The sequence below is a fragment of the Oncorhynchus kisutch genome, linkage group LG21 (genome assembly GCF_002021735.2).
Source record: "Oncorhynchus kisutch isolate 150728-3 linkage group LG21, Okis_V2, whole genome shotgun sequence".
NCBI classification, from domain to species: Eukaryota; Metazoa; Chordata; class Actinopteri; order Salmoniformes; family Salmonidae; genus Oncorhynchus; species Oncorhynchus kisutch.
This window is the reverse complement of record NC_034194.2, coordinates 20109938-20181706: the sequence shown is the minus strand read 5'-3', so window position 1 is coordinate 20181706 and position 71769 is coordinate 20109938. Positions and strand designations below refer to the sequence as shown.

Below are 71769 nucleotides of genomic sequence, written 5' to 3'. Positions count from 1 at the left end.
TAGTATGTGAATTTGAGTGGGTCTAGGGTTTACAGGATGATGGTGTTGATGTGAGCCATTACCAGCCTTTCAAAGCACTTCATGGCTATGGACGTGAGTGCTACGGGTCTATTGTCATTTAGGCAGGTTGCCATTATGTTCTTGGGCACAGGGACTATGGTGGGCTGCTTGAAACATGTTGGTATTACATACTAAATCAGGGACATGTTGAAAATGTCAGTGAAGACACCTGCCAGTTGGTTAGCACATGCCCGGAGCACACGTCCTGGTAATCCGTCTGACCCTGCAGCCTTGTGTATGTTGACCTGTTGAAAGGTCTTACTCACGTCGGCTACGGAGAGCGTGATCCCACAGTCGTCCGGAACAGCTGATGCTCTCATGCATGCCTCAGTGTTGCTTGCCTCGAAGTGAGCATAGAAGTGATTTAGTTTGTGCTGTGCTTCCCTTTGTAGTCTGTAATAATTTGCAAGCCCTGCCACATAAGACGGGCGTCGGAGCCGGTGTAGAATGGCTCAATCTTAGCCCTGTATTGACGCTTTGACTGTTTGATGGTTCGTCGCAGGCATAGACAACCATGAAAAGGTAGGCTCTCTCCCTCAGTTGCCTATGCACAAGATCAACAACTAATGCTAGCCAAAGTGAAATGAGCTAAAATCTAACAAGGGAACAACAGTAGATGAACCCTCAAACATTTTCAGCATGATTGTCTGTTTGTTTCATATCTGCAAAGTAGTTAAAACACTGTCAGTTCCACTTTAAACGAGCATGCTAACCTTTAGCGGTGTGTTTCCTGCGGGCCATTAGTGTGTCAGGGTGAGGCAGGCTGTAGATAGTGATGTGACCATCTGATGTGGAAGCAGCCAGGAGACCCAGTCTGGGCATATGAGGGGCCTGCCAGAGAGAGAGAGGAGAGAAGAGAGAGAGACAGAGAGAGAGAGACAAAGAGAGAGGGACAGAGGGAGTCGTACATTTTTATATTTTTTTGCGTGTGTTTTATACAGTTCTCTTTTACAGTCATGTGGAGCCATTATGCATTACTGACATTACTGATGTTGATTAAACACATCAGTTCTTTGTGTATTTCTGTGTGCTGCTGTTCCTACCTTCCTGTTAGTGGTGGGCAGCTCCCAGGCTCCTCCTGGACACCACTTCAGGTTCCACACAAAGCCTTTATCCTGGGCAATACCATAGGCCAGCCGTGGAGAGGACTGGGGACTGGGGAGAGATGAGGAGGGTGAGAGTGAAGGGATGGAGCAGAGAGATGTTGGGGGGAAATAGCCCAGAGAAAGGTAGAAAGATCAAGACGATTGTAGCGGTAGATAGAGAAAGACTGATATTACACTGATCCCCATTAGCTGGCCATTGCCATGGTTCCTACCTGGTGTTGTACTGGAGTTGTCCCAGGTCCCAAATCTGGATGAGTCCAGGTTTGGTGTACAACTCGTTCATCCTGTGTTGGTCGTCCAGGTTCCTGTGGCAGTAGATGGCAGCGTACTGGCTGGCAGGGGCGCCATCGGGGGAGGGGCACCAGTCCATGGCCCACACTGGGCCGCCCGTATAGAATAGCATGTCCCAGCGCTCAGGGTGGGGTTTCAGGCACTCAAACCTGGACAATAAACAACAGTAAGATACTTATATATATATATATCTCAAGGCCTTGATCAAGACCTTGGTGTTGCAAGCACAATTGCTAATTGCGCTACAAAGGATCTACCTCTTCATTCTGTGCAGAGGAGTCTCCTCCCTGATGCCCTCTCTTGAGAAGGTGAAGGCTGTTGACATCATCTCCTGCGGTAGATACTTCTCAGCCTCACTGGGAGGGGAAATGCATTCCAAACATTTGATGTATTCCTGGGTTACTCGGTATGTGAGATGCATGTAATATTTTCCCTGGGAGATCAAGTATAATGTAATAATCAAATTTGTAATGATATTTCTACCTGTCCGACAAGCAATGCCAATCCTTCTCTGAAGGCATCCACTCAGCAAAGACCCATTCGTTACAGTGTTCATCACGGCTGTCAAACACACAGAAAGAGCCAGGACCAAAGACCCAGGAGTGAATAATGTAATGCATTGAGCACCCCCTACTGGCAGTAAGCAATAAAACCAACTTTTTTTTTATTGCTACATAGAAGACAGGTGAGCAACTTACAAGGTCTTGGTGGTTTTGGTGCACATCCAGATGGGTCCCATCATGTTGTTGGACAGTCCATTGGGGGAATTACCATGGTATCGAACTTGACTTGACTGAGTGACAAAAAATAGAACATGACAACGGTAACACAAAAGTCTTAATTTAGGTTGTCATTGGTTTCAGCCTGTGGTCGCCTAGTGGGCAAAATCCCTCACAATATCTCTCTGTCTGCTAGTCCATTTATCACAATCTACTGTAAAAATAAAAAATAAAAAAATGCCACTCACAAGACCTCTGGAAATGCGTCTGGATCTAAGGTCTTTCAGTGGTGTGTGCCTCTTCTCCAAGTCTAAGTCTTCTTGAGTATCTTCAGCCTCACTTTCCTCCTCAGTGTCTTGATTTTCTGGAACAAAGTCCACATCCTCTGCGGCGTTGTCACTGTCAAAATCAGGGGCCTTCCTCTTCTTGCCCTTGCCTCTGGTTCGTTTCTGGGGCTGGGTTGAGCTGGGGCTGGGGACTGGGCTAGACTCCCAGTCATTCTTAGTACCCTTGTCAGGTTGGTTGTATACCTCCTTGGCCAGGGTATGGAGGTACTGCAATGCACTGAGTTGGAACAGAAACATAAAACAATGGGTCAATTGAGCATGACCTTTTCCAAACTGAAATTGCCTTTGATGTGAAGAGATAAAGTTTGATTTGATGGCCATTTCTGATTGTTTTATAATCATGACAATCAAACGTGAATGAGATATTGAAAAAGTATAGGGAGTCAAAGGTAGCTGTATAAAACACAGGCCAAACAAGAATAATACTACTGCTCATTCACTGAAATCCCCACTAATAGGCATACTGTATAGGATCATCTCGTTACCATCAAAGACTGCTTACTTGCTGTAACAGAATCAAAATGATGGGGGACTAGATGATGTCACATACGCTTTTGCTGCCCTCCGCTTGGGTCTGCCACTAGGGGTGGTTTCAGGCTCCTCTGGGGTCTCCCTCAGTTCCGGGACTGCAGGGGCGGGCGTGGAGTTGACCTGTGGTGTTTCCTTTTGTATCTTCTTGGCAGAGGTCTTCTTGGCAGGGGTCTGTTTGATAAGCCCCTTGTCACTGTCTATGCTCGAGACCACTGGCTTTTTCTGTGGTGCCTTTTTCTGTGGTGTCTTTTTGGCAGGTGTCTTTTTGGGGGGTTTTGGGGTCTTTTTGTCAGTGTCCTGCTGGTCTGTTTCTGTGTTAGAGACTACGGATATTTTCAGGCCCATCTTTTTCCTTGGCTTTTTTGTTGAGTCAGGACATTGTACTATGCAGAAAAAAATGAACAAAATATAAAATCAGAGCAACAAAAGAGGCAAGTTGGTTTGTGCTATCATCTAGGCATATATTAGGCTACTGCTAGTACACAATATTAATAACCAGTTTATTTAAGTTCAGACACTTACGGTTGGTCGTGTCTGGTTCTCTCTGATATTTCGGATTAGGGACTCTTTTTCTCTGTAGACGATTTCCCGGGGTGGAAGATGGTACAGGAAGCTCTTCTGGAGGCACATCCTGGCCTGGGGAAACATAGGAACATGGTGGGGTCTGTACTCCACTACATGTAGTATGGAACGCAAAATTCCCTAAAAAGACACCACTTCGATACAAATATGAGAGGAAGTGACTGTTTTTGTAGTAGGTTAGGAGAACTTGCACAGCAGGTTAGGTGGATTATCGTTGAAGGTTAAGAGAATTAGGTCAAGGTTAGTTAAAGGGTTAGTGAAACGTCACTTCTGCTCATAGCTGTATTGAAGTGGCATGTTTTTAGGGAGTCCTGGGACACTTCACTTTATTAAACAGTGTCACTCTCTCTCTGCTGCTTACCTTGTTCAGATGAAACACCGACAGCCTCCCCATTGGTGTCCTGTGGTTTTTCATGTGGATTGGTCTGCGCCTCTGCCTGAGGTTTTTCGTGTGGATCAGTCTGCTGCTCTGTCTCCTCTCCATGGGGTAAGCCCATGGATTCGCTACCCTGTTTGCCCAACTTCTGGGCAATGGTTGCCATCAACAGCCTAGACAACCTTACTGAGCAACGCTTTTGCGTCACAGGCAGAGTAGATAACTTTACTGAGCACCACTTTGTCACAGGTAGCCTACACAACCTTACGGAGCACCAATTATCTGTCACAAGAAGCCTTGACAGCCTTACTGAGCACCTCTTCTTTATCACAGAAAGCCTAGACAAGTTTACTGAGCAACTCTTCTTGGTGAGAGGCAGCTTCAACAGCCTAACTGTGCAACTCTCTGTCACAGGCATACGTCCTACAGTATACCTGAGAGAGAGAGAGAGAGGGAGGGAGAGAGGCTTCACCAGTTGAAACATGTGACAGTAGATACCGTAGTTTATTTGCAAATTTCACAGAATGACTGCAGTGTACATTGCATGATACAATTTCTTGCTAGTTAGCTAAACTGGCTATTGGCTAGTTAATCACACCACTCATATTTGGCAGATGACTCGAGGGCACATGTAGTAGCCAACTAGCCTACCCAAATGTGGGAGAATGGGCCACTGACTGATTTGCATTGACTGATTGATTGATTCAAACCGATAATCGACTAAAAGTAGTAAAAAAACGGACAAATTGTTAGTGATGACAAAGCTAACGTTAGCGAACTGGACTTTTATGGCATAACTAGCTACAGTTGCTACTTACACACTTGCTACAGCAAGTTTATGTAGGAAGTGTCCGGCGTTAGCTAGTTAGCTAGCTAATGTCAATATGCTACACGATAGCTAGCTATGTAGCTACCTACTGTACATAGATTTTCTTGAGACGTCTGTCATAATACCGACTAAGACAGCGTCTGTGGTAAAAATGAGCTAACCGCGCAGACTCGTACAACACAAAAGACATCGGACATTTCTTCCAAGGGTCTATACTATCCCGTGGCTCATGGTTTGCAGACCTCGTTTCCCAGTTGGCCTGACTCGCGCCTCTACTCTAACCCACGGTTCGAATCCCCATGTCCGTGCCAATATGGTTAGGTTACGATGGAATACAGATATACGGTGACATAAATTAGAAACTATAGTTACCGATTAAACCTTCTTCAAAGTCCTTATCGCCGCCAACAGCAATAACGTATTTCATCTGTAATATTCTCAATCGGTATTCTGTAGAGCGTGGATCTAGCTGGAGACCGCCTTATTTGTTGTGACGATATTGGCCGGTAGACTGCTGCCCCCTTCTGTTCGAAACTAAATATTGCCTTGGTGCATGGCTGCGGTACACCTTTCCTGCCACAGGTGGGGCCCGAAGTGGATACAACCAGAGCTCATTCAACACATGCAGGCATTAGTAGAACACTGTTTACTGTGTAAGGCAAGAAGGGCGAAAATGAGTAGCATTATGTTAATATTTTATTTCACCTGTTGATATAGCGAACACTCCTGGTAGTTAAAAATAGCAGCGAATTATGCCTACAGTACTTCAAAAAAAAAAAGTATAATGCATTTTGTTTTCTAAAACATGAAACAATAGATTTTCCATGAATACAAATGTACACAAATGTGGAATTGAAGTGTAATACTTTTCATTTTTTGACAAACAGTTGGTTCAAAACAGTGAAGACTGAACACGATATTGGCCGGTAGACTCAAGAAGCAGTCTAATGCCAGACAACAAATTAGGGCACACTTGTCACCCTTCACAAGGTTGGGTTATGTGAATGCCTATCGTTAGACTGAGCACTTAATTTCATTCAATATAAAAGTGCATGCGTAATGCCTCTTGTTTTGGTCACAGGAATCATGGACCTGAGCAGAGCCTTTGAACTGAAAGACATTGGTTGTTTAACTTATCTTAGTCGATTTTAAAAGGCATCAAATAGAGAAAACCTATCGTTAACATCATGTGTTAGGGATCACTTAAAATGTCCAAGGGCCAGTTCATTATTCAATACTATATAAAATAGATATGAATCTACTCAAAACCTAGCTTGAACAGAAGTGCGTGCACTGACAGAAATATCACCAGAAGAATAAACTAAATACATTCATACATCTGCAGAAACAGTACAGGGCCACACAGGAAGTAAATGAAATGACAACTGCACCTCATTTCCATCTGGACTGTGTACATCAACAAACAATGCAGCGTAAAAAACATCACGGACAACTATAACCGACAACCACTGTATCTCAAATGTATCCTGTGTTATCATATCACTATCCAATATATAAAATACACACTACATTAACACCACATGCTATTGGTTAAATATGCATTGTAAAGAAGAGATCTGATAACAAGTAAGGTATAATAAAAGGAGTTGTATGAAATAATAGATCCATACACTAGGCACAGTCTGAATCGAGGAGCACAAGCCAACACATAAGCACTTGTCAAAATAGGGGTTAAAAGATTAGTCTAAGTAAGCATGTCAGAAAACAAAGAGTTATCAAACGTATTAAAATAATAAAACACATTAAACGTTGGCTAAGATGACCTCATAGTTACAGTTGAAACACAGACTACACATCCCAGGACCAATGCACTTCTATCTGAATGTTCTGTAACGTTGCACCCTCCTGAACAGACCCCTGATCTGAAGTCAGGTGATTGGACGAACTAGGGGTTGCTTCTGGGTTGCTTGGCGACATCGGGGTGGGTCTCGATGATACTGGGTCTCTGCAGTGCCCATTGGTCAACGTCGTGTCTCTGGCCATCAAGCTCCTCTGTCTCTGAATCGCTGCTGGAGCTGCCGCTGCTGCTACTGCTGGAGTGGTCACTGCCAGTGAAGTCATAGCAGTCCTTCTCCTTCCCTCTCCCCTTCCCCCTCCTCTTCGCCTCTGCTGCCTCAGGGTTGGCCTGCAGGGCTGGCTCGGGCACCGCTGGTGGGGGTCCCATCTGCATGTCCTGCCAGGGCTCCAGGACAGGGGTGAAGACATGGAGGGTCTGGTGCTGGACAATGGGGTCATCCACGGTGCTGTTCTCCTTGGTCTTGGCCTTCAGAACCTTAAAGTTCTTGGATTTTGAGGTCACCGCAAACCAGTCCTAAGAAAACACAGGACAAAGGAAATGAGCATTGTGTGCCACCAAAAATCACTACAATGTATTTTTGCAATACTGTATTTATATGGCAAACAATTATAAATTCATATGATAGTAGGTCATCAAGGTGGTGAAAAGTCCTAAATACATTTCTGACCTGGGAGTGGACAGAGTTGATGTGGTACTTCACCCCACTCTCAGAGTTGAACTCTTTCTTACAGATCAGGCATTTATATTTCCCTGCTTCAAAGTCCCCCTGCATTGAGAGAGACAACATTTGGTTGAATTAGATCCTTAATAATGGGTTACATTTCTGCTAAAATTAGGTTTGAATGCTAAAATAAAACGCAAGAATTGACTCGGTTTCAGCTGAATAATTTTCACAATATTCTGGATACGTTGCAGTACTTGGAAGTGAAAGAGAGGGGAGCAGTGTGGGGAAATCTATTCCGTTACCCTTCCGCAGAGCCCAAGGTGAGCCTTCAGTCCAGACACGCTGGTGTACACCGAGCCACAGCCCTGAGGGAAACCAGAAAACTTCCCAGTCACAATATAAGCAAAGTATAGTACAGAGAGTAAAATCTCTACTATAGGCAATATGGGATGAAAGATCATTTAGAGACGTATAGTTCGTACCAGGTTTGGGCACTGCACTTTCTTTTGCAGCTTCACTTCATTTTTCCACTTTCGAAGGACCTCCTGACTGAAGGCAGGCAGCCCTGGGCGTGCATATCTCAGCTGTGGAACCCAACAGAAATAATGGTTAATCTGGAGGTCAATGTTCACACAGGAATAGATACATGAGCACAGCTCTAAGACCATCTTAGTGTTGAAGATCCCTCGCCTTCTTATCGTCGGGGACCAGGTCCCCGATGACCTTCCTCTTGGGCCACTCCTTGGCCAGCTCGTCATTAGCAATCTCTTGTAGGTGGAAAACAGCCACCTGGGCTGACATGCGTTTAACCCGGCCGCTGGGTGTCCTCTCAGGGTTGGGCTCTCTCTGGGCCTTCACCTCATCCTCCTCCACATTCTGGGGCACCTGCGGGGGAGAAGGAGACAACTGTCTATCATTTCCCACTCAAGCAAAGTTCAAATAAATGAGACTAAAAAGAGACTCAAAGGAATGGGGTCTTCTGGGAGAATGAGAGGGTGGATATACTGAGAAAAATTTGTGACATTGAAGTTGCAAGGATGTAACTGCTACAGATTGTATGCACAATGGCATATTGTGTGATGGAACGTCTCCCAGTGAATTGTAACCTTGAAAGACCAACTGTCTTACTAGTGGAGAAGTGTATACTGTAAACGCAGTGCAATGGAAACTCACTGGTGCATGCTCTGACTTGAGGTGGTACTCCAGGCCTGCCTTAGACTTGTAGACCTTGCCACAGTGTTGGCAGTTGAGAAGCAGCTTCTCCAGCTCAGACTCCTCCTTCCCACACTTCTTCATGTGGTACAGGTAACCCATGATGCTGGTGAAACTACCAGTACAGCCCTGTAATGTAACATACAGTCTTTAGAATGGAACAAAATCTTTAGTTCCCCTGCACCAACAATGTAGTCTCAGAAATCCCTGACCCGTTAGAAGATTGTGGGAGGCAACCCATCTGCCTAGGAAGACTACCAACAATGGGTTAAGGTGAAATCTGTACTACAATTTCAGATACAGACGCCAGCAAGGAATCATACCTCTTTCGAGCATTTTAATTTGCCCATCCGTTTCAGCACCTTCCTCAGTTTTTCCTTCATGGACTGGTCATCCAGGCCATTTATGTCATCTGGCGAGGGCTGGAAAAACAAGACAGTGAACACCAATGTCAACATGAAACACACCAAAACCAGCTTCAGATGGGAGAATGGCCTTACCAGGTTATTGTGGTCTGCCATGATGTGGTACTTCATTCCAGTGGAAGATTTCAGTTGTTTCCCGCATTGCTGACACGTGAAGGGATTCTACAAAAAACATATTCATTTAGTTTTTGAAATTCAGTTGAACCAATGTTAGTGCAACATGAGAGGCTGTTATTGTGAGGATGGTGCGGACTCACCACTCGGCAGTTCTCCATATGTTTCTTCAGTCCCTCCACAGTCTTCCTGCTCACACTTTTACACTTGGGGCACGTGACTCGCCCTTTCCCCAGGATCATCAGCTGCCACCTCTCCTCTTGACTTCCTGTTCCACACAGGAAGTAGTAAAAAAAAAAAAAAAAAGGATAAGGAACAATCCCTACTCGATTACTATGCAATTCTCAAAGAAAAACGTAACATCATGCTAAAACAACATTTTTACTAGAGTAATTACAGTGTTATTACACAAGCATATGATCAACAACTAAAGTGTTGCAAGAGATTATATCTATGGTGACATTGCATTTGCTAATCCTTTGTCCTCTCACCTGGGGGGTAGACAGGAGGTTCTTTCTTGGTTGTGAAGGTGAAGACTTTAGATTTCTCTTCCTCGGACGGCTCTGCTGGGTGACTGTGACTGCTCTGGATAGCTACACCTCCAATAGAGTGACTGCTATGGACATGTCCACCTACAACAGAGTAACTGCTCTGGACAAGTCCACCTCCAATAGGGTAACTGCTCTGGAGATGTCCACATCCAATTGAGTGATTGCACTGGACATGTCCACCTCCAATCGAGTGACCGCTTTGGACATGTCCACCTCCAACCGAGTGATCGCTTTGGACATAGCTATGGACATGTCCACCTCCATGCAAGTGACCACTGTGGATGTGGCTATGGACATGTCCACCTCCAACCGAGTGACCACTTTGGATATGGCTATGGACATGTCCACCTCCATGCAAGTGACCACTTTGGACATGGCTATGGACATGTCCACCTCCAACAGAGTGACCACTTTGGACATGGCTATGGACATGTCCACCTCCAACCGAGTGACCACTTTGGACATGGCTATGGACATGTCCACCTCCAACCGAATGACCACTTTGGACATGGCTATGGACATGTCCACCTCCAACCGAGTGACCACTTTGGACATGGCTATGGACATGTCCACCTCCGACTGAGTGACCACTTTGGATATGGCTATGGACATGTCCACCTCCGACTGAGTGACCGCTATGGACATGGCTATGGACATGTCCACCTCCAACAGGAACTGGAACTGCATCAAAGGAAACATTCAGCATGAACTAAAACTTGAATACCTGTATGTAAGAGAAAGAGTCATAAAAGAAGAGATTGATGGTTGCAAGATACAATAACTACCTGTGTGTCTCACTTCCGGAGGGAAATTTGTAACAGAAGGTGCTCCGTTGTCCACCTCCACTCTCCGCATTTTCTTCATGGCAAAATCGGAGGGTGGAGGTGGTTCCTGACCCCGGCCCTGGGCCCTGCCTGTGTCTGGAGCCTGGTTGGGCCAACAGTCTTTAGCCACCAGCCTGTGAGGCAGTCTGGCAGAGGGAGGTGGAGGGGGAGGCAGCTCCCCGTTGGCTACAGCCAGGCTGGAAGACACCACGGAGCAGCAGGACGTCTCGCTGGTTGAATCCTCCACACCAGAGCCCAGGGAGACATTCTGCAGATCCTCATACCTAGAGGATTGAAAAGGTAGGAGTTGATTTCATTACACTGATGGGTGGGACAATTGATAGAAATGGACAATAAAAAATAAAAAAGGAAACTCATTTACCTTTTTCTGCCATATGTTCTTTTCATTTTTTGAGTCACCTGGGCATGGGGGTCATCATTCTAGAATATTCAATTAGAGAACTGTAAAGCAGATACCCAGTGTCCTACAGTACCTTACATGGTTGTATTGTGAAAACTGCAATAAGGACCATCGTACTGGAAGTTAATGTAGAAGTGCTTAATGCTCAATCATTTGTCGATCATCATATGATTGTCGTTATTTCAGTTTCATATCGAGGACTGGAATAGTGCAGCCATTCTTTGGCCAGAACACCCATAATGGCCAAGTAGAACTGAAACAAAATACTGTATTATCCTAGTCAAAAAAATCCTACAGGGTTCCAATAAATAAATCCTATTAGAATCCAATAGAAAATACAATCAGATTTTGGAACGAATCCTATAGGATTTCAATAGGACTGGTTCCAAAATCTGATAGGATTTATTTATTGGAACCCTGTATGATTGTTTGACTAGGGTACATTTTTTATTTGATATTATTATTATTTTTATAGGACAGATGCATGTACATATATGGAGACAGATATAGAGAGGGGTAGAGGGTGGTTAAAGGACACAGTCGACGGAGGACATAATCCTATAGGAGTTCAATCGAACTGGTTCCAACATCTGATATGATTTTTCTATTAGATTCTAATTGGATCCTTGCATTAGAATCCTATAGGATATAAATGTTTTTGTCTCCTATAGGATTTCTATACATTTTGTAGAAGGAATTGTATAGATATGTACATTACATTCTAAAGGATTATCCTCCAAACTTGGCTATATATTTGATTTACACTATAGCTAACTTGGCTATATATTTGATTTACACTATAGCTAACTTGGCTATATATTTGATTTACACTATAGCTAACTTGGCTATATATTTGATTTACACTATAGCTAACTTGGCTATACATTTGATTTACACTATAGCTAACTTGGCTATACATTTGATTTACACTATAGCTAACTTGGCTATACATTTGATTTACACTATAGCTAACTTGGCTATACATTTGATTTACACTATAGCTAACTTGGCTATATATTTGATTTACACTATAGCTAACTTGGCTATATATTTGATTTACACTATAGCTAACTTGGCTGCTTAACATATGGAGCACCGACCCTCCAGCTCATTCATAGCTTGTTCTCCATCTTCTTTTGAAATAGGGAGCCAATTTGTTTTCAGCACTTTTATTTCCATGACTGATCTAAACTCATTTTCTCATGGCTCTGTCTCTCTGCAGCAGTCATATGGTGAGCAATATATTGGGACTATGGAGTCGCAATAAAAGGTACAACCCTGGGAGCGAAGGAGTTGGGGGGGGGGGTCCCCTTTAATGTTTGTTTTTCATTTCCCAACATAAAGATGTCAAGGGAACATTCTCTGTTTTGTATGCATAGCTGACTATTATATATCAAAGTAAAGAAATGCTCATATATTTGTGCCCCGTGTAAAGCGTGGCACTTGCAAAGCCAGTGTTGTGGGTTTGATTCCCACAAGGTACCAGTATAACTACTGTAAGTCACTCTGGATAAGAGCGTCTGCTAAATGACTAAAAAGGGAAAAAGTAGTCCAATTACATTCTGATAGAGGGGACACAAAATCCTATAGAATTGTGAGAATCCTATAGCATTCTGTTGGAAAAATGACTAATCCAAAAGGATTTTTTGACTAGGGTATTTATTCTTACCTTAGGTGGAGCACCAATCATACTCATCACACTCATATCTGACATCCTCTGGATAGCTGTTGGATGGGCACATTTTCATTAGTTCATCTCTTTTCAGACAAAACACTATTAAAAAGAGAGTTTCCGAGACAATTTGCATGGAATACATAAATGGAGACTACACAGGCAATAATAATCTAGATTAAAGACATTTGAAATTGCAACTGGCCAGAGACAGACTTGGACAGAATGTCATTTAGCATGTCATTTAGCATGTCATTTAGCTCTAAAGTTTGCTCAGTAAACTGACAATTTGTCAAACATCTAGTGATAATTTGGTGACATTTACCTGGTAGTGGAACACCGCTTTTTTGTTTTGGCTGTGAAGCCTTCCTCTTCCTTGGAACATATGATGGTGACATGCTTCCCTGTGTGTGATGATGAAGTTGATGATGATGATGGTGATGATGATGATCATCCATAATTGCAGCAGACCTCGCTGATCAGTACTGCAACACATAACACAACACCAGGCCTGAATTATTCAAAGACATATAGTGCATGCAAAATACATCATCCCTATCACATCATTGTCAAAAGGGCTTCAATATTATTTAGTCTGGAGAACATCTATTCTGGTAGTAGGCCACTGTATTTTGACGTGCACATAGAATAAAAAAATGACGTGGCATACCAACCCTTATGAACACAGGATTAGCCCGTGTGTTAATCCAAAGGTAATATGAGCTCCTTGATTCTGTTTGATTCAGCTCAGCAGTGCAACATTGTAGCCTACTCGAGCAGTGTTGCAGTAACAACAGTGTGTGATCGGAGTCCCAGCCACCATCATTGTCCACCACGGATAGCCACACAAAAAAAGGGAAACGCTTGCTTTGCAGCAAATCTACACTCTGGATGCTGATACAATGTAAGCATTATAACCGTGCACTACATGCGCCCAAACAACTTGGCTACAATGGCTAGCTACTGATTTTGTTTGATACACTCACATTGTGAAATGTCTACCCGTACAGTATTATCCCATTAGCAAGGTTAGCTGCCATTCCTCCCTGTTTTAGTCCCCCCCTGTCATTTTCCCCGACAACGACCCGCCTAACAAGTCTTTGCATCGACTCGGTTATTCGAATAGATGGCTATGCTGAAAATTTCAATAGGCTGTCTACTTGTGAAAAATATTGACTAGACAAACAGTACAGTATCAATTATCTATATTCCATACCCTACACGAGATTACTTCATTCCCGAAACGCCCTCTTTGCGGAGACAACAAATGAGATTCCCATTTTATTCACCACGACTGGAGCAAAGATTGTTTTATAACTAACCCAAGATAGACCACAGCCTGTCGTTTCCACCGGGAGCAAATTGATCATAGTGGGCAGAACAAGCAATGAGGTGGGCAGTGACAAGCACGAGCTAGCGAGATCCTATTGGCGCGTTTTAGCACGTGTTGGCATATTTCCGTTAGGGAACATTTGCTATTTGAAGTGCGCATGTGCAATACGTTAACTCGCCCTTGCACTCCTAAACAAAGCATTTAAAAAAAACTTTGGCAAAGGGTCGAGTCTACAAAACTTTGTCCATTCTGTTCGTAAGGGATTCTAGTTTTGAAAACAGAAAACTGTATTGAAGAATACTGTATTGAGATAAAATGTTTCATCAATGAGAAAATTAGCTAAATCCATCTCGCTCCATCTTCTCCCACTGCCGGCTACTGAGCTTCCTCTTATCACCATATTTGGTGATGAGTGGAAACGCCAACCGGATGCTTCAGCATTATATATACAATTAAACATCTGGCTCATTGTTATGTCTGTGACTATAGCCTCTGCGGAGTCGGGCCGAGTCCACAACAACCGTATGTTCCGGTTTTCAGGGGAAATGGAAAGAAAGCCTGTGACGCGACTTCCGGGTTTGGACGTCAAATTTGACCGTCTTCGAGAGGCTCAAAACCCCAATGTATCATGTGTAAATTGTGACTGACTGACTGATCTACAAATAATAAAGAGTCTTTATTTATGATGCAAGGTGATTTGTATATCAGTCAGTCAGCAGTTGCCTGCAGTTGATTTTATTCTCTCGAACACGACCAAGGCAACATCCATCTTAAATCCTCCTCCACATATACTGGATTGGTTGAACAGCCAGAAGAGAACCTCCCCCAGCATTTTCCCCCTTCTCATCAAGTCCAGTATCTCTAAGATATGGTTCCCGAACTGGCGACCTGCAGGACGAATTTGGCCCAGGGGCAGTGGCGACCTGTCATTCAGGGCAGGTGCAGCAGAGCCCCACATTTTTTGCTTGCCTGTTTTGCATGTTATTTTGGCATTAAACGTGTCACACATCACTTTGCAAACAATGTAAAAAAAATATATAACTGAGTTAATAAAGTCGAATACAAACATGGTCTCTTTTTTGTTTTCTTGAGTAAGGGAGCTCCAAAATGCAGGTGTTACAGCCTAGCTCACATTTCTGTGGTGGTGGGGCACGCCAGCAGAGAATACGGAGCGTTGCGCCGTGATCGGCTCAGTGTTCTGTTACTCATGGGGACACTACATCAATGCCAAGTCTAATGGTAGAGCTCGAAGATTCAAGCCCCCTGGGTGCTGCCATAGGGTTACATTAGAAGTGCCCATCCAAGAAGGCTCAAGGTCAATGGCCACATAAAATTACATCAAATCACCTTATATCTACAGTAGCTTTGATTGGACTGATCATGTCAACATCATACTTTCAAAATCATAGGTAGCAGTCATCATCATGAATAAAGTTGACAATCTATTGGCAAATCCTTTTTAATCCTTTTTATATGAAGAGAAATAATGAAGAGAAATTCTAGATAAAACGTATCAGTGCTCATCTGCCATTGGACATAAACATTACAAGTTGGAAATCGCAAATTCAACAATTTGGGCTCCTGAGTGGCGTAGCGGTCTAAGGCACTGCATCTCGGTGCAAGAGGCGACACTATAGTACCTCATTTGAAACCAGGCTGTATCACATCTGGCCATGATTGGGAGTCCCATAGGGCAGTGCACAATTTGCCCAGCGTTGTCTGGGTTTGACCGGAGTAGGCCGTCAATGTAAATAAGAATTGGTTCTGAACTGACTTGCGTAGTTAAATAAAAAATAAAAATATAATTAAAACAATGAGTGGTTTGGAAGGAATCATTGTCTAACTGCAAGCATTGAAGGAAATCATTCAGTGGAGTGGCTGTGCAGTCCCAAGTCTAAGATTAAGGGTCTCTTTTCCTAGTTTAAAATGATAAACTTTCAACATTGGCCATGCAGTCAGTGAAGCATGATTTGTGCCGCGCTCAAAACAACTGTTAACTTGGAACGGCAAAATCTGACTTTAGTGAGTTTAAGACAACTGGGAACTCGGGGAAAAATGAGTTACAACTCGGAAAATACGTTTTGACAGAGAATAAAAGGAAAAGTAGTTGGTGAACCAGGCGAGGCAGTCATTTGAGAAACCAAGGCTGTTGAGTCTGCCGACAAGAATACGGTGATTGACAGAGTCGAAAGCCTTGGCCAGGTCGATGAATACAGCTGCACAGTACTGTCTTTTATCGATGGCGGTTATGATATTGTTTAGTACCTTGACCGTGGCTGAGGTGCACCCGTGACGAGCTCGGAAACCGGATTGCACAGCGGAGAAGGTACGGTGGGATTCAAAATGGTCACTGATCTGTTTGTTAACTTGGCTTTCGAAGACTTTAGAAAGGCAGGGCAGATGGATATAGGTCTGTTACAGTTTGGGTCTAGAGTGTCACCCCCTTTGAAGAGGGGGATGACCGCGGTAGCTTTCCAATCTTTAGGAATCTCGGACGATACGAAAGAGAGGTTGAACAGACTGGTAATAGGGGTTGCAACAATGGCGGCAGATCATTTTAGAAATAGAGGGTCCAGATTGTCTAGCCCAGCTGATTTGTACGTGTCCAGGGTTTGCAGCTCTTTCACAACATCTGCTATCTGGATTTGGGTGAAGGGGGACTAATCGCGGGGACTAATCGATGCTAGTGCAGTCCGCCACAGGATGTTTTTGTGGTGGTCGAGGGCAGTCAGGTCTGAAGTGAATCAAGGGCTCTATCTGTTCTTAGTTCTACATTTTTTGAAAGGGGCATGCTTATTTAAGATGGTGAGGAAATTACTTTTAAAGAACAACCAGGCATCCTCTACTGACGGGATGAGGTCAATATCCTTCCAGGATACCCGGGCCAGGTCGATTAGGAAGGCCTGCTCACAGAAGTGTTTTAGGGAACGTTTGACAGTGATGAGGGGTGGTCATTTGACCGCGGACCCATAGCGGCTGCAGGCAATGAGGCAGTGATCACTGAGATCCTGATTGAAAACAGCAGAGGTGAATTTGGAGGGCAGGTTGGTCAGGATAATATCTATGAGGGTGCCAATGTTTATGGATTTAGGGTTGTACCTGGAGTGTTCCTTGATAATTTGTGTGAGATTGAGGGAATCTATCTTAGATTGTAGGACTGCCGGGGTGTTATATCCCAGTTTAGGTCACCTAACAGAACAAACTGAAGATAGATGGGGGGCGATCAATTCACATATGGTGTCCAGGGCATAGCTGGGAGCTGAGTGGGGTCTGTAACAGTCGGCAACAGTGAGAGACTTATTTCTGGAGAGATTCATTTTTAAAATTAGAAGCTCTAACTGTTTGGGCATAGACCTGGAAAATATGACAGAACTTTGCAGGCTCTCTGCAGTAGATTGCAACTCCTCCCCCTTTGGCAGTTCTATCTTGACGGAAAATGTTGTAGTCGGGGATGGAAGTCTCAACATTTTTGGTGGCCTTCCAAAGCCAGGATTCAGACACGGCTAGGACATTAGGGTTGGCGGAGTGTGCTAAAGCAGTGAGTAAAACAAACTTCGGGAGGAGGTTTCTGATGTTAACATGAATGATACCAAGGCTTTTACGGTTACAGAAGTCACAAATGAGAGCGCCTTGGGACACACAGGGCCTGGCTTAACCTCTACATCACCTGAGGAACAGAGGAGGAGTAGGATGAGGGTATGGCTAAAGGCTATTAAATCTGGTCGTCTAGTGCGTTGGGGACAGAGAATAAAAGGAGCAGATTTCTGGGCATGGTAGATTCATGGCATAATGTACAGACAGGGGTATGGTAGGGTGCGGGTACAGTGGAGATAAACCCATGCATTGAGTGACAATAAGAGAGGTTGCATCTCTGGATGCACTCCACTAGTTATGCTGGGTGAGGTCACCACATGTGTGGGAGGTGGGACAAAAGAGGAATCTGAGGCATGTTGAGTGGGACTACGGGCTCCACAGTAAACTAAAACAATGATAACTATCCTAAACAACAGTATGTAAGGCGTATTGACATTAGAGACATAACGCAAGGCATAAAGCAATCCAAGTGTTGATTGGGAGAGCTAGCTAAGACAACATCGGGTAAGACAACAACAGCTAATCAGCTAAGACAACAACAACAGGTAAAATGGCGATGAATGGGCAGAGAGGGTCAGTTAACTTCACACAGGGCCTGAGTTCGAGGCTAGGGCCGACAGATAAACAAAATAAACAAAATGGAGTACAGTGATTCATTTACAGTCCAGCAGGCATCAGCTATGTAGCTAAGTGATCATAGGGTCGAGCGAACAGCAATAGATGAAACAGGGAAGCCGCTAGGTAGTCATTACTATCCTAGTAAGCGGGAGAAACGGCGTTCAAGAAAGTTAGCAGGCCGGGGCTAGTAGAAGTGTCTTCACTGAGGTCCGACAAAGGCCGGTTGAGGGCACAACAGATGGAGTTACGTCGGCAGATCATTTGTGATGGAATCGGCGGGGCTCCGTGTCGACAAAGGGACCAGGCCAGTTGGCAAAAGAGGTATTGTAGCTGGAGTCATTTTGTTTGCTAGCCGGGAGATGTGCCTGGCTCGAGGCAACTGGTGCTAGCTTTGGGACAAGGGCGTTAGCCACTATAGCCACTCGGTAGTCGCTAGCTAGCTGCAATGATCCGATGTAAAGGTCCAGAGCTTGCGGCAAGAATCCGGTTATGTAGTGGATTCTAGCTGTGTTAGTGAAGAGTCCTGTAGGCATCAGCTGTGTAGCCGAGTGATCATTGGGTCCACTGAGCAGGCCGGGAGATGGGCCTGGCTCAAGGCTAGCTTCGGGGCTGGGCAACTCGGTAGCAGCTAGCTAGCTGCGATGATCCAGAGTAATGGTCCAGGGCTTACGGCAGGTATCCTGTGTTGTAGTGGAGAAAAACCAGGCAGAAATTGGCAGTAGTCTGCTAGCAGTGGCTAACAATGACTAAATAGCTGGTATCTAGTTAGCTTCTGATGGCTAGCTTCTGATGTTCTGGCTATAAGGTCTAAAAATATCAGATCCATATCACGTTGGGTGACGGTGGGTGTACATGGGAGAACGACAAACAACGTCTGCACTGCTACGCCATTTTGGATTTTATTTTATTTTGAGAAATGTAATCATCAAATATTGTAAGAGCTTTCATTGTCTGCTTATATTCCCCCTTTATTTATTCTACGGTTTCAAAAGTGCTGAACAAATAGTCATATTGACTACGTCTGTCCTAGCTCGCTCATTAATGTCTTAATCGAAATTACGGATTGCCTCTTATCGTCCCCTTATGCCATAGTTTGTACTTCTTAATTGTCAGTAGAAACCACATTTGTTTAAGCAAGTCAGAAATATCAGCTATGTTTTTTAAAAGGCAGTAAATGAGGCTGAATGAATTGTTTTGCTGCCAGACAAGGCTCCGCTGGTAGCCAGGTGTAGCAATGGTAAGATATTGGGACTGCTGTTGGGACAGTTTTATGTAGGCACCAACAGTTTAACGGCACCGTTTGTCAACATTATAGTGCAATTAATGTATTGTTTAGTGTTGTGTTGTGTAGTGGCTTTGCTTACATTTTTTTTTGCTCCACCAAGATTTACGTGTTAAAATTGCCGCTGCCCAGGGGTATATACATTTTGTTTGTTGGACATAAAAGACTGTAAAAACACCAGCAAATCAGCTCCCAGTGATTTTATTTTTGGAAAACTGTTCCAAAGTAATCCCAAGCATAATAGAGAGATTTATCCGTAACCAAATGTAGGCAAGGTTTGAAATGATTATGTTTTAGTCAAATATTATATATGTTTGGGCTTCTTATGGTCAATTTGCAGCCTACAAATCATTTGTAATTATGCTACGGCCCCCTGACCATTCGGTCGGTCGGTATTTTGACCATGATTACTACATGTTTAGATAGCTGGCCATTAGACTAACTTACCAATCAAACATTTTTTACCTGACATGGGCTAATTGAGTGACTATCAGTGACTGACATAACAAGAGAAAAACTGCTGATGGACAACCACATTTCAAAATTGCACTTTGTGTATTCTACTATTCTATTCAGAAAAGAGTTCCTGGGAAATTCAACCGAGGGCCTTTAAAAGGGGGGCCAGATGCCAATCCCATATATACAGCATATGTTCAATATCTACGGTACGTGTGGCAGGAAATCTAGCAGTTAGAAAGGCGAGTTCGAATCCTGGGTCTGATTGGGAAAAAATCAATCAAACCTGCCTGCCATTGTGCCCTTGAACAAGGCCCTTAACCCCCCCCACAGCAATGTTACCCAGTGTGGCAGCCCCAAGAACCTCTCCAAGAATCTGTGTTCAGTACCAGTCAACATTTTGGACACACCTTTCAAGGGCTTTTCTTTCTTTTTACTATTTGCTACACTGTAGCTATGAACTGTGAAATACCAAATATGGAATCATATAGTAACCAAAAAAAGTGTTCAACAAATCAATATACATTTTATATTTATATTCTTCAAAGTAGCCACCCTGTGCCTTGATGACAGCTTTGCACATTCTTGGCATTCTCTCAATCAGATTCATGAGGCAGTCACTTGGAATGCATTTCAATTAACAGGTGTACCTTGTTAATAGTTTGTTTGTGGAATTTCTTTCCTTCTGAATGCGTTTTAGCCAGTCACTTATGATGTGTGCAATTGACCAATGAAGTGATTTTAATCTTAATCTACATGCTCTTAAAATTGAAGAAAACTGTTATGGGGGATCAATGTTGATGCCTCTAAGAAAAACACACTGTAAACAGAATATGTGTAAGCAGACTTTGACTAAAAACCACATCCACCCCTTTCTCATTTCAAAAACTATTATGATATTACAAACACATGCTTTATTACTTACTAAAGTCATCAAATACCCTCAGAAATTTACTGTGGTAGAGTGAACACTTATGGCCTTCTCTCCGCCTCCAGTGCCATTCGAAAGCAAATGGCAGGCTCCTTCTGGATAAGAGTTTGGGTTTCAATGATTTGGCAATGGCTAAAAAGCATAACCTGGTGAAAATAAGTAAGTTGTGGGTGGAAATATGTACACTATATATACACTATATATACAATAATATGTGGACACCCCTTCAAATTAGTGGATTCGGCTATTTTAGCCACAACCGTTGCTGACAGGTGTATAAAATCGAGCCCCCAGCCATGCAATCTCCATAGACAAACATTGGCACTAGAATGGCCTTACTGAAGAGCTCAGTGGCTTTCAACATGGCACCGTCATAGGATGCCACCTTTCCAACAAGTCAGTTTGTCATATTTTTGCCCTGCTAGAGGTGCCCTGGTCAACTTTAAGGGCTGTTATTGTGAAGTGGAAACGTCTAGGAGCAACAACTGCTAAGCCGTGAAGTGGTAGGCCACACAAGCTCACAGAAATCGTTTCTTCTCGCGCCCAGGCTCTGTCGTAACCGGCCGCGACCGGGAGGTCCGTGGGGCTACGCACAATTGGCCTAGCATCGTCCGGGTTAGGGAGGACTTGGCCGGTAGGGATGTCCTTGTCTCATCGCGCACCAGCGGCTCCTGTGGCGGGCCGGGCGAGGTGCACGCTAACCAAGGTTTCCAGGTGCACGGTGTTTCCTCCGACCCATTGGTGCGGCTGGCTTCCGGGTTGGATGCGCGCTGTGTTAAGAAGCAGTGCGGCTTGGTTGGGTTGTGTATCGGAGGACGCATGACTTTCAACTTTCGTCTCTCCCAAGCCCGTACGGGAGTTGTAGTGATGAGACAAGATAGTAGCTACTAAAACAGTTCAATACCACAAAATTGGGGAGAAAAGGGGGTAAAAAAAGGAACATATTAACTCCTAGGTTAGACAAAATACAGAAATAAAATGTTACAGCTCGACATCAGCAAATTCTTTACACGCAAAGTGACTTCAAGTGCTACTTCAGTAAAGGTTTGGTCAGAGGAATACAAAGAGCTGTAATGGGTTCAGGGTTGTTTATATGAGTGACAGGTGTAGTGGACTACTAGCTGAACCAGCAAGGATGATGAGGAAAACTATGGCCTTTTTGTTTATCAGTGGAGTGAAGAGTAATGGACCCACCAGAATAGTCATTAAGGCAGGATACCCAGAAGAAACCACAAAGGTCTGAAACAAAGAATGTGACATTTCTAATTGTACATCATAGCAGTTATATAGCCCATAGCATTTCCCCATGCATTCACAGGCAGGTGCTACGACATTGTAGTTCAGCCACCTCAACCCCTCAGTAATGTAGCTGAAATATGATTTGTCTCAACTGAACATTTGTGTCAACAACCCAGTCTTTGTTGTTGCTTCAGGGTCTTCGCTAGTTGTAATGTGGTTGCAGAAGCATATTTTGGACAGACTTTTGAGAATGGCCATCAAATGATTGGGGAGAATGTAGACCCACCGTCCAATCAGCTGAAGATTGAACTAGGGGTCTGGGGGGGCCCCGGATGTTCCCTGAGGCCCAGCTGGCCCTCGCCACTTCTGGGGGGACCGGAGCAATGTGCAAGAGGACTATTGTTGAGTTACAACTATCAAAAAAACAGTAACCCCTTTATCAAAAGAGCACCTTCTATCTACAAAGATCTATTATTGTGCAGCACTTCCCTTCTTTTTCACACAATAACATCTCTTGCATAGTTGTTAAGAGTCATATCGGGGGCTGGGCTGGCTTACAATCTCTATTCAGTCATCTCAAGTAATCATTTAATTGGATATTGGAAAATGTATCAATAACAAGATAGAATGAGACAAAGACAATTCATTTATAACTACTAATTTCAAATTTAAAGTCCACTGCCTTGGCCAGTATGTCTTCCAGTTGTTTGATTCCAAAAGATGACGTTATCTTGATGGTTAACTCATGTCCCAGACATCTAATGATGATGGTCCCCTCCTGAAAAGAACAGTAGGGGAACCAACACTTGGCACCAGATTCATCTAACAGGGAAGAGCGAGAGAGAGAGATCTTGGCATGGGACACCTAGTTAGTTGCACATTCAACTGAAATGTGTCTTCTGCATTTAACCCAACCCCTCTGAATCAGAGAGGTGCGGGAGGCTGCCGTAATCAACGTCCATGTCATCAGCACCCGGGGGTGCAATTACTGCACCTGTACATAGCCCACCTATAATTTAGCCCAAACAACTACCTCTTTCCCTACTGTATTTAATTGATTTAGTTCTTTTGCTCCTTTGCACCCCATTATTTTTATTTCTACTTTGCATATTCTTCCATTGCAAATCTACCATTCTAGTGTTTTACTAGCTATATTGTATTTACTTTGCCACCATGGCCTTTTTTTGCCTTTACCTCCCTTATCTCACCTCATTTACTCACATCGGATATAGACTTGTTTATACTGTATTATTGACTGTATGTTTGTTTCACTCCATGTGTAACTCTGTGTCGTTGTATGTGTCGAACTGCTTTGCTTTATCTTGGCCAGGTCTTTACCTGTTCTCATGACAAACTGTTGCACTCCACTCGTGGCCAGATGCTGCACCTCCTTGTCTTCGCCATGTTTCTTCAAGATGTGGACAACAGCCTCCACCCCAGATCCTCGAAAATTTGACAACTTAATAGGAAATGTATTAAACTACATAAGGAACCAAACATTATTTATTTTATAAGAAATAGTCAATTGTACACTTTTTATACTGAAAACAAATTACTAACTTCTGTAACACATAATAATTCTGTCTAACTCATCTCTGAACCTTTATTTTACTATTTTCTTCTTTCATCCTTCCTGCCTTACCCCATGGGAATTTGTAAAACTAACACTTTATTTAAGCCCACACTTATCAGGCACTAATCTGTAGCCGTAAGAGCAAGATCACTGGTTCAATCCCCGGCTGCCAGGCAATGGCAGGAGGGTTGCCGAATACATAACAAGGGTCCAATTAACTACCTATGAAACACTTATAAACTCAAAAGTAGTGCCTAAAAAGTGTGGGCTAAAATATAGTGTTAGGCTGCTATCCTAGCATCTGTTACTCTGACCTGGGCTTTCAAAGACTTTATGTAGACATCAACTCTTCTTGCCCTAACGCCTTCAGTCATCTGTCCTTTAACCTGCTGGTCTCCTTATCACCCCTCATTCTGCCTCATCACCATAGGTGCCCAGGCATTTAGCTGCTTGGCACACAGGCTCTGGAATGCACTCCCCTCATACATACAACATCATCTCACTCAAAAACCTGAAAACACACCTCTTCCAGGAAGCCTCCGTTTGGTGGTCCTACCCCCCATTCGGTGTGTTCCCAGTATGCCTATGATCTATCCTATGTGTCCCCCCCAACCCAAACCCGGGTCCGTATCCTATTCCCAACCCCCTAAACAAAACCCTTACCCTAAACCGGGTTTGTATCCTCTTTTTATCTGTCCTGTTTTGTCTGGTTCTTTTTATTTGTGATCGTTTAGATTTTTGCACTGTTGATTAATGCATTTGATTTTACTTTTAATGTAAGATGTCCTTCAGTGTCCTGAAAAGTGTCAGTCAAAAAACATGTTATAAGTTATAATTCAAGCAGGCTTTTAAAAGAATCATGCTAAGACGTAATACTACGAAAATAGACTATACTTGCCAATGCCATATTTAAGTTGTTAGAATAACTTTCCTTGCCTGTAAATAGAACACCGTACACTGCCGTTCAAAAGCTCAAAAATCTATTTTCTGCGAAACACAGGAATTTGAACTAAAACCTCATGCGAAATACACTGCTCAAAAAGATAAAGGGACCACTAAAATAACACATCCTAGATCTGAATGAATGAAATATTCTTATTAAATATTTTTTCTTTACATAGTTGAATGTGCTGACAACAAAATCACACAAAAATTATCAATGGATATCAAATTTATCAACCCATGGAGGTCTGGATTTGGAGTCACACTCAAAATTAAAATGGAAAACCACACTACAGGCTGATCCAACTTTGATGTAATGTCCTTAAAACAAGTCAAAATGAGGCTCAGTAGTGTGTATGACCTCCCTACAATGCCTGGGCATGCTCCTGATGAGGTGGCGGATGGTCTCCTGAGGGACCTCCTCCCAGACCTGGACTAAAGCATCCGCCAACTCCTGGACAGTCTGTGGTGCAACGTGGCGTTGGTGGATGGAGCGAGACATGATGTCCCAGATGTGCTCAATTGGATTCAGGTCTGGGGAATGGGCGGTCCATAGCATCAATGCCTTCCTCTTGCAGGAACTGCTGACACACTCCAGCCACATGAGGTCTAGCATTGTCTTGCATTAGGAGGAACCCGAAGGCCAAATGCACCAGCATATGGTCTCACAAGGGGTCTGAGGATCTCATCTCGGTACCTAATGGCAGTCAGGCTCCCTCTGGCGAGCACATGGAGGGCTGTGCGGCCCCCCCAAAGAAATGCCACCCTACACCATGACTGACCCACCTCCAAACCGGTCATGCTGGAGGATGTTGCAGGCAGCAGAACGTTCTCCACGGCGTCTCCAGACTCTGTACGCCTGTCACATGTGCTCAGTGTGAACCTGCTTTCATCTGTGAAGAGCACAGGGCGCCAGTGGCGAATTTGCCAATCTTGGTGTTCTCTGGCAAATGCCAAACGTCCTGCAAGGTGTTGGGCTGTAAGCACAACCCCCACCCTCATGGAGTCTGTTTCTGACTGTTTGAGCAGACACATGCACATTTGTGGCCTGCTGGAGGTCATTTTGCAGGGCTCTGGCAGTGCTCCTCCTGCTCCTCCTTGCACAAAGGCGGAGGTAGCGGTCCTGCTGCTGGGTTGTTGCCCTCCTACGGCCTCCTCCACGTCTCTTGATGTACTGGCCTGTCTCCTGGTAGCGCCTCCATGCTCTGGACACTACGCTGACAGACACAGCAAACCTTCTTGCCACAGCTCGCATTGATGTCCCATCCTGGATGAGCTGCACTACCTGAGCCACTTGTGTGGGTTGTAGACTCCGTCTCGTGCTACCACTAGAGTGAAAGCACTGCCAGCATTCAAAAGTGACCAAAACATCAGCCAGGAAGCATAGGAACTGAGAAGTGGTCTGTGGTCACCACCTGCAGAACCACTCCTTTATTGGGGGTGTCTTGCTAATTGCCTATAATTTCCACCTGTTGTCTATTCCATTTGCACAACAGCATGTGAAATTTATTGTCAATCAGTGTTGCTTCCTAAGTGGACAGTTTGATTTCACAGAAGTGTGATTGACTTGGAGTTACATTGTGTTGTTTAAGTGTTCCCTTTATTTTTTTGAGCAGTGTATTTTGGTTTTGGCTTCTATGGTGAACATGCGCACTCAGTAAAAAAAAAAAATCACAGTATGGCGTGTGGTTCAGAATCGCCATTCAAAATGAATGACATACCACATATGCGGCGAGAGGAAGACCACACATATGAATGGTTTGATTGGTAAAAAAAAATCCGCCTTTTAATGGGTTGATTGTAGTCTAATCGTGTGTTTGAGATTACTCCGAATGCAATGAAATCAACGTCGCCCCGGCTACTCAGCTCCTCCCTCCACACTCACGCTTGCTGTTGGTTTCGCTTATTATCAAACAGATCAACTGGCAAGAACAGCTGCAAGGCAAGTGATGTTCATTTTCTCAAACACTCCGCCAATTTATATTTAGCTAAGTGATTAATATAAAAGTTACTGCAATTATTAAACATTAGGCTGTGTCTAGGGTTGTTGGCAGTTTATCCTGGCCCGGGAAATGTCGATTCAATTAGACTATGGTTCAATGTTTATACATTTTTTTAGCGGGTGGACATCCTTCAAACATCCAACATTCATTTTTATTCGTGGAACTGTTCCACAAATTAAACATTTGTAAAGAAGTAATGTTGAAGTTTGGCGTTGAAATATAAATACATTAATTCCTAGATAAGAGGCTAAATTGGATCTAAACTGATATTGCTTTTACGATTAGTCCTAAAAGTGAAAGTGAAAGATTCTAGTTGGAAACAGTCACACAGAAACAATCACTGGTTGTTATGCAAAAACGAACACTTTATTTCTATTTGTTCATTTTTCCCTACACGACCACAATGAAACAGAGGTAATTTAACAGTATATCATTTAATGTAATAATGCAGTCATTTACACTACTAACCAATACCGTTGAAGTCAGAAGTTTACATGCACCTTAGCCAAATACATTTACACTCAGTTTCACAATTCCTGACAATTAATCCTAGTAAAAATACCCTGTCCTAGGTCAGTTAGGATCACCACTTTATTTTAAGTATGTGACAGTGACAGAATAATAGTAGAGAGAATGATTTATTTCAGTTTTTATTTCTTTGATCACATTCCCAGTGGGTCAGAAGTTTACATATACCAATTGTAAACTTTCGTTCGATAAACTCCTAGTTAAAAAAAACCTAGTTTAGCTGGCGCGCTTCAGTCAATAATCCACTCATTTTCCCTCCTTCAAAATGCATACAAAATTCATCCCAAACGTTACCAATAAACTTATCCAAACAAGTCAATCAACGTTTATAATCAAACCTTAGGTACCCTAATATGCAAATAAATCATCAAATTTAAGACGGAGAATCGTCTTTACCGGAGAAAAATACCAGAGAGGGGGGTGGTTGGGGGGTGGTTGGACAATGCAAATAGTCTGGGTAGCCATTTGATTAGCTGTTCAGGAGTCTTATGGCTTGCGGGTAGAAGCTGTTAAGAAGCCATTTGGATCTAGACTTGGCGCTCCGGTGCCGCTTGCCGTGCGGTAGCAGAGAGAACAGTCACCGACTGTAGTCTGACAATTTTTAGGGCCTTCCTCTGACATGCCTAGTATAGAGGTCCTGCGTGGCAGGAAGCTTGGTCCCATGGATGTACTGGTCCGTACGCACTACCCTCTGTAGTGCCTTGCGGACGGAGGCCGAGCAGTTGTAGAACTTTTTGAGGATCTGAGGACCCATTTCAAATAGGCTTTGTTGTGCCCTCTTCACAAGATTGTTAGTTTGTTGGTGATGTGCACACCAAAGAACTTGAAGCTCTCAACCTGCTCCACTACGGCCCCATTGATGAGAATGGGGGCATGCTCTGTCCTCTTTTCCCCGTAGTCCACAATCATCTCCTTTGTCTTGATCACGTTGAGGGAGAGGTTGTTATCCTGGCACCTCATGGCCAGGTCTCTGACCTCCCTGTAGGCTCTCTCATCGTTGTCGATGATCACTGTTGTGTCATCGGCAAACTTAATGATGGTGTTGGAGTCGTGCCTGGTCATGCAGTCATGAGTGAACAGCGAGTACAGGAGGGGACTGTGCACGCACCCCTGAGGGGGCCCTGTGTTGAGGATCAGCATGGCGGATGTGTTGTCATCTACCCTTACCACCTGGGGATGGCCCGTCAGGAAGTCTAGGATCCAGTTGTTTAGTCCCATGGTCCTTAGCTTAGTGATGAGACTTGAAACATGACAGGAACAGCATCTGGACAGGGGAAAAATAACGACATCATGCTGACACAGGGAACAAACGGGGGAGCAGACAGTAATAGATGAGGGCAATCAACAAAGGGAAGGAGTCCAGGTGAGTCCAATGATGGTGACAGGTGTGCGTAATGAAGGGCAGCCTGGCACCAGCGAGGGAGAGCGGGAGTAGGTGTGAAAGTTCATATTACAGACTCAGTAAGGGACAGGTTGAAAATGTCAGTGAAGACACTTGCCAGTTGGTCAGCACATGCTCGGAGTACACGTCCTGGTAATCCATCTGGCGCTGCAGCCTTGTGAATGTTGACCTGTTTAAAGGTCTTACTCACATCGGCTATGGAGAGCGCGATCACACAGTCGTCTGGAACAGCGGGTGTAGTACGATTCAATCTTAGCCCTGTATTGACGCTTTGTTTGTTGGATGGTTCGTCGGAGGGCATAGCGGGATTTCTTATAAGCTTCCGGGTTAGAGTCCCTCTCCTTGAAAGCGTCAGCTCTACCCTTTAGCTCAGTGCAGATGTTTCCTGTAATCCATGGCTTCTGGTAGGGGGTTTGTACGTACAGTCACTGTGGGGACGACGTCATCGATGCACTTATTGATGAAGCCTGTGACTGATGTGGTGTACTCCTCAATGCCATCGGGAGAATCCCGTAACATATTCCAGTCTGCTAGCAAAACAGTCCTGTAGCTTAGCATCTGCGTCATCTGACCACTTCTTTATTGACAGAGTCCCTGGTGCTTCCTGCTTTAGTTTTTGCTTGTAAGCAAGAATCAGAAGGATAGAATTATGGTCAGATTTGCCAGATGGAAGGTGAGGGAGAGCTTTGTACACATCTCTGTGTGTGGAGTAAAGGTGGTCTAGTGTTTTTTTCCCCCTCTGGTTGCACATTTAACATGTTGGTAGAAATGAGGTAAAACTGATTTATTTCCATGCATTAAAGTCCCCGGCCTCTAGGAGCGCCGCCTCTGGATGAGCGTTTTCCTGTTTGCTTATGGCCGTATGCAGCTCATTGTGTGCGGTCTTAGTGCCAGCATTGGTTTGTGGTGGTAAATAGACAGCTAAAAACTCTTGGTAAATAGTAGTTTACAGCTTATCATGAGATACTCTACCTCAGGCAAACAAAACCTCAAGACTTCCTTACTATTAGATTTTGTGCACCAGCTGTTGTTTACAAATATACACAGACCGCCACCCCTTGTTTTACCAGAGGCAGCTGTTCTATCATGCCGATGCAGCGTAAAACCCGCCAGCTGTATGTTATCCATGTCGTCATTCAGTCACGACTCGGTGAAACATAAGATATTACAGTTTTTAACGTCCCGTTGGTAGGATATACGTGAAATGATTTCCAATTCAAAAGACAAAATTTAACCTCTAACCACAGTTACCGCTAGCTAGCTATAAATTTGTTGTTCCACATGTTTTCTATCAAAACAGGCAGTTAGCATTCATAAAATGTTCAATCAAAATCAGATGAGGCTTGGACCAGGATTATGGAAAACTCAGAGTTAGAGATATGGCTGGGGCTAGAGTTCACGGGCCTGCCCACCAGCTCCAATACAACTGCATTCGTTTTGCATTTATATGCAAGAATGAAAGTTGCGTTATTGGTCTGAATGACTCGATGAATCTTGCATACTCAAACATAATTGTTTTTTCTCTTTACAATAACTTTGTTATTGCATAGTAATGGAGTTGAGGGGTTTATGTTGTTAAACAAGTGGCGTAAGGAACAATACTTGTGTAAGAACTCCATTACAATGCAATTACTAAAGTATTAGTTATGTAACAACATAATACACTGTGAGGTCTTTATTTTCACTTTCTATGTGATTATACTTTTGAAATGTATACATTTGTTACCCAAGTTGAAAAAAGTAATACAATTCAATACATGGCTTTGTGGGAGTGTCAGAGCTATAAAGTTGCTATCGAGGGTCCCCACCCAAAAATATCCAGTCTATGTTCATATTAGCCACTGAGCTAAAATATGGACATTTCCTTTATTTCTGTAGAATCAAGGATGAAGAAATTCTTCTCTATTTTGACTGGGAATACCCTGGGGTCTCATGAGAAATTAATTCATCGTCTCGCTTCCAAAAGACACTTAACCGAAGTGACGTCACTAGAGGAGAGTGATGTCATCCTGGCTTTCTGTCCCATCGTCTCTCGTGCTGGGACTGATATTGAAGCAGCACTGGAGCAGATTCCAGGTAATCAATATCCATGAAGAACATTGTCAAAACGTTAATGATTCATTAATCAGGTATGTTTACGTGATTAATGTTACTGTTATCCCCTCTCTCTTGACAGCTGGTAAACCTGTCATCCTGGTAGTGCTGCATCACACCTTCGATCCAGACTACACTGTACCTAACAGTAGCAGACTAGTGACCAGAGGTGATGAAATACTCACAGTGGACTGTCTCTTCCATGAGAGCAAAGGACTACTGAAGTGTCAACCCAATAGGAAAGCAATCAAAAAGATTCAAGAGAGGCTAAACAAATGGCCAAAGGTAGTTTATTCTTAGTTTAATTATCATGTTTGGTCATAAATGACATACATGCCTACAGTTGAAGTTAGTCCGTTTTGTCGACACAGAATGAAACCACTTACAGAAGCCTTGTTATGTTGTAACAGTCATACATGGCTGTGTTTTTATTCTAAATGCATTCACAGGTGAATGTCAAAAATGACAATTTATGTATTTATATTTTACAACTTTACTTTTACTTCTCATCAATCTGATGAGATGACCAACAATTCTACTATATCTACAGTGATAATTGGCATCTAAAGACTGGGCTTCCATATGAACACTGTTCCTGGACTAAAAACCACTTTCAATAGATTCTTCAGCATGCTTTTTAGTCCAGAAAGCTTAATCTGGATGTGGGAAAACAGCCCGAAGGGTTTTTAATAACTTTCATAGGTAAATGATACCATGGAAACAGCTGAGCCAAGGACCTTTGGGATGGTACAGATGTAGGATCTTAATTTGAGCCAGTTTGCTACAGCAGGAAAATAATCCTGCAGCAACAGGAAATGTGAATTATTATTTGGATTATAATTAATGGACATTTTTGTAGGGGTTGATATGTTTTTTTGTAAGGGAAAGTCTGAAAGCCTTTTTAAACCTAAAATACACTACACGTTCTCCTAGAACATGGTGATCCAATTAAGATCCTACACATGTATGTGTATTCTCATTTATTTGGTTTACTTTAAATATACATAAATAATTGACTTCTTCTGGGCTTTGCAAAAAGAGACCGTGTAATCAACTAATATATATTTTTAGGTAGGAGACTGAAGGCGTACATGAGTGACATGACAGAATAGTCATGTACTATTAGTGTTTGTCAAAGTTGATTTCTGTTGGTCAATGAATGCTTTCCAAATAAGGTTGACCTATATCCTCTCTTCTAAGGTGAGACAAGAAACAGAGGGGAAGGTCAGTTGCTGCAGCATTTGCTGATGAAAGGCCCAAGAAACGAGGCAGTGCACACTCACACCTGAAGATGAAAAGATGACGAGACCAACCTGTCTTTAGAAGTGTGTGAGACAGTGTGATCAGCAGTAATACATTAACACCACTGTAATCATTGTATGATGCAATAATTCACACATTGGCTTTTTGGAAGAGATTCTGAATGAAATCAATGGTAGGAAGTACATTTTCCAGTAATTTCTTGTTTGAATGCATATTACTTTGTCTATGAACATATTATTCTCAAATAGCAGAAATTACCACAGTGATATTTTCCCAAGTTGTTTACTTTCAAGTAGTTTACTCACCGACGAAGCATTTATTAGACACATAATTTAATAAATGAGAGATGTACTGCGCCCTGGAGGTGACATTGACCAAGATGCTTTTTTTAAAAACAAGCTCACAAATTATCAAATGTGCTCATGATTTATAAAACGAGCTCAAAAATTATAAACCATGCTCACGAATTATGAATTGATATAAAACATCTGGAGAAGGGTATCAAAGAATTTCTGCAGCATTGAAGGTCCCCAAGAACACAATGGCCTCCATAGTTCTTAAATAAAATTAAGAAGTTAATAACCACCAAGGCTCTTCCTAGAGCAGGCCGCTCGGCCAAACTGAGCAATCGGGGGAGAAGGGCCTTGGTCAGGGAGGTGACCAAGAACCTAACGGTCACTCTGAGAGCTCTAAAGTTCCTCTGTAGTGATGGAAGAAACTTCCAGAAGGACAACCATATCTGCAGCACTCCACCAACCAGGTGTAACGGTGGTAAGGTGTTGGGACTGCTGTTGGGACACTGCTGTTGGGCAGCTTTATGTAGGCTCGAACAGTTTGTGGGCACTGTTTTTTTTAACCTTTTATAGTCCAATGAATGTATTGTTTAGTGTTGTGCAGTGTCGTGGCTTTGCTGGCAAGCATCTAAAACATTTTTTTTTGAGTTTGCCCCACAAAGATTTACATGCTAAAATAGCCACTGTTGAGTTGTATAGTGCTATTCAACTGGTAATTTTCCATGGCTGTCTTGTGTTCCTCTTCTCACGGCGCACAAAGGAGTTATTTGGTGCTGGCTCCTTATCTCTTCGGGCACCAGAGGGCTAGCTCAAGGTTGAAATCTTCTTACAGCTAAATACATTTTTAGGAACTTATCAGTCCCCTCTCTTAGACATATAGTCTGTGAGAACGGGTCTACAATGCTTTAAGGAAGTGGAGCCAAGTATCCATTATCTCTCATGTAAGCTTGCCACCCATTTAGGAGAAGCAAGCAGCTCTTTGTGTAAGAAGAAGTATATAATGACTGTGTTCGACTCGAACTTTGAGTTTCCTCTCCGATTTATCCCGAGTGTGATCTCCCTTGCAATTGCTTGAACAAACTCTTATTAACTGGATAATGAGCTCTGCCTGGTCCTTGATACGAGATTTCCTCAACAATGTTTACTATGTTACGTCTATGAGACCAGGCTGATTCATTTGCTCTACTAAGTTGAGTGTGGCAGTGCTGGCACATTTCCATCCTTCCCTGCTCCTTCAGTAATCAAGGTACAGGCCTAGTCCTACAAGCGAGCCACCTTGCTTTGTTTTGTGGTTGTGTCCAATGTGTGGCTCTCACTAACTCTGTTATATCAAACAAAATAAACATGTTATTGGTCACATGCACACATTTAGCAGATGCTATTGTGGGTGTAGCGAAATGCTTGTGTTCCTAGCTTCAACAGTGCAGTAGTATCTAACAATACAGACACATCTAAAAGTAAAGGAAAAAAACATATATGAATATTAGATTGAGCCATGTTGGAGTGGCATTGACTAAAATACAGTAGAATAGAATACAGTGTTTACAGGAGATGAGTAAAACAGTATGTAAACATTATCTGAACATTATTAAAGTGACTAGTGTTCCATTATTAAAGTGGTCAGTGATTCCAAGTCTATGTATATGGGGCAGGGTTGCGTAACCTGCTCCATCACTAGCCAATGCCGGTTAGTGATGGCTATTTAACAGTCGGATGGCCTTGAGATAGAAGCTATTTTTCAGTCTCTCGGTCCCAGCTTTGATGCACCTGTACTGACCTCACCTTCTGGATGATAGTGTTTCCCAACTCCAGTTCTCAAGTGTCCCCAACAGCACACGTTTTTGGTGAAGACCAGGATAAACTCACTTGATGATCAGTTGACCAGTTGAGTCAGGTGTGCTTGTCCGAGGCAACAAGAATGTGTGCTGTTGGGGGTACTGGAGGACTGGAGTTGGGCTGTTGTGAGTACTGGAGGACTGGAGTTGGGAGTCACTGCTCTAACATAAGAGGTTAGTCAAATAAATTAGTGATGTGACTGACGGGGAGTAGAAATTATTAATCTGGTCCGAAATATTTCCCCTGAGGGGCAAGAAGTTATGGCAACAAAGAGGAGGAGAGATACCTTCCACTGTTCTGTTCTAGCCACAACATGCTGTTCCACACACACACACTCTCACACACATTCCTTGCTGCTGCAGACCTTAGCCTGACTCCCAGTCTGTTTGTGCCATCCTGCCAACTCCTTGTCACTCACGGTGATGCCAACGGTTTGGCTTGACAATGACAGCAATGGAGTTGGCTACAGACACCTAGCCAACTCACACTGCATTACAAACACACACATTAACTGCACTACGCCCCCCCACCCGCCCTCTTGGCCCTCCTCACGGTGGACTACCACCTGGCTATCTTCATCACTGTGATGCTGGCCAGGAAACTCGTGTGGACCAGAGTGTCAGAGGTACTACACCTTCTATGTATCTCTCTCTCTCTTTATCTGTCGCTATGGGTCAGGAGACTTGTTATTACATTTGAAAGGACAAAAAAGCTATTACATTATTGGCAGTTATTACATTATGGACTACTCAATAATGGAGCTAAGATTGTCCACTCCTTGTTAAGTATGTCAGTCATCAGTCTTTTACATCTTGTTTAAATGCCAGTATATTACCTAATGACATATACACTGAGTATACCAAACATTAGGAACATCTTCATAATATTGAGTTGCACCCCCTCCCCCCACACCTTTCGCCCTCGGAACAGCCTCAATTCGTCGGCATATGGCCTCTACAAGGTGTCTAAAATGTTCCACAGGGATGCTGGCCCATGTTGACTCCAATGCTTCCCACAGTTATGTCGATTTGGCTGGTGCACCATTCTTGATACACACAGGAAACTGTTGAGTGTGAAAAATTCAGAAGCGTTGCAGTTCTTGACACAAACCGGTGCGCTTGGCACCTACTACCATACCCTGTTCAAAGGTACTTTATTTAAAAAATATATATATATTTAAACTTTATTCAGGATCGGTGGCTCCCCATGTGATGGTTGAGCTAATGTAGGCTAATGCGATTAGCATGAGGTTGTAAGTAACAAGAACATTTCCCAGGACATAGACATATCTGAAATTCTTGTTAATCTAACTGCACTGTCAAATTTATAGTAGTAATTACAGTGAAAGAATACCATGCTATTGTTTGAGGAGAGTGCACAGTTTTGAACTTGAAAAGTTATTAAACAAATTAGGCACATTTGGGCAGTCTTGATACAAAATCTTGAACAGAAATGCAATGGTTCATTGGATCAGTCTTAAACGTTGCACATACACTGCTGCCATCTAATGGCCAGAATCTAAATTGCACCTTTACCAGATCTAATGTGTTATATTCTCCAACATTCCTTTCACATTTCCACAAACTTCAAAGTGTTTCCTTTAAAAATGGTACCAAGAATATGCATATCCTTGCTTCAGGTCCTGAGCTATAGACAGTTAGATTTGGATGTCTTTCTAGGAGAATATTGAAAAAAAAGTGTCCGATCCTTAAGAGTTCAATTCAGTTAAAACAAATCCTTATATACAATGAATGCCTACCCTGGCCAAACACTCCCCTAACGCGGACGAGGCTAGGCCAATTGTGAGCCACCCTATGAGACTCCTGATCACGGCCAGTTGTGATAAAGCCTGGGATCAAACCAGGGTCTGTAGTGACCCCGCTAGCACTGAGATGCAGTGCCTTAGACCGCTGCGCCACTGGAGAGCATAAAGATGCACTATGCAGAAATCTTTCTGCCATTTCCTGGTTGCCAAAATGTATCATAATATACCAAATATTTTCCATAACCAAAAATATTGTACTTTCAGCTGTTTGAAGCTGGTTTACAAAACCAAAAGTATAAGATGCCAGGAGAACGCTACCTGCCTGAATGCATAGTGCCAACTGTAAAGTTTGGTGGAGGATAAATAAATGGTCTGGGGCTGTTTTTCATGGTTCGGGCTAGGCCACTTAGTCAGTGATGTAAAGTACTTAAGTAAAAATACTTGAAAGGACTACTTAAGTAGTTTTCTGTACTTTCCTTTATTTATATTTGACAGCATTTACTTTACTACATTCCTAAAGAAAATGATGTACTTTCTACTTTATACATTTCCCCTGACAGCCAAAAGTACTCGTTACATTTTGAATGCTTAGCATGACAGGAAAATGGTCTAATTCACACACATCAAGAGAACATTCCTGGTCATCCATACTGCCTCTGATCTGGCAAACTCAAACACATGCTTCGTTTGTAAATTATGTCTGAGTGTTGGAGCGAATCCCTTGGCTACCTGTACATAAAACAAATAAGAACATGGTGCCGTTTGGTTTGCTTAATATAAGGAATTTGAATTGATTTATACTTTTACTTTTGACACTTAAATATATTTGAGCAATTACTGTCACGTTCTGACCTTTATTTCCTTTGTTTTGTCATTATTTAGTATGGTCAGGTCAGTATGGTCAGGTGAGTTGGGGTGGACAGTCTATGTTTGTTTTTCTATGATTTGGGGATTTCTATGTTTCAGCCTAGTATGGTTCTCAATCAGAGGCAGGTGTACTTTTGATACTTAAGTATATTTAAAAACAAATACTTTTAGACTGACTCGAAGGATTTTACTGGGTGACTTTCAATTTTACTTGAGTCATTTTCTATTAATGTCTCTTTACTTTTACTCAAGTATGACAATTGGGTGCTTTTTTCACTACTGCACTAAGTTCCAGTGAAGGGAAACGCTACAACAAACAATGACATTCTAGACGATTCTGCAATTCCAACTTTGTGTCAACAATTTGGGGAAGGCCCTTTCCTGTTTCAGCGTGACAATGCCCCCGTGCACGAAGCGAAGTCCATACAGAAATGGTTTGTTAAGGTCTGTGTGGGAGAACTTGACTGGCCCAAAGGTGTTCAACCCCATCGAACACCTTTGGGATGAATTGGAACACCGACTGCGAGCCAGGACTAATCGCCCAACATCAGTGCCCGACCTCACTAATACTATTGTGGCTAAATTGAAGCAAGTTCCCGCAGCAATGTTCCAACATCCAGTGGAAGCCTTCCTAGAAGTGTGGAGGCTGTTATTGCAGCGTAGGGGGGACCAACTCCATATTAATGTCCATGATTTGGAATGAGATGTTTGAAAGCAGGTGTCCACATACTTTTGGTAATGTAGTGTATTTCAGCTCTAAATATTTTGTCTTGCCCATTCACCCTCTGAATGGCACACACACAATCCATGTATCAAGGATTAAAAATCCTTCTTTAACCTGTTTCCTCCCATTCATCTACACTGATTGAAGTAGTTTAACAAGTGATGTCAATAAGGGATCATAGCTGTCACCTGGATTCACCTAGTGAGTCTATGTCATGGAAAGAGCAGGTGTTTTTAAAGTTTAGTTCCATATGACAAAAGTTTGCCAAAGGAGAGCTAAACTATCACTTCAATCCAGGCTCCAACAAGGAACTTCACTGCAGTAAAAAAACACTGGCCAGACTCCAGCCTGGCATTGCCTAGACTTCGAACCAGTCCTGCAGGTCTCTAAGTTCTCTGTGTACCATGATCCCTGCTGCTCTCTAAGTAATGATCTCACACACAGTGAATCTGTTCCTTGGCCAGTCAGTGTATAATGGCTAATCCCATACACACACTGACAGTTTGGCACACGCTCAAAGAAACACCAATCCCAGGTAGCCATTTCCAATCATACGAAATCACTGACAAAGTGGAGCAATACTGGCAACATAAATATTGAAATGGACTGGATTTATGTCTCTTTCATCTGAGAGTGGAGGACTGCCGTACCTGAGTTGGTAAACACAAACTGTGGTAGGGCAAGAGCACAGAGGCATCCTATGAGATGTGACATGTGTTTGAATTATTTTGTACAAAATGAATCCCATCATTCTCCTTTTTTTGATATAATCACTGATCTGACATGAGTTTACTGGTGGGTTTACTGGTGTAAGCCATGAAATGTACACCTTGCTTTGACCCTGTCCAATTATGTTATACAGTACATACAGTACCAGTCAAAAGTTTGGACACACCTACTAGTTTTTCTTAATTTCTACAATTTTCTACATTGTAAAATAATCCAAACCCAATGTATCGTGCTGGGATTCAAGTGACACTGACAGAAGATCGACTAGGGGTATTTAATTGCCACTGGTTTAGACCTGCTGACACATTGGCTAAAATGACTGCTGACTATTGTAGTTTTACTGCAACATTTATGGACTACTGTAGTTTTACCTCCCAAATTTTTCTCTTTTTCCAAATGTTGCAATTTACTGGTTGGTATCTCTGTTTGGATTCAAACGTCTTGCTACAAACGGTTGAGATATGAAGGAGGGTATTGCACTGATGTGTATTTGTATTTTATTGACAGGCCAGGGGTGATCCATAGATCAGGGCAGGGTGATAAATAATTGCCTACTCGACATCCTGCTCTGCAACATCATTGAAAACAACCCCCATCTAAGCCAAAAGAAAATAAGCGACAGGGTAAATATAATGAAATATGTAGGCTTACATTTAACTTATTCTACTGTGGGCTACTACTTATTATTGTAGTTGCACATAGTAACAATGTAGTAACATCATAGTTTTGTGTACAATGTGATCAGATGTAATACATGATACAGTATAAGTATTACTCTGAAATTCTTCACCGTAACAACTGGGAATACTGGGACGTCTCATGAGGACTTTACAGGGTGTCTCATTACAGGAAGAGGTTTAACTGAAGTGACGAAGGAAGAGAATGATGTTATCCTGGCTTTCTGTTCCATAGTCTGTCGTGCTGGGACTGATATTGAAGTAGCACTGCAGCAGATTCCAGGATTTCAATATGAATGCTTGCCCTAGATTTAAGGAGCTGATACTTACTCCTTTCAAACCACATGTACTGCAACCTCCACTCTTTTCAAACCACATGTACTACACTCCTTACCACAAAAATTCTGTACCATAATATATTGTAATTATCAGTTTTCCTGAATGATTTATTGTTCTTGTCTGTCCCCCACTCTCTTGACAGCTGGTAAACCTGTCATCCTGGTAGTGCTGCATCATACCTTCAATCCAGACTACACTGTATCTAACAGTAGCAGACTAGTGACCAGAGGTGATGTAATACTCACAGTGGACTGTCTCTTTCATGAGAGCCAGGGACTACAGGAGTGTCATTGCATTGAAAAGTAGTCAAAAAGATTCTGAAGAGGTTCAACATATAACCAAAGGTAAGCCATTTCACTTGTATTCCACATGATGGCGATAGAGTTGAATACTGGTGTACACTTATTGTTGACACAAGAGACACATTCTCATTGTTTTCCATACAAACATTCACATATGTTACCCTCTTTTCAGAAGAATCTGCTGCTCAGCTGCTGTGCCTGTTGATGTTGCTGTTCCACTGACAATTATATAATCACTCGCCTTCTGAATCCAGATGACTGACACTGGATTATACACCAGTTGCGGTCAGAGCTGTTTATGATGAGGGAGGAGGATTTTTTGTTGTTGTAATGAGCATGGCCTTATTTCTATTACAGCATATTCCATTCATATTCCATTCACCCAGCTCAATGTAACGTTGATAGGTTTAGGCTACAATATTATCCTCAAATTTTCCATATACCCATCATGAGGTTGTTACAACCAAGCCTGAATGAAAGTTTACAACGTAGCTGCACACAGGTCAATAGAAAATGTTGAGGTGACAGACAGTGACATATTCAATACCGCCGTGCACACTTTTTCCTGCATCTAGCAGTTGTAAACTAGAGTTTTTATTGGACAAATTCAGGTATGTTTATCCCTGTTTCGTTCCATTTGCTTCTGTTTAAGAAGTGTTTTTCAACAGAGTCGGCGGAATGAATACACCCCTAATCACGTGTAAACAGTTCACTCACGTTTTCTCTTAATTTGTGGACTTCAATGCATCAGCAGTATGTGACTAGGCAAAATAAAAGTTCAACCCAAACCATATCCTAAGCGCTACACACAGTCTACATGTCACACCCTGATCTAATTCAACTGTCTTTGTGATTGTCTCCACCCTCCTCCAGGTGTCGTCCATCTTCCCCATTATCCCCTGTGTTCTCTGTTTATCTGTTGCCAGTGTAACAGTATAATTTTAGACCGTCCCCTCGCGCGAACCAGGGACCCTTTGCACACATCAACAACAGTCACCCACGAAGCATCGTTACCCATCGCTCCACAGAGCAAGGGGAACTACTACTTCAAGGTCTCAGAGCAAGTGACGTCACCGATTGAAACGCTATTTAGCGCGAACACCGCTAACTAGCTAGCCATTTCACATCCGTTACACCAGTTCATCTTGTTTTGTCAAGCCGACCAGTGGTTTTCCCTCTGTTCCTGTTTTCTAGTTTTCCCAGTTTTGACCTTTTCTGCCTGCCCTGAGACTGCCTGCTGTCCTGTACCTTTGCCCCACCTATCTGGATTACTGACCCCTGCCTGCCCTTGACCTGTCTTTTGCCTGCCCCTGTTAGATCAATAAACTGTTGTTATTTTGATGTTGTCTGCATCTGGGTCTTACGTGAAACGTGATTATTCTGCCCTTGAGTTGCGTTCCCATGCAAAACTAGACAGATAGCTAACAACTAAGTCTTCAATAAAACTCCCAAGGCGTGACTTTTCTTGAATGAATATATTGAAAACGTTTATGTTGTGAAACTGCAAAATACAGAAAAGAATATACTTTAGTATTCAATTCACACCGACACACTGTAGCTGTACATTATACATTTGAAGTTGCATAAATACAAAGCACGTGCTAAGGTACCATGCATCTGGCATGATGCCAAACCATATAGCTAATTGTTACTCATATGGTAATTGGCTCCTTTCATTACTCTAATAATGTACAACCATTTATGTAGAATAACAAGGCATATTACACTAGGAACAGTAACAAAACTACAGTATTGTATATTTTACAATTCGTTTGCATGACGCACGAGCAAAGTAATACAGCTAACGACATACATGAAAGGCATTGCAATTTGTGAGTAAATGCAACCAACCAACATTGATATGTAAGCAACTCTATCAATAACAAGATTATCATCATTAGCTAAATGCTTGAATCGAACTTAGAAACAAATATTTTCCAAGGCTGAAGCGTGACAAGAAATAACTACATTGAAAGACCTGCACCGTAGCGTTGTTTATAGCTGCTTCTATGCGTGCAGAACAAATTCTCTACTTCCTGTTTGCGTAGTCTTTCTAAGTACCAGAAACATCCACTAGGGGGCAAATAACACCATTGAAAACAATGAAAATCCAATTTAACCATTGTAATAAAATAATCTGTTACCTTCTAACAGGATGGCAGCACAGTGATACTACATCGTTGTTAGCATATTAGCAAAAGTAACGTCCTAGTCAACATAGCTAATGCAATATCGTTACAGTCATTAAGCAGTATAGCAGTTACACCAGCGGACCCCGGTGGAAATAAATGAATAAAACCAAAAGCTTACCTTGACTTGGAAGAGTTCCAGTGTTGTGTTGGATAGCCAGCGAGCTAACCCTCTGTTTGAGCTGGGTGTTTTGAGTAGGCTAATTCGCTAGCTAAGTGAAACTGAAAGTGAAAAAAAAAAAACACTCTCTCTCTCTTCTTCATTTTTGAAGAAATGAATTTGTTCAAAACTGTTCAAATATTGTCTTTCTCTCTCTTTGAGTCAACTACTCACCACATGTTAGCTTATGCTTTCAGTACTAGATTCATTCTCTGCTCCTTTGATTGGGTGGACAACATGTCAGTTCATGTTGCAAGAGCTCTGGTAGGTTGGAGCACGTCCTCCGGAAGTTGTCATAATTACTGTGGAAGTCTATTGAGGGGGGTGAGAACCAAGAGCCACCTAGGTTTTCTATTGAAGTCAATGTACCAAGAGGAGGACGGAAGCTAGCTGTCCTCCGGCTACACCATGCTGCTACCCTGCAGGGTGCTGTTGAGGCTACTGTCAACCTTCATAGTGTTTAAATAAATTATTTGGTGACGGGAATATATTTACTTTCGTTTTCTAAAAAGGATAACTTAAATGTCTGACCATTTAAAAAAAATAAAAATTCACTCGGGAGGATAGTCCTCCCCTTCCCTCCTCCCCTGAGGAGCCGCCACTGTATACATATCGTTTACACTACAGTTTGGACTGCAGTTGAACACATACTAAACACTATCCTGACAATGACATATTTCATTGAGCACCACATCAACTGAAGCTAAATTATATCAACTGAAATTAAGGAATTTGATATGTATATGTTATGTATATTTTTTTGGGGGGGGTTGATGGGCATAAATACTCTAAAATATTTGCATTGACAATAAAATAGCTAGTATAAGCTATTTGAAAGCAACCTGTTTACACATGCACATGGAGGGCATCAGACACCTGTGAATCATTACATAAATTAGGTAAAAAAATTAGAAATGTTGACATATCAGTTATATTCTTGCAGGGCTCAACTCTCACAACAGGATTGCTCTTAATATAAGGCAATAGCATTGTAAGGTCAATGACTAAATTAAGCAGATTTTTTTTGTCTGCTGTGTATACAGCAATATACAATATATATACAGAACATAAAACAATCTGTTTTATCAGAAGCAGTTTGGATTTATCCTATTTTATAGAAGTCTGCTGGGTTAGTATAATGTAAATCCACGTGATATACTGACCCTTTTAGTTTCACTTTCTTATTATAAGAATTCAGTGAGTTCAGAGAATATTTCAAGAGTGAAAGTAAATGTTTCGACAGACACGGTGCAGAAGCAGGTTCGTTATTTCATTGAATCTCTTTTCATGAATGCAATGTTCAAATTGTTATTGCTTTGTCTATCTTGGTGGGCTCATTGACATTGACAGCATTTAGAAGTTCAGTATGCACCTTGATGTTCTGCGGTAATGCACACTGTATCGGACAAACTGTCATTTGAGCGTCTTGCTTGTGTTCTCACGCATCTGCTTTAGAATTACATTGAAGATCAGATGATCTTTGTGAGGCTCTGCAGCGTCAATTAAAATTGAAAATGAGCAACAAGGTAAAGAATAGGACAAAAAATATATATCATTAATAATAACCAGATAAATGTTAACTTTGAATAATGTTTCGAACCAGCACTTAAAGTAGACCTATGTATTTCTCTTTCCAAGGTAAACTGTCTGCTACCTGCAGATGCAGATGCACCCCAAGGTAAGATGAAGGACTATGCATGTGACATCATCACAATCTTACCTTATTAATGCAATGAGGAAATCCAGAAATATTTTTAAAATAAATGTCAGATTTGACTTTTCGTAGCAGGTTAGGAGAATTAACGTACAATGTTAGGAATATTGGGTTAATGTTAGGGTTAGCTAAAATGACAAAAGCTGGATCCCTTCTAGCCGTGCTGCAGGCCCGTGCATTGTTTCACACAATATGATTGCAAACGTGACGTTCATTGAAAGTCAGCTGCAGCAAAAAAAGAAAGATTGAAAAATTACATAAATTAACGCATTTCTTTAGTTAAAAGAAAGGTGCCGCTGATAATACTGCCACCATCGTCGAGGCAGAGGGCACGATGGAGACGAGCCCAGACACAGGGTAATTTAACTGTAAAAAAAATATATACGTAATTCAAAGCGTTCTTATATCGCTCAGATATAGAACAGACACTTCTAAACATACCTACTTTTAACTTAATTTTTGACTGATAAGTTTCTATGGGATAATAGCAGTAAGTTCAAATTCAATATTTCCTCAAATAATTGTTTATGTTTTGGTGACGGCTCAACTGCAGCCCCTCATGATTTTTTGCCCATCGCTGCTCAAAGTTGCCCATCGCTGCTCTAGGTGGTTACAATACGCATTTCTTTAGTTAAAAGACAGGTGCTGTTGATAAATCTGCCATTGTCATCGAGACAGAGGACATGTATGTGTAGCGCTTGTATCTGATGCTGTCTGGTCAAAAAATATTATGGCATGTCATACTCTTTTTGACCAGACAGCATCAGATACATGGGCTAAATATAGTAAGAATGAGGGGCGCTGTTTCACTCACTTGGATGCTTTCTTCTGTGATAGTTTCAGCCACTTGCGAATTGAAGGAATGATTTTGGATGACCGGGTAACCTGCATTTCTTTAGGTAAAAGTAAAGTAAATTATGACATTCTATATTTAGCTGATATGTGAGCGAATACAGCATATCTAATTAGGATAATGTTGTAGGTTACCAGGGCATATTATTTAATTATAAAACTGATTATTCCACATGGAGATGTGGGAAGCTAAAAGCCATCTAGCTTGCAGTGTTAATCACTTGCTAGCAAGGGAAGACAAGAAAAGAGACTCTTCTTTTTCTTTCACCACAAATTGTTAAGGGTTGCGTCAATCGAATCTGGTATCAGGATAAATATGACATTGAGTCACCGATTGTATACTATGTACTTTTTATTAGCTAAGCAATAAGTGGTAAATGCAATTTTCGTATATACGGGTTCGCTGTAACACCACGCAGGGTAGAACAGAGAACTAGCCAACACACTAATGGTATCTTCTTTAATACTCTGACAGAAGTAGTTCCTGCTTCCGAGCTGACCTTTCAGAGTAGAGACTGGGCGTTGATTGTTGGCGCACGAGCTGGTCCCAGCCCCCTAGGCGCTTCAGCGTTCAGTCGTTGTAGTTGTGTAGAATATCTATGCGCTCATACACTCGATACAGTTATCACACACCTGGCTCCTGTTATCTAACAAAAGACAGTTTGTTTCTTACACTACGTTCTGTATGTGTCCCCCGCAACTCATTGCACCGTCCCTGTTTTATGTTATTCTGTATTTTTCCATCACGAGAAAGGCCCATGGCCCTGAAACTGTTAACAATGTCTCAAGTCAGCTATGTTGCATAACACATACACACACACAAGCCAACAGCAAATAATATTCAATCACATATGATATGGTAACGGGCTATAGTGCATAACATAGAACCTCACAAAATGAGAAGAATACAAGAAAACCCAATAATCCACCCAAAAAGGCATTTTGTTTAGAAGTAATAACTAGTGATTACAGGCTATTGTAAAATGATAGAACCTGCAGTAGCCAACTAGCTAGCCATGTGATTTTCTTCTTTGTGACCAAAACATAACGTCCTATTTTTAGCTGATATGGAAATGAATACACTTGCAGCATATCAAACTGTGATGTTTTATGTTACACTGGCTAAATCTGATTAAGACGTGGGAAGCTAAAAAGGCTAACTAACTTGCTATGTTTTTAGCCAGGCTGCCAGCTAGTTACTAGCAAAGGAAGGTGACTCTTCCTTATTTTCATAAAATTAAAAGAAAAATACAAAATGTTGCTGTCGCCCCCATGTGAATGGGACCGGTGAGCATATCATGTTTTATTTATTTTACTAGGCAAGTCAGTTATAAACATGTTTTTTTATTTTCAATGACAGCCTCAGAACAGTGGGTTAACTGCCTTGTTCAGGGGGAGAACAACAGATTTTGACCTTGTCAGCTCAGGGATTTGAACTTGCAACCTTTCAGTTATTAGTCCAACACTCTAACCACTAGGCTACGCTGCTGCCCCATGTTAGTAAAAGGTGTCCACTACTCCAAGAATCCCACTCCACCCACATGCACGTGCACATAGATCAACAGAGTGGAGCTTGTAGTAGCCTTAACCCGAACCCTTTTCCTAACCTTAACCTCATTCTCCTACCTGCTACATTAATTATCCTAACCTGCCACGTTAGTTCTCCTAACCTGCAACGTTAATGATCTTAACCTGCCACATTCATGCTGCTAACCTGCTACTTTAGTTATCCTAACTGGCTATATAAACAAACCACCAGTGCTGTCAAACCATCAATATCACCACACCAGCCATCTTGTTATGTATAAAAGGCATACAAGACTGGGGTATGGCTCCCTTATACTTTGCTTGAAAAAAAGTAAACAAATACCTTACCATCTAGCACTACACTTACAAAACCTTTTTTTAAATAAAAAAAATACCACCCTACTCCACTATTTAAATCTATTTAGTCCTACCTCATGCCAACAACCTGAAAGGATGGGACATCACCACTTAACACACCCTGTAACTCTTCTGAAGTCAAGTCTCGCACACCCAAATACTTCTCTGCTGCTGCCACCACAACCTCAATTTCCTGCGACTTATGTTCCATCCCTGCAGTACAGTTGATAACCATTAATATAAATGCTAAAAATCCAATCTTAATGAAACATGTATTATTTGTTGGCTTATCCCTCTGTACTGGTACAGATCTACTACTCACACCACTCCTCTCAAGAACACTCATACTTCTTCTACTTTCTTCACTGCGTCAGCATATGACAACTTCTGCACTACTCTAACCCTGGAAACCTCAACCTGCCTCCTTCGCACAGGACATTTCTGATCCACAGCGCCATGGGCAGCCCTACAATTAACACTGTGGCGTACAGCAGGTCAGCCACCAGGGGGAGACTTGTCGAGGCATGGTGACAGACAGAGTCTACATCACGAGGCGATGGCTCCCTCTGCTGGACGTGACAGGTCTTGACAGGTTCTCCGTCCAGAACTAATTGTGGCCGAATGTGGATAGGTGAGTAATCAAGGGGCTGATTGCTCACCAGCTGGACGAGTCCCATAAAGCTGCCAGAAGGGCAGCATATGGGGCAACGGACTAGGGGAAAGAGAGGTTACTCCCGTATAGTCGTGTTCAGCCCCAGAGATAATGGAGGGAGCTCAGTTTTTGTTCCCCCCAGGATACAGCAAGACCCCGGAGCCCAGAAGACAGTATCCTGGAGGAGACCTTTTCTTTTCGATTGTTATTTAAATAAACACATTTGAAACCGAACTAATCCAAATCTGTCGGTGTCTGATCTGTGTAAATGTCTTGACCAAACCCCCTGGTCTGCCACAAGTGGTGGAGAATGTGGGCAAGTCAGATAACATGGTCAGGTAAAGGTTGACGTTTACGCATCATCAGCATGGACGAGTTGATAGCTCAGTTCGTCCTGGACCAACAAGCACAACAGGTGGTTCAGGAACGAATGCTGGAGGAACAGCGGCTACAAAATGTCCGCCCCGTTGAGAAAATCAGGAAGCTACAAGGAGGAGCACCTACGGGACGGATGGCCAAGGCTGAAGTGGGCAAGTGTGCTGGCCCCGTTCCTCTCTGGGAACGCCCAAAAGGGATATTGGGACCTTAGCGACGAACAGGTGGCTAACTACGACGGTCTCAAACGGGAGATACTCAGCCAGTACGGGTGCAGCCTGGCCCATCGGACCCAACTGTTCCACGACTGGAGGTTCGTGGCCGACGTCTCTTCCCGAGCCCATATGAGCGACCTACTGCGCATCACCAGAGCATGGCTCCTAAATGATGTATCCACCCTCTCCATCTTAGACAAAGTGGCCCTGGATCGCTTCTTACAAGCGCTACCCCATGACATGAAGAGGGCAGTGAGTCTATGCTCGCCCCAGACCTTGGAGGGCCTCCTGGGAGGAGTGGAGATGCATCAGAACACTGAGGGGGAGCCGGGCCGAGTCGGGGACCCGTCCGAGGGGATGGAAAGGACAGCCTCACCTCTGTATATCCCGAACCAACAGTCGGCAGGGTCAAAGGGCCGCAGACCCGTGGAGAGATGGCTGAAGGAGAGCCGATCCGCTTCCGACGACCCCAGGTAGATGGAGACCAAAGGAGGTGTTTTGAGTGTGGCACCTGGGGGCACCTTCCCTGGAATTGCTCGGCTCGAGAGGAGTCGATGCCATCAGCCAGCCAGCTCCTGAGGGGAGGTGGGCCACGCAGTGAACTGCATCACCTCCTGTTGGGCGCACCACAAATCACAAAATAACTTTTTGGTCAGTGTGTGTGTGTGCTTCTATTATTTAACTGTACTTGAATGCTTTTAAGGCCGCAGAAATGGTAAATAATCGGTTATCGGTATCGTTTTTTTGGGCAAGGAAAATATCAGATATTGGTAACGGTCAAATGTAATATCGGTGCATCCCTGAAAATGACTATTTTGGTTCACACTCTCATCGGCCTGTCTGTGTCACGTCCTGACCTTAGTGCCTTTGGTCTCTATTTTAGATTGGTCAGGGAGTGAGTTGGGGTGGGCATTCTGTTTTGTTCTTGTGTTTAATTCTACGTGTTTGGCCTGGTATGGTTCCTAATCAGAGGAAGTTGTCAATCGTTGTCTCTTGTTTGTGGGTGGTTATTTTCCGTTTCAGTGTTTTTCACCTTTCGGAACTGTTTCAGTTTTCTTTATTCACTTGTTCGTTTGCTTCCCGTGTTCAGTATAATAAATATGACGAACACTTACCACGCTGCATATTGGTCCGATATTTCCTACTCCTCCTCAGAAGAGGAAGACAACCGTTACAGTCTGCGTCGCACTGAACGACGAGCATCACTAACACCAGGAATCTTCCCCCTTCAGTTGGTCAACTTTTACATTTACTGCTACCCCAGTAATCACTCAAACGATTCAGTTGACCGTTTTATGTGTGGATTAATTGTCGGAGTAGAGGACCTTGTGCATTTCAGGTGAAATAACAACTCAATATTTATATCCCAGGACAAATTAGCTAGCAACAGCAAGCTAGCAACAGCAAGTACCGTGTTACGGAACTCAAACCAGCTGCGCACATTTGCCATCGTGTGCCATCGAGTATAAATGTATTTTGTCCCCCCACACCAAATGTGATCACGACACGCAGGTTTAAATATCAAAACAAACTCTGAACCATTAATTTGGGGACAGGTCGAAAAGCGTTAAACCTTTTTGGCAATTTAACTAGTTAGCTTGCACTTGCTAGCTAATTTGTCCTATTTAGCTAGCTTGCTGTTGCTAGCTAATTTGAACTGGGATATAAACATTAAGTTGTTATTTTACCTGAAATGCACAAGGTCCTCTACTCCAAATTCTGCGTTTCCTTGTCATTGTCCTTCAGTGCTCACTCACTGCTGTTTTTTTCTATTTTTTTTTAGATGCTGTTAACGATGCTGACGAACGTCCTCCAGGTCTCAAGAACTCTGTGATTGCAAAGCAACCTAAACAGGTTGGCATAAAGTCCATTTTCTTCTAGGCATTCTGTTGATATTTGATAACTAATAGAGTTACCTCATAACATATCGACATTAGAAATCACATTGAATGACACATAACAGTCTGCTTATGGCAATTATGTTGGACTTTTGAAATGAATATTTTCCCACCAATTATTAACACAGAGTATTTTCTAATATTTTATCAAACGGAAACTAAACTTTTGTTTCTGTTGCAGCAGGACTATCCAACAAGTAAGTACTGTTATAAATGTAACATTAATATAATATGTTGCACAATAAATAGGTGTCATAGGGCCTTTTGAAACAGTCATCTACTGTCAAGCAGGGTGTTCCCTTCAAGGTAATCAATATCCATGAAACCATGTTAAAAGTGGTTATCATGGAATAGGCTGAGGGTTCATCCACTGAAGTGAATACTTGTGTGTTGATCAGAGTGAGCAGGGCTTAAAGATCTGACAATCCTCTCTAGTTTACCTCAGACATTTCCTGTATCTCTATAGGGTCGACGATGGACAAATTCTTCACGGTTGTGACTGGGAATACTCTGGGGTCTCATGAGGAATTCATTCATCGTCTCGCTGCCAAAAAACACTTAACTGTAGTGACGTCACTAGAGGAGAGTGATGTCATCCTGGCTTTCTGTCCTCTTGTCTCTCGTGCTGGGACTGATATTGAAGCAGCACTGGAGCAGATTCCAGGTAATAAATATCCATGAAGAACATTGTCAAAACGTTAATGATTCATTAATCAGGTATGTTTACGTGATTATTGTTACTGTTATCCCCTCTCTCTTGACAGCTGGTAAACCTGTCATCCTGGTAGTGCTGCATCACACCTTCGATCCAGACTCCACTGTATCTAACAGTAGCAGACTAGTGACCAGAGGTGATGAAATACTCACAGTGGACTGTCTCTACCATGAGAACCAGGGACTACTGGAGTGTCCTCGCAATGAAGAAGCAATTGAAAAGATTCTAAAGAGTCTTGACAAAGGTCATGAGGTAAAGCATCAATCATAAGGGTTCATAATATAAAAATATAACATAAGGGTTCAATAATATAAAAGTAAAAATCAACACCTTCATTGTGGAGGATGGAAAATCTGTGTGGGTGGGGTTCAGACTTTTGGGACTCTTCCATAGGTTCCATTATGCAGACCAAGCTAAATGAAGAAGGAAAACAAATAGGAGTTGACGATGTAATGTCCTTTTTGTGTTTGTTTGTTTTTTACAGAACAAAGATCAGTGGGCCAGACTGGTATGCCAATACTTTGTAAATTACACATTTCTAAATAACATATTATACTGTATTGACCCATTTTCATATAACTAACTTTGAGAAATGTGTTCTGTATGTTAATGATTCCTACAAATGTTTGTACTGAAAGTAAAACTAAAATACAGATGTAAGCCTAGATAAGTAGTGCAGATATAAAACTCAACTTATTTGGCATCTTTCTAATACATGATTTTCTTATCTTTCTCCAGAGGAAGATTCTCTGGATCTGCAGTGTTATTGGTGTAGGCTGGGGCATATACACTTCTTATAGAAGGATTAAAGAAATATGCTTTCACTTTTTGCAATAAAAATCTAAGGTAATTACACAGCTGTAAGAGGAGTGCCAGTTGTATTTCACATCAGATATCAATTGTTCAATGTGATATGAAAAAGAAAAAAAAAATTCCATGAAAAAGAATAAAGGAAGATAGAGGACCAGCGAATTGCTTTGTCATCTTTCCCACCAACACAGACACAAATGATCAAATAAAATAAAATTGTATCAAATAAAATAAAATGTTATTTGTCCAATGTCCCGAACACAACCGGTGTAGACCTTACAGTGAAATGCTTACTTACAAGCCCTTAACCAACAATGCAGTTTAAGAAAGAAAAAGGTGTTAAGTTAAAAAATAGATTCAGTTGAAGTGGGAAGTTTACATGCACTTAGGTTGGAGCCATTAAAACTCATTTTTCAACCACTCCACAAATTTCTTGTTAACAAACGATAGTTTTGGCAAGTCAGTTAGGACATCTATTTTGTCAGTGACAACAGTTTATTATTTCTATGTTTATTTATTTCACTTAAAATTCACTGTATCACAATTCCAGTGGGTGAGAAGTTTACATACACTAAGCTGACTGTGCCTTTAAACAACAAAAAAAATCCAGAAAACGATTTCATGGCTTTAGAAGCTTCTGATACGCTAACTGACATCATTTGAGTCTAATGGAGGTGTACCTGTGGATGTTTCCTCCTTCCTCTGACATGCCTAGTATAGAGTTCCTGGATGGCAGGAATCTTGGCCCCAGTTGTATGTACTGGCCCGTACGCACTACCCTCTGTAGTGCCTTGCGGCCACCATAATTCTTAAATTAAATTAAGAAGTTTGGAACCACCAAGGCTCTTCCCGAGAGCTGGCCGAAGGGCCAAACTGAGCAATCGGTGGAGAAGGGCCTTGGTCAGGGAGGTGACCAAGAACCTGACGGTCACTCTGACAGAGGTCTAAAGTTCCTCTGTGGAGATGGAAGAAACTTCCAGAATGACATCCATATCTGCAGCACTCCACCAACCAGGTGTAACAGTGGTAAGGTGTTGGGACTGTTGTTGGGACACTGCTGTTGGGGCAGCTTTATGTAGGCTTGAACAGTTTGTGGGCACTGTTTTTTACCTTTATAGTCCAATGAATGTATTGTTTAGTGTTGTGCAGTGTAGTGGCTTTGCTGGCATGCATCTAAAACATATGTTTTGAGTTTGCCCCACAAAGATGCTAAACATGCTAAAATAGCCACTGTTGAGTTGTCTAGTGCTATTCAACTGGTAATTTTCCATGGCTGTCTTGTGTTCCTTTTCTCAGGGCGCACAAAGGAGTTATTTGGTGCTGGCTCCTTATCTCTTCGGGCACCAGAGGCCTAGCTCAAGGTTGAAATCTTCTTGCAGCTAAATAGGCTTTTAGGAACTCATCAGTCCCCTCTCTTAGACTTAAGGAAGTGGAGCCAAGTATCCATTATCTCTCATGTAAGCTTGCCACCCATTTAGGAGAGACAAGCAGCTCTTTGTGTAAGAAGTATATAATGACTGTGTACGACTCAAACTTTGAGTTTCCTCTCCGATTTATCCCGAGTGTGATCTCCCTTGCAATTGCTTGAACAAACTCTTATTAACTGGATAATGAGCTCTGCCTGGTCCTTGAAACGAGATTTCCTCAACAATGTTTACTATGTTACGTCTATGAGACCAGGCTGATTCATTTGCTCTACTAAGTTGAGTGTGGCAGTGCTGGCACATTTCCATCCTTCCCTGCTCCTTCAGTAATCAAGGTACAGGCCTAGTCCTACAAGCGAGCCACCTTGCTTTGTTTTGTGGTTGTGTCCAATGTGTGGCTCTCACTAACTCTGTTATATCAAACAAAATAAACATGTTATTGGTCACATGCACACATTTAGCAGATGCTATTGTGGGTGTAGCGAAATGCTTGTGTTCCTAGCTTCAACAGTGCAGTAGTATCTAACAATACAGACACATCTAAAAGTAAAGGAAAATATAAGAAATATATGAATATTAGATTGAGCAATGTTGGAGTGGCATTGACTAAAATACAGTAGAATAGAATACAGTGTTTACAGGAGATGAGTAAAACAGTATGTAAACATTATTAAAGTGACTAGTGTTCCATTATTAAAGTGGTCAGTGATTCCAAGTCTATGTATATGGGGCAGGGTTGCGTAACCTGCTCCATCACTAGCCAATGCCGGTTAGTGATGGCTATTTAATAGTCGGATGGGCTTGAGATAGAAGCTGTTTTTCAGTCTCTCGGTCCCAGCTTTCATGCACCTGTACTGACCTCGCCTTCTGGATGATAATGTTTCCCAACTCCAGTTCTCAAGTATCCCCAACAGCACACATTTTTGGTGAAGCACCAGACAAACTCATTTGATTCAACTCATTGAGGGCTTGATGATCAGTTGACCAGTTGAGTCAGGTGTGCTTGTCCGGGGCAACAAGAATTTGTGCTGTTGGGGGTACTGGAGGACTGGAGTTGGGCTGTTGTGAGTACTGGAGGACTGGAGTTGGGCTGTTGTGAGTACTGGAGGACTGGAGTTGGGAGTCACTGCTCTAACATAAGAGGTTAGTCAAATAAATCAGTGATGTGACTGACGGGCAGTAGAAATTCTTAACCTGGTCCGAAATATTTCCCCTGAGGGGCAAGAAGTTATGGCAACAAAGAGGAGGAGAGATACCTTCCACTGTTCTGTTCTAGCCACAACATGCTGTTCCACACACACACACTCTCACACACATTCCTTGCTGCTGCAGACCTTAGCCTGACTCCCAGTCTGTTTGTGCCATCCTGCCAACTCCTTGTCACTCACGGTGATGCCAACGGTTTGGCTTGACAATGACAGCAATGGAGTTGGCTACAGACACCTAGCCAACTCACACTGCATTACAAACACACACATTAACTGCACTACGCCCCCCCACCTGCCCTCTTGGCCCTCCTCACGGTGGACTACCACCTGGCTATCTTTATCACTGTGATGCTGGCCAGGAAACTCGTGTGGACCAGAGTGTCAGAGGTACTACACCTTCTATGTATCTCTCTCTCTCTCTTTATCTGTCGCTATGGGTCAGGAGACTCGTTATTACAGGACAAAAAGGACAAAAAAAGCTATTACATTATTGGCAGTTATTACATTATGGACTACTCAATAATGGAGCTAAGATTGTCCACTCCTTGTTAAGTATGTCAGTCATCAGTATTTTACATCTTATTTAAATGCCAGTAGATTACCTAATGACATATACACTTCATAATATTGAGTTGCACCCCCTCCCCCCACACCTTTCGCCCTCAGAACAGCCTCAATTCATCGGCATATGGCCTCTACAAGGTGTCTAAAATGTTCCACAGGGATGCTGGCCCATGTTGACTCCAATGCTTCCCACAGTTGTGTCGAGTTGGCTGGTGCACCATTCTTGATACACCCAGGAAACTGTTGAGTGTGAAAAATCCAGAAGCGTTGCAGTTCTTGACACAAACCGGTGCGCCTGGCACCTACTACCATACCCTGTTCAAAGGTACTTTATTAAAAAATATATATTTATATTTTATTTATTTAACTTGACTTTATTTAAAACTTATTCAGGATCGGTGGCTCTCCATGTGATGGTTGAGCTAATGTAGGCTAATGTGATTAGCATGAGGTTGTAAGTAACAAGAACATTTCCCAGGACATAGACATATCTGAAATTCTTGTTAATCTAACTGCACTGTCAAATTTATAGTAGTAATTACAGTGAAAGAATACCATGCTATTGTTTGAGGAGAGTGCACAATTTTGAGCTTGAAAAGTTATTAAACAAATTAGGCACATTTGGGCAGTCTTGATACAAAATCTTGAACAGAAATGCAATGGTTCATTGGATCAGTCTTAAACATTGCACATACACTGCTGCCATCTAATGGCCAGAATCTAGCACCTTTACCAGATCTAATGTGTTATATTCTCCAACATTCCTTTCACATTTCCACAAACTTCAAAGTGTTTCCTTTAAAAATGGTACCAAGAATATGCATATCTTTGCTTCAGGTCCTGAGCTACAGACAGTTAGATTTGGATATGTCTTTCTAGGCGAATATTGAAAAAAAAGTGTCCGATCCTTAAGAGTTAAATTCAGTTAAAACAAATCCTTATATACAATGAATGCCTACCCTGGTCAAACACTCCCCTAACCCGGACGAGGCTAGGCCAATTGTGAGCCACCCTATGACACTCCTGATCACTGATGCACTATGCAGAAATCTTTCTGCCATTTCCTGGTTGCTAAAATGTACCATATATACCAAATATATTTTCCATAACCAAAAATATTGTACTTTCAGCTGTTTGAAGCTGGTTTACAAAACCAAAAGTATAAGACGCATAAACGAAACATAAGCACGGGACGCCCAAAAAGTGACATACACTACATGGCCATAAGTATCTGGACAACCCTTCAAATTAATGGATTTGGCTATTTCAGCCACACCCGTTGTTGACAGATGTATAACATCGAGCACACAGCCATGCACATGGCCTTACTGAGGAGCTTAGTGACTTTCAACGTGGCACTGTCACAGGATGCCACCTTAGCAACAAGTCAGTTTGTGAAATTTCTGCACATCTAGAGCTGCACCAGTCAACTGTACGTGCTGTTATTGTGAAGTAGATACGTCTAGGAGCAACAACGGCTCAGCTGCGAAGTGGTAAGCCACACAAGCTCACAGAACGGTACCGCCGAGTGCTGAAAGGTGTCGCGCATAAAAATGGTCTCTCCTTGGTTGCAACATTCCCTACAGAGTTCCAAACGGCCTCTGGAAGCAACATCAGCACAAGAACTGTTCGCTGGGAGCGTCATGAAATGGGTTTCCATGGCCGAGCAGTCGCACACAAGCCTAAGATCACCATGGGCTATGCCAAGCGTTGGCTGGAGTGGTGTAAAGCTCACCGCCATTGGACTCTGGAGCAGTGGAAACGCGCTCTCTGGAGTGATGTGTCACGCTTCACCATCTGGTAGTCCTACAGACGAATCTGGGTTTGGCGGATGCCAGGAGAACGCTACCTGCCTGAATGCATAGTGCCAACTGTAAAGTTTGGTGGAGGATAAATAAATGGTCTGGGGCTGTTTTTCATGGTTCGGGCTAGGCCACTTAGTCAGTGATGTAAAGTACTTAAGTAAAAATACTTGAAAGGACTACTTAAGTAGTTTTCTGTACTTTCCTTTATTTATATTTGACAGCATTTACTTTACTACATTCCTAAAGAAAATGATGTACTTTCTACTTTATACATTTCCCCTGACAGCCAAAAGTACTCGTTACATTTTGAATGCTTAGCATGACAGGAAAATGGTCTAATTCACACACATCAAGAGAACATTCCTGGTCATCCATACTGCCTCTGATCTGGCAAACTCAAACACATGCTTCGTTTGTAAATTATGTCTGAGTGTTGGAGCGAATCCCTTGGCTACCTGTACATAAAACAAATAAGAACATGGTGCCGTTTGGTTTGCTTAATATAAGGAATTTGAATTGATTTAAACTTTTACTTTAGACACTTAAGTATATTTTAGCAATTACATTTACTTTTGATACTTAAGTATATTTAAAAACAAATACTTTTAGACTGACTCGTAGGATTTTACTGGGTGACTTTCACTTTTACTTGAGTCATTTTCTATTAATGTCTCTTTACTTTTACTCAAGTATGACATTTGGGTAATTTTTTCACTACTGCACTAAGTTCCAGTGAAGCGAAACGCTACAACAAACAATGACATTCTAGACGATTCTGCAATTCCAACTTTGTAGCAACAATTTGGGGAAGGCCATTTCCTGTTTCAGCGTGACAATGCCCCCGTGCACGAAGCAAAGTCTATACAGAAATGGTTTGTCAAGGTCTGTGTGGGAGAACTTGACTGGCCCAAAGGTGTTCAACCCCATCGAACACCTTTGGGATGAATTGGAACACCGACTGCGAGCCAGGACTAATCGCCCAACATCAGTGCCCGACCTCACTAATACTATTGTGGCTAAACTGAAGCAAGTTCCCGCAGCAATGTTCCAACATCTAGTGGAAGCCTTCCTAGAAGTGTGGAGGCTGTTATTGCAGCGTAGGGGGGACCAACTCCATATTAATGTCCATGATTTGGAATGAGATGTTTGACAAGCAGGTGTCCACATACCTTTGGTAATGTAGTGTATTTCAGCTCTAAATCTTTTGTCTTGCCCATTCACCCTCTGAATGGCACACACACAATCCATGTATCAAAGATTAAAAATCCTTCTTTAACCTGTTTCCTCCCATTCATCTACACTGATTGAAGTAGTTTAACAAGTGATGTCAATAAGGGATCATAGCTGTCACCTGGATTCACCTAGTGAGTCTATGTCATGGAAAGAGCAGGTGTTTTTAAAGTTTAGTTCCATATGAAAAAAGTTTGCCAAAGGAGAGCTAAACTATCACTTCAACCCAGGCTCCAACAAGGAACTTCACTGCAGTAAAAAAACACTGGCCAGACTCCAGCCTGGCATTGCCTAGACTTCGAACCAGTCCTGCAGGTCTCTAAGTTCTCTGTGTACCATGATCCCTGCTGCTCTCTAAGTAATGATCTCACACACAGTGACTCTGTTCCTTGGCCAGTCAGTGTATAATGGCTAATCCCATACACACACTGACAGTTTGGCACACGCTCAAAGAAACACCAATCCCAGGTAGCCATTTCCAATAATACGAAATCACTGACAAAGTGGAGTAATACTGGCAACATAAATATTGAAATGGACTGAATTTATGTCTCTTTCATCTGAGAGTGGAGGACTGCCGTACCTGAGTTGGTAAACACAAACTGTGGTAGGGCAAGAGCACAGAGGCATCCTATGAGATATGACATGTGTTTGAATTATTTTGTACAAAATGAATCCCATCATTCTCCTTTTTTTGATGTAATCACTGATCTGACATGAGTTTACTGGTGGGTTTACTGGTGTAAGCCATGAAATGTACACCTTGCTTTGACCCTATCCAATTATGTTATACAGTACATACAGTACCAGTCAAAAGTTTAGACACACCTACTCGCTTTTCTTTATTTTTTACAATAAAAAAAAATAATCCAAACCCAATGTATCGCTGCTTGGATTCAAGTGACACTGACAGAAGATCGACTAGGGGTATTTAATTGCCACTGGTTAAGACCTGCTGACACATTGGCTAAAATGTCAACTGACTATTGTAGTTTTACTGCAACATTTATGGACTTCTGTAGTTTTACTGCAACATTTATGGACTACTGTAGTTTTACTGCAACATTTATGGACTACTGTAGTTTTACTGCAACATTTATGGACTACTGTAGTTTTACTGCAACATTTATGGACTACTGTAGTTTTACTGCAACATTTATGGACTACTGTAGTTTTACTGCAACATTTATGGACTACTGTAGTTTTACTGCAACATTTATGGACTACTGTAGTTTTACCTCCCTAATGTTTCTCTTTTTCCAAATGTTGCAATTGACTGGTTGGTATCTCTGCTTCGTTTCAAACGTCCTGCTACAAACGGTTGAGATATGAAGGAGGGTATTGCACTGATGTGTATTTGTATTTTATTGACAGGCCAGGGGTGATCCATAGATCAGGGCGGGGTGATAAATAATTGCCTACTCGACATCCTGCTCTGCAACATCACTGAAAACCACCCCCATCTAAGCAAAAAGAAAAATAAGCAACAGTGTAAATATAATGAAATATGTAGGCTTACATTTAACTTATTCTACTGTGGGCTACTGCTTATTATTGTAGTTGCACGAAAGTGAACATTTTAGATTGCTCCATATTTCCAAATGGTTTATGTTATACAGTATATTAAGTAAATAACAAATGTTCCTATTACATAAAACAGAGGCATATATTTGAGGTTGATATATACCGTGCTCGACACTCACAACACAAAGAAGCGATTCTGGAGAGGATGTTGCCCAGAGGTCCAACGTGAGAGAACACTTGTGTTTCTGGGAAAGAGACCAGATGACATTAACATCATAGTTTTGTGTACAATGTGATCGGATGTAATACATGATACAGTATAAGTATTACTCTGAAATTCTTCACTGTAACAACAGGGAATACTGGGACGTCTCATGAGGACTTTACAGGGTGTCTCACTACAGGAAGAGGTTTCACTGAAGTGACGAAGGAAGAGAATGATGTTATCCTGGCTTTCTGTTCCATCGTCTGTCGTGCTGGGACTGATATTGAAGTAGCACTGCAGCAGATTCCAGGATATCAATATGAATGCTTGCCCTAGATTTAAGGAGCTGATACTTACTACTTTCAAACCACATGTACTGCAACCTCCACTCCTTTCAAACCACATGTACTGCACTCCTTACCACAAAAATTCTGTACCAAAGTAGATTGTAATCTGTTTTCCCGAATTATTTATTGTTCTTGTCTGTCCCTATCTCTCTCGAAATTCTGGTAGTGCTGCATCACACCTTCGATCCAGACTACACTGTACCTGACAGTAGAAGACTAGTGACCAGAGAGGATGTAATACTCACAGTTTAGACTAATACGTGGTACTCAAATTTTCCCTATACCCATCATGAGGTTGTTACAACCTAGCCTGAATGGAAGTGTACAACGTAACTGCACACAGATCAAGAGAAATGTTGAGGTGACAGACAGTGACACATAGACAGCGACACATTCAACACCACCTTGCACACTCTTGCATGCATCTAGCAGTTGTAAACTAGAGTTTCTATTGGACAAATGCAGGTATGTGTCACAGTTGTTGAAGGATGAGGACCACGGTGCAGTGTGGTGAGCGTACATTTAACTTTATTTACGAATGACACCGACAAAAAACAATAAACCATACAAGACAAACCGTGAAGCTAAAGGCAATAGTGCCAACAAACAAAAGACAACTTCCCACAAACACAGGTGGGAAAAAGGGTACCAAAGTCTGGTTCCCAATCAGAGACAACGATAGACAGCTGTCCCTGATTGAGAACCGTACCCGGCCAAAACATAGAAATAGAAAATCATAGAAACACAAAACATAGAATGCCCACCCCAACTCACGCCCTGACCAAACCAAAATAGAGACATAAAAAGGATCTCTAAGGTCAGGGCATGACAGTATGTTCATCCCTGTTTCGTTCCATTTGCTTCCGTTTAAGAAGTGTTTTTCAACAGAGTCGGCGGAGTGAATAGACCCCTAATCATGTGTAAACAGTTCACTCACCTTTTCTCTTAATTTGTGGAATTCAATGCACAACACATCAGCAGTATGTGACCAGGCAAAAAATATATAATTCAACCCAAACCATATTATAAGCGCTACACACAGTCTACATGTCACACCCTGATCAATTTTACCTGTCTTTGTGATTGAATCCAATCACAAAGACTAATTTGCTAGCTAAGTGAAACTGAAAGTGAAGAAAGACATCTCTCTCTCACTACAGTGCTAGCTAGCTGTAGCGTATGCTTTCAGTACTAGATTCATTCTTTGCTCCTTTGATTGAGTGGCCAACATGTCAGTTCATGCTGCAAGAGCTCTGATAGGTTGGAGCACGTCCTCCGGAAGTTGTCTTAATCACTGTGGAAGTCTATTGAAGGGGGTGAGAACCAAGAGCCTCCTAGGTTTTGTATTGAAGTCAATGTGCCAACAGGAGGACGGAAGCCATCTGTCCTCCGGCTACACCATGATGCTACCCTGCAGAGGCTACTGTAGACCTTCATTGCAAAACAATGTGTTTTATTCAATTATCTTGAGACGTGAATATATTTAGTTTCGTTTTCTAAAAAGGATAACTTAAATGTCTGACCATTTAAAAAAAATGAAATTCACTAGGGAGTATAGTCCTCCCCTTCCTTCTCTGAGGAGCCTCCATTGCATACATATACAGTTTGGACTGCAGTTGAACACATACTAAACACTATCCTGACAATGACATGTTTCATCGAGCACCACATCAACTGAAGCTAAATTATATCAACTGAAATTAAGGAATTTGATATGTATATGTTATGTATATTTTGTGACATTGAGATATTGGGGGGGGGGGGGTTGATGGGCACAAAAACTATTTGCATTGACAATCAAATAGCTAGTATAAGCTATGAAACCAATCTGTTTACACATGCACATGGAGGGCATCAGACACCTGTGAATCATTACATAAATTAGGTTAAAAAAATAGAAATGTTGACATATTAGTTATATTCTTGCAGGGCTCAACCCTCAACAGGATTGCTCTTAATGTAAGGCAATAGCATTGTAAGGTCAATGACTAAATTAAGCAGATTTTTTTTGTCACCATGGGAGTTGCTGTGTATACAGCAATATACAATATATATACAGAACATAAAACAATCTGTTTTATCAGAAGCAGTTAGGATTTATCCTATTTTATAGAAGTCTGCTGGGTTAGTATAATGTAAATCCACGTGATATACTGACCCTTTTAGTTTCACTTTCTTATTATAAGAATTCAGTGAGTTCAGAGAATATTTCAAGAGTGAAAGTAGATGCTTCGACAGACACGGTACAGAAGCAGGTTCGTTATTTCATTGAATCTCTTTTCATGAATGCAATGTTCAAATTGTTATTGCTTTGTCTATCTTGGTGGGCTCATTGACATTGACAGCATTTAGAAGTTCAGTATGCACCTTGATGTTCTGCGGTAATGCACACTGTATCGGACAAACTGTAATTTGAGCGTCTTGCTTGTGTTCTCACGCATCTGCTTTAGAATTACATTGAAGATCAGATGATCTTTGTGAGGCTCTGCAGCGTCAATTAAAATTGGAAATGAGCAACAAGGTAAAGAATAGGACAAAAAAATCTATCATTAATAATAACCAGATAAATGTTAACTTTGAATAATGTTTCGAACCAGCACTTAAAGTAGACCTATGTATTTCTCTTTCCAAGGTAAACTGTCTGCCACCTGCAGATGCAGATGCACCCCAAGGTAAGCTGAAGGACTATGCATGTGACACCTTCACAATCTTACCTTATTAATGCAATGAGGAAATCCAGAAACACTTGGAGGACAGTGGAAGTTGATAAAAGTGTTTATTTTCTGTTTCAGCACATAGCCTCCCACAGGAATTTACAAATGGATTTGATATCCTATTTAAAAATGGGTGGCCAATGGGGTGATACTGATGGTTTACTGGCATGGGTGGTTTGTTTACATAGCAGGTTATAATGACTAAAGTAGCAGGTTAGGAGAATTAACGTGGCAGCGGTGGCGGACGTGGGTATATGAGCTTAAAAACCAATGAGGAGATGGGAGAGGCCAAACTTGCAGCGGGTTGAGCGTCACAAATATAACCTACTTCTTAGCTTGGTCACGCAGACGCTCGCGTGCAGTGTGGGTGCAAGGACTGAATAACATGTCTGTGTACATTTATTTTGCAACGCTCACGCACGCGATGTGAGCAGTGGGATCAGCATGTTAGGCAGAAGAGGCATTTGCTTCAGGCTTCACATCATAGGGGGGCATATTTTTAAAATAAATGTAAAATTTTACTTTTCGTAGCAGGTTAGGAGAATTAACGTAGAATGTTAGGAATATTGGGTTAATGTTAGGGTTAGCTAAAATGACAAAAAATGACAAAAGCTGGATCCCTTCTACCGTACTGCAGGCCCGTGCATTGTTTCACACAATATGATTGCAAACGTTCATTGAAAGTCAGCTGCAGCAAAAAAGGAAAGATTACATTTTTACAGAAAAATTGTCCTGTCGATGTGGATAGGGGGGTGCTCCCTCTGCTGTCTCCTGAAGTCCACATTCATTTCCTTTGTTTTATTGACGTTGAGTGTGATGTTATTTTCCTGACACCACACTCAGAGGGCCCTCACCTCCTCCCTGTAGGCCGTCTCGTCGTTGTTGGTAATCAAGCCTACCACTGTAGTGTCGTCCGCAAACTTGATGATTGAGTTGGAGGCGTGCATGGCCACGCAGTCGTGGGTGAACAGGGAGTACAGGAGAGGGCTACATTTAAAAATCTATGTTATTCAATTATTGCACCCACAACACTGCTCTCACGCGCCAATGAGCGCCTGCATCGCCAAGGGCTAAAATAGAAGTCAGTTCTATTTCTGACACAGATCACGCTGCAAGTTCTGCCTCTCCCATCTCCTCATTGGTTTATAGAAGCAGGTACCCACTTGCCATCTCCTCATACCCACATGGGTGACTAACATATATTACCGTCGGTGGCGGTAATGCACCTAATTTATGAAAGTTGCCAATCGCAATATTAAGTCAAGAGGCCTCCTGGGTGGCGCAGTGGTTAAGGGCGCTGTACTGCAGCACCAGCTGTGCCACCAGAGACTCTGGGTTCACGCCCAGGCTCTGTCGTAACCGGCCGCGACCGGGAGGTCCGTGGGGCGACGCACAATTGGCCTAGCGTCGTCCGGGTTAGGGAGGGTTTGGCCGGTAGGGAAATCCTTGTCTCATTGCACACCAGTCACTACCTTGGTGGGCTGGGCACAGTGCGCGCTAACCAAGGTTGCCAGGTGCACAGTGTTTCCTCCGACACATTGGTGCGGCTGGCTTCCGGGTTGGATGGCGCTGTGTTAAAGAAGCAGTGCGGCTTGGTTGGGTTGTGACGCATGACTTTCAACCTTCGTCTCTCCCGAGCCCGTACGGGAGTTGTAGCGATGAGACAAGATAGTAGCTACTAAAAAAAACAATTGGATACCACGAAATTGGGGGGTAAAAAAAGAGAAGAAAAAGCATAGAAGGAGGAGAGATGACTAGAAACGATTCAGTTGACCGTTTTATGTGTGGATTAATTGTCGGAGTAGAGGACCTTGTGCATTTCAGGTGAAATAACAACTCAATGTTTATATCCCAGGACAAATGAGCTAGCAACAGCAAGTACCGTGTTACGGAACCCAAACCGGCAGCGCACATTCTCCATCGTGCGCCATCGAGCATTATTTATTTTGTCCCCCCACACCAAATGTGATCACGACACGCAGGTTAAAATATCAAAACAAACTCTGAAACAATTACATTAATTTGGGGACAGGTCGAAAAGCGTGAAAACTTTTTGGCAATTTAACTAGCTAGCTTGCACTTGCTAGCTAATTTGTCCTATTTAGCTAACTTGCTGTTGCGAGCTAATTTGTAGTCAGACTAGTCAGCCCTCCCCAGGAGCTGCAACACTTGAAGGTACAGTGACCATGTAGAGGATACATTTTCAATCTTTATTTAGGCAGTGTCATTAAAGCTACAACCAGTAAGATTTCTTTTCAATGGACACTTCAATGAATAATACATTCCAGATGATGTATTGTAACTTGTTCTCTTGCAAACCAAGTGGTCCACAGACTCCGGATTACTAACTATTGTTTTTAGATGCGACTAACGAGGCTACTGATGAGGCTAGTAACGACGACACTGAATTTAACAACCTTACAAGAGCAGATGGAAACCATCCCACAGCCCCCAAGAATGTTGAACATGAAAGCAAAACTGAAGAGGTAGGTTACAGGCTACAGCTAATGATTAAGATTTTCTAAGAGGTGCTGTAGATATTTGCTATTGGAGTTATTAACAGATTTTCCATAGGTAATAAAGTCTGACAATGTGCCTTCACATTGGACATTGACATAGGAAAACATGTAGAATGTTCTGGACCAATCAAGTCTCAACCTCTCCTTTCTAGAAAAATAGCACTACTGCTCCAGAGATGACCAACCAGCCATGCCCATCTGCAGCACAAACACCTGCAGGTATCTAAAGGGTTTTATAGGGACACTTTATTCAGACTATGCATTGTCATCCAATCCCTGTTAAATTCTGCGTTTCCTTGTCATTGTCCTTCAGTGCTCACTCACTGCTGTATTTTTCTTTTCTTTTTTAGATGCTGTTAACGATGCTGATGAACGTCCTCCAGGTCTCAAGAACTATGTGATTGCAAAGCAACTTAAACAGGTTGGCATGAAGGCTACAGCTATGTCCATTTTCTTCTAGGCATTCTGTTGATATTTGATAACTAATAGTTACCTCATAACATATCACATTAGAAATCACATTGAATGACACATAACAGTCTGCTTATGGCAATTATGTTGTACTTTTGAAATGAATATTTCAACCCCAACAATTAACACAGGGTCTTTTCTATTATTTTTTAAAGGGAAACTAAACTTTTGTTTCTGTTGCAGCAGGACTATCCAACAAGTAAGTACTGTTATAAATGTAACATTAATATAATATGTTGCACAATAAATAGGTGTCATAGGGCCTTTTGAAACAGTCATCTACTGTCAAGCAGGATGTTCCCTTCAAGGTAATCAATATCCATGAAACCATGTTAAAAGTGGTTATCATGGAATAGGCTGAGGGTTCATCCACTGAAGTGAATACTGTGTTGATCAGAGTGAGCAGGGCTTAAAGATCTGATCATCCTCTCTAGTTTACCTCAGACATTTCCTGTATCTCTATAGGGTCGACGATGGACAAATTCTTCACTGTTGTGATTGGGAATACTCTGGGGTCTCATGAGAAATTAATTCATCGTCTCGCTGCCAAAAAACACTTAACTGTAGTGACATCACTAGAGGAGTGTGATGTCATCCTGGCTTTCTGTCCTCTTGTCTCTCGTGCTGGGACTGATATTGAAGCAGCACTGGAGCAGATTCCAGGTAATAAATATCCATGAAGAACATTGTCAAAACGTTAATGATTCATTAATCAGGTATGTTTACGTGATTATTGTTGCTGTTATCCCCTCTCTCTTGACAGCTGGTAAACCTGTCATCCTGGTAGTGCTGCATCACACCTTCGATCCAGACTCCACTGTATCTAACAGTAGCAGACTAGTGACCAGAGGTGATGTAATACTCACAGTGGACTGTCTCTTCCATGAGAACCAGGGACTACTGGAGTGTCCTCGCAATGAATCAGTGTTAAAAGACATTTTGAAGAAGCTTGACATACTTCCTGAGGTATTTTATGATTTAAAATCACTATTGTAAGTGTTTTAATTCAATACTGTGTCACTATGTATATAATGTACCAGAGAAACTAATACAGTATATATATTTTTTCAGACTAAAAAGAAAGCAGGAGCCAATAGGGCTCAGGAGTGGCAAACTGTACAGCCAATGGTAGTTTATTCTATATTCTACATTCACTCTACACTTGTATGTTTATTAGTAATATGAAGATGATATTGTTACTCTAAACAGATATCTATTTCTTTCCAAATGAAGTTGAGATGCAGTATGTTATTCTCTTCTCAGGAGACAGGCCTTTGGGACATTTTCCTCAACAACTACTGTTGCTGTTTTCTACACTCAAGATTATGTCCTACAGAGGGCCAGAACACTCCCCTTATCCAAGATGAGAGGACAGGGGCCCATCATACAATTGAAAAGGTATAAGATAAAGAAGTGTATGAACAGTATTGCATAAATACTGACATTGCATAAATGCTGATTGATTCTGATACTTTCCATGTTTCACTGAGCACCACATAAATTGTGTGATCCTTTTGTAATGCATCCAATGACTATGACTGTAATCAATTGCAGGAAGTACATTTTCTGATGATTTTTTTTTTACATTTTAGGGGGAATAGACACATGAATCTCAATCATCACTATAACATGTCGTGGTATATGCTCTTTCCAAGCCGTGTTCCTGTATATTTACTTTATGTGTAGGCCGCGGATACAGCATCAAACAAAAACAAGAAATGTGTGCTTAAAATACAATTTATACATTGATAATGACTGAGATGGTTATACCTGTGATAAAACAATATATGCAATAGTATAAACTGGGTAGTTTGGCTCCTGGATGAAGATTAGCTGAAAACTGTTGTATATGAGACATTTGTGCCACGTTCACGTGCTGGTCGGAACTCAGAAATGTCAGTTTGCTAACTGGTTGAATACAACCAGTTAGCAAGTCGAAAATGTCCAAGTTTCTTAGTTCTGACTAGCACATGAACACTGCCTATAAACCTGGTAGTCTAGGTCCTGGATGCTGATTTGTTGAAAGCTGCGGTATATCAGACAATATACCATGGGTATGACGTAGAATTACTTGTTTACTGTTCTAATTATGTCGGTAACCATTTTATAATGGCAATATTGCACCTTGAGGGTTTGTGGTATATGGCCAATATACCACGGCTAAATCAAATCAAATCAAATCAAATATGGCCAATATACCACGGCTAAGGGCTGTATCCAGGCACTCCACTTTGCTCTGTGCATAAAAACAGCCCTCATGCTTTGTTCGTGACCAAGTTGGGATTGACCACATATGACTGGGAAAAATCCACCTGAACGGCCCTCCAACTGGTCATTACTAGTGGGAAACTCGTCCATCATCCTGATCTCCCACTTCTCCCACATGCTGACCTCTGGCATCACCTATTAAGGAAATTACCTCTGTGACAGCATTTTCAACAGTTAAATGCAAAAAACAAAACAATTCATAAAAGCTTAATAGTTACATGTTTTTAAACTATAATTTGTTTACAAGCATGATAGCTGTACTTTTAGTTGATGGTTTACGCAGCTCGTTGGCCATTAGCCAATCAGCGTTTCTAAACTAGTTCAAAGCGCGTGAATGGTAAATTCCCACCTCCATCTTGGTTATGAAGGCAGCATCAGCTGTGGTATACTGGCCACATACCACACCCTCTTGGGCTTTATTGCTTAAATATTATACTGTACATGCCTTAAACATTACTATGCCTAATATATGAGCCGCTTATTATTTTTTTCTTTAACCAATCAATATTAACAATGCTATTTGACCTTTATTTTGTCAGAAAATGGTGTATTGTTGTGACAATAATGACCTTTTGTGCAAGAAACTAATAAAAATGAATAGATAAAGGAGGCTATTTATTTTGTTAGAGCCAAAGAGATGGTCGCTGATTGTGAGTTGAATGTTATCCTCGACCAACCAACGGGCTGTGATAGCCTACTGCCACTTACAAGAAATCAGGAGGAAGTTTTAAGAGTGAAAATATCGACACAGATGTGTTTACATAAATTAAGATTATATTACTTTTGATCTGGTATTTGACGAACCTCTCGGCCAACCCTGATTGGGACTAGTTTGTTTATTATCTGTGTTGGTTGACGTCGTGACAGTATTATGCGGTAAGTAGACCACGGATTGGTCATCTTAATTTGTGTATATTTTTCTAGTTTGGGCAGCCGATAGTGCATGGGCGCTAGATCTGCACTATCGTCTGTCAAACCTTGATATGCATTTTGTCAAGGTGTGTCAGGCAGGATAAAGAAAGTGCATGTTGTGGAGGATATTATATATATATATAGAGAGAGAGGGATGCTCTGACAGAGAGGAACTGGTCTGCATCATTACAGCTCACTCTCGGCCAGAAATGGTTTGTGCAGCTAAAACAGAATAATAAAAGACAATAATGCCCGTTTGATACAGGTGCAACATGTAGTGAGTAGGAGAGTGAAAGAGAACATCCCCAAATACCCCACTACAGGCAAGTAACACACAACTGAAGCTGTACTCAGGAGAGCTAATTTGATCAATGGGGTGAAATCACACAGACTGTGCCATTAAGGGGGTTAAGCACAAGCTAGTCTTTGAAGTTGTTTAGTCAGACTTAAACCCACTACTCTCTGGTTCTACATGTGAGCACTTAGGACTAACGACTGTCACAATTCCAGCCGAGCTAAACAAAGTGGAGCAGTGTCCCAAATACAGTTGAAGTCGGAAGTTTACATACACCTTAGAAAAATACATTTAAAATCAGTTTTTCACCATTTCTGACATTTAATCCTAGTAAAAATTCAGGGTCTTAGGTCAGTTAGGATCACCACTTTATTTTAAGAATGTGAAATGTCAGAATAATAGTAGAGAGAATGATTTATTTCATATTTTATTTATTTCATCACATTCCCAGTGGGTCAGAAGTTTACATACACTCAATCAGTATTTGGTAGCATTGCCTTTAAATGGTTTAACCTTGGTCAAACGTTTCGGGTAGCCTTCCACAAGCTTCCCACAATAAGTTGGGTGAATTTTGGCCCATTCCTCCTGACAGAGCTGGTGTATCTGAATCAGGTTTTTAGGCCTCCTTCCTCGAACACACCTTTTCAGTTCTGCCCACAAATTTTCTATGGGATTGAGGTCAGGGCTTTGTGATGGCCACTCCAATACCTTGACTTTGTTGTCCTTAAGCCATTTTGCCACAACTTTGGAAGTATGCTTGGGGTCATTGTCCATTTGGAAGACCCATTTGCAACCAAGCTTTAACTTCCTAATGTTTTGAGATGTTGCTTCAATATATCCACATAATTTTCCAACCTCATGATGCCATCTATTTTGTGAAGTGCACCAGTCCCTCCTGCAGCAAAGCAACCCCACAACATGATGCTGCCACCCCCGTGCTTCACGGTTGGGATGGTGTTCTTCGGCTTACAGGCCTCCCCTTTTTCTTCCAAACATAACGATGGTCATTATGGCCCAAAATTTTTATTTTTGTTTCATCAGACCAGAGGATACTTTTGTACCTGTTTCCTCCAGCATCGTCACAAGATCCTTTGCAATTGTTCTGGGATTGACTTGCACTTTTCGCACGAAAGTACATTCATCTCTAGGAAACAGAATGCGTCTCCTTGCTGAGTGGTATGATGGCTGCTTGGTCCCATGGTGTTTATACTTGCGTAATATTGTTTGTACAGATGAACGTGGTATCTTCAGGCGTTTGAAAATTGCTCCCAAGGATGAACCAGACTTGTGGAGGTCTACATTTGTTTTTCTGAGGTCTTGGCTGATTTCTTATGATTTTCCCATGATGTCAAGCAAAGATGCACTGAGTTTGAAGGTAGGCCTTGAAACATCCACAGGTACACCTCCAATTGACTCAAATGATGTCAATTAGCCTATCGGAAGCTTCTAAAGCCAGGACATCATTTTCTGGAATTTTCCAAGCTGTTTAAAGGCACAGTCAACTTAGTGTATGTAAACCTCTGACCCACTTCAAGTTCAAACCCCCACAAAAAACTGCATAGTTTCCTAGGAACGCGAAGCGGGGGTGGGGGGGGGGGGTTGATGGGCACAAAAACTCTAAAATATTTGCAATTGACAATCAAATAGCTAGTATAAGCTATGAAAGCAACCTGTTTACACATGCACATGGAGGGCATCAGACACCTTTGAATCATTACATTAATTAGGTTAAAAAAATAGAAATGTTGACATATCAGTTAAATTCTTGCAGGGCTCAACCCTCACAACAGGATTGCTCTTAATGTAAGGCAATAGCATTGTAAGGTCAATGACTAATTTAAGCAGATTTTTTTTGTCACCATGGAATTTACAATATATATAAAGAACATAAAACAATCTGTTTTATCAGAAGCAGTTTGGATTTATCCTATTTTATAGAAGTCTGCTGGGTCTGCTGGGTTAGTATAATGTAAATCCACGTGATATACTGACCCTTTTAGTTTCACTTTCTTATTATAAGAATTCAGTGAGTTCAGAGAATATTTCAAGAGTGAAAGTAGATGCTTCGACAGACACGGTACAGAAGCAGGTTCGTTATTTCATTGAATCTCTTTTCATGAATGCAATGTTCAAATTGTTATTGCTTTGTCTATCTTGGTGGGCTCATTGACATTGACAGCATTTAGAAGTTCAGTATGCACCTTGATGTTCTGCGGTAATGCACACTGTATCGGACAAACTGTGATTTGAGCGTCTTGCTTGTGTTCTCACGCATCTGCTTTAGAATTACATTGAAGATCAGATGATCTTTGTGAGGCTCTGCAGCGTCAATTAAAATTGAAAATGAGCAACAAGGTAAAGAATAGGACCAAAAAATCTAGCATTAATAGTAACCAGATAAATGTTTACTTTGAATAATGTTTCGAACCAGCACTTAAAGTAGACCTATGTATTTCTCTTTCCAAGGTAAACTGTCTGCCACCTGCAGATGCAGATGCACCCCAAGGTAAGCTGAAGGGCTATGCATGTGACAATCTTACCTTATTAATGCAATGAGGAAATCCAGAAACACTTGGAGGATAGTGGAAGTTGATAAAAGTGTTTATTTTCTGTTTCAGCACATAGCCTTCCACAGGAATTTACAGATGGATTTTATATCCTACTTAAAAATGGGGGGGGGGGGGGGGCTCCCAGCTGTGCCATCAGAGACCTTGGGTTCGCGCCCAGTTTCTGTCTTAACCGGCCGCGACCGGGAGGTCCGTGGGGCGACGCACAATTGGCCTAGCGTCGTCCGGGTTAGGGAGGGTTTGGCCGGTAGGGAAATCCTTGTCTCATCGCACACCAGTGACTCCTGTGGCGGGCCGGGTGCAGTGCGCGCAAACCAAGGTTGCCAGGTGCACGGTGTTTCCTCCGACACATTGGTGCGGCTGGCTTCCGGGTTGGATGGCGCTGTGTTAAGAAGCAGTGCGGCTTGGTTGGGTTGTGTATCGGAGGACGCATGACTTTCAACCTTCATCTCTCCCGAGCCTGTACGGGAGTTGTAGCGATGAGACAAGATAGTAGCTACTAAAAAAAACTATTGGATACCACGAAATTGGGGAGAAAAAGGGGTAAAAAAAATTCTACAAAAAAAAGAGAAGAAAAAGCATAGAAGGAGGAGAGATGACTAGAAACGATTCAGTTGACCGTTTTATGTGTAGATTAATTGTCGGAGTAGAGGACCTTGTGCATTTCAGGTGAAATAACAACTCAATGTTTATATCCCAGGACAAATTAGCTAGCAACAGCAAGCTAGCAACAGCAAGTACCGTGTTACGGAACCCAAACCGGCTGCGCACATTCGCCATCGTGCGCCATCGAGCATTATTTATTTTGTCCCCCCACATCAAATGTGATCACGACACGCAGGTTAAAATATCAAAACAAACTCTGAACCAATTACATTAATTTGGGGACAGGTCGAAAAGCGTGAAACCTTTTTGGCAA

The 71769-nt window shown here is 42.1% G+C and overlaps 3 protein-coding genes across 14 annotated transcripts in view; 1 reads left to right on the top strand and 2 right to left on the bottom strand.

Annotated features, from left to right (window-relative positions):
* gtf3c2 (general transcription factor IIIC, polypeptide 2, beta) overlaps positions 1-5331 on the bottom strand; it is a 20277-nt gene extending 14946 nt beyond the window's left edge. Inside the window, exons 1-11 of one of the 2 annotated variants that reach the window (XM_020455246.2) lie at positions 5214-5331; positions 3998-4446; positions 3577-3690; positions 3074-3437; positions 2425-2740; positions 2156-2250; positions 1941-2018; positions 1715-1813; positions 1379-1606; positions 1104-1215; positions 774-891 (exon numbers count right to left, since the gene is read on the bottom strand). In XM_020455246.2, the coding sequence (XP_020310835.1) occupies positions 774-891; positions 1104-1215; positions 1379-1606; positions 1715-1813; positions 1941-2018; positions 2156-2250; positions 2425-2740; positions 3074-3437; positions 3577-3690; positions 3998-4430 (1957 nt within the window). In that variant the 5' untranslated portion in view covers positions 4431-4446; positions 5214-5331. Of the gene's footprint in view, positions 1-773; positions 892-1103; positions 1216-1378; positions 1607-1714; positions 1814-1940; positions 2019-2155; positions 2251-2424; positions 2741-3073; positions 3438-3576; positions 3691-3997; positions 4447-4830; positions 5089-5213 lie in introns of those variants that run through there. The other variant, XM_020455247.2, reaches the window with a different exon arrangement.
* A 188-nt stretch (positions 5332-5519) lies between these two features.
* znf512 (zinc finger protein 512) lies at positions 5520-13888 on the bottom strand. Of its 6 annotated transcripts, none has more exons than XM_020455184.2 (15): positions 13760-13888; positions 12869-13028; positions 12541-12596; positions 10833-10891; positions 10412-10734; positions 9567-10307; positions 9219-9343; positions 9037-9123; positions 8860-8958; positions 8498-8665; positions 8015-8209; positions 7807-7908; positions 7627-7689; positions 7328-7426; positions 5520-7173 (listed from the first exon to the last, which is right to left on the bottom strand). In XM_020455184.2, the coding sequence occupies exons 2-15, from the start codon at positions 12999-13001 to the stop codon at positions 6748-6750; spliced, it is 2676 nt and encodes an 891-aa protein (XP_020310773.2). In that variant the 5' UTR covers positions 13002-13028; positions 13760-13888; the 3' UTR covers positions 5520-6747. The 6 variants fall into 6 exon arrangements, with proteins under 6 accessions (XP_020310773.2, XP_020310778.1, XP_020310774.2 ...); XM_020455189.2 differs by having other exon boundaries at positions 9567-9707; positions 13760-13857; XM_020455185.2 differs by having other exon boundaries at positions 13218-13839.
* Positions 13889-42853: 28965 nt separating this feature from the next.
* Positions 42854-67683, top strand: LOC109866401 (uncharacterized). Of its 6 annotated transcripts, none has more exons than XM_031800534.1 (12): positions 42854-42942; positions 43138-43208; positions 61737-61776; positions 64180-64304; positions 64490-64556; positions 64688-64758; positions 64992-65007; positions 65274-65471; positions 65572-65774; positions 65880-65936; positions 66072-66206; positions 66401-67683. In XM_031800534.1, the coding sequence occupies exons 2-12, from the start codon at positions 43197-43199 to the stop codon at positions 66407-66409; spliced, it is 933 nt and encodes a 310-aa protein (XP_031656394.1). In that variant the 5' UTR covers positions 42854-42942; positions 43138-43196; the 3' UTR covers positions 66410-67683. The 6 variants fall into 6 exon arrangements, with proteins under 6 accessions (XP_031656394.1, XP_020310797.1, XP_020310796.1 ...); XM_020455071.2 differs by lacking the exons at positions 42854-42942; positions 43138-43208 and adding exons at positions 61258-61359; positions 61555-61625 and having other exon boundaries at positions 64995-65007; XM_020455070.2 differs by lacking the exons at positions 42854-42942; positions 43138-43208 and adding exons at positions 61258-61359; positions 61555-61625.
* Positions 67684-71769: the final 4086 nt, after the last annotated feature.

Bases quoted from the DNA above. Each gene is read 5' to 3' on its own strand.
- znf512 (XM_020455184.2), bottom strand. From the start codon at position 13,001: ATGGATGATCATCATCATCACCATCATCATCATCAACTTCATCATCAC. The intron at 10,892-12,540 runs GTAAGAATAAAT...TGAATATTCTAG, and splicing joins TGATTGGTGCTCCACCTAAG to AATGATGACCCCCATGCCCA. The intron at 8,959-9,036 runs GTAAGGCCATTC...TTGTTTTTCCAG, and splicing joins TGGCAGACCACAATAACCTG to CCCTCGCCAGATGACATAAA.
- LOC109866401 (XM_031800534.1), top strand. The intron at 61,777-64,179 runs GTAAGCTGAAGG...TATTGTTTTTAG, and splicing joins AGATGCAGATGCACCCCAAG to ATGCGACTAACGAGGCTACT. The intron at 65,775-65,879 runs GTATTTTATGAT...ATATTTTTTCAG, and splicing joins AGCTTGACATACTTCCTGAG to ACTAAAAAGAAAGCAGGAGC.